Genomic DNA, 60,948 nt, shown 5'->3' with positions numbered 1-60,948 from the left:
CGTCTGCCAGAAATGCGGCTACCTTTGGTAATCACGCAGGAAGAAGGGGGAAGGGAGCTCGTGAATGCATGTGCTAGCCCCCCCCCCCCCCACGAGCTCCATGTAACGCGGAAGTGCAGTGGTCTGTCTGTCCTTTATCTTCCGCCATTGCTTACGCAAAATCCGGTTGTGCAGCAGCCATTTTGTCTATTCACCCCGGCCCTGACGGTCAAGAACTGCAGTTCCACCTTAGAAAACAATTTAAAATATTGAAATAATATCTCGTGTTTCGTGTTATGATGTGCTTCAACAAAGCGTAAAATGTATAGTTAAATGTGACAAGTTCGAAGAGGGCGACCCCGTCGCATTATATCAATTATTTAGTGGACAAAGCGTGTTTTGATTGAGATGTCGTGCGAGGAAAGCTACTTGGCCATCATACGGTATCTGACCGACGAGCGGGAGCCATACGCACCGGGGACGCAGGGCAACACCAAGAGAAAAATACGCAAAGCCGCCACCTGTTATGTAGTAAGACACGGGACCTTGTATTATCAGCGTCGTCAGAAAGGCCACAATGAATTCACAGAATTGGAGGTGGTGCTGCAGGATGGACGGAGGAAGGAACTGATCGACCAGTCGCACATTACTGGAGGAGGAGAACACCTACACCAACAACTCACCTGGGAGTCAATTTCACAAAAATACTGGTGGAGAGGTAAGATAAACAATGAAGGATATTATTATGATCATTAAAACAACGTTATCGACTGTCCGCTGAGGAACGTGGTAAACACAAGCTAACGTTAGTCATCTGACACGCCACCCGTCAGCCCAATGTATAGCTGCTCTCTAACTCCACCTACTGGTGGCTTTTATTCACACCATGGCAATGTTGTCATGGAATAGTTTTATGTTCATTTTTAGGCGGAAAATATTGCGCAGTCTCTTAACGACATGTTTTGTTTTGACGTGCTAGGTATCTTGAAAAATGTCAAAGATCACATCCGAGAGTGTGGCCAATGTCAGAGCAGGCGAATAACAGACGATGGCTCCGGACCTCGACCAACGCGGCAAGGGAGACGCAAGGTGGTTGTGCACGTGAATGACGAGGACGAGGATGAGGAGGAAGAAGAGGAAGAGGGTGATGAGGAGTTGGACTTGATCGGCTCTTCTTGTCAGCCCAGGTCCAAGGTGGCCAAGGTGGTGGCCAAGCACGAGCTGGTCTTTGTAAGTGTCATGACGTTGTGATTGGGTTGGGACATTCAGTCATTAATCATCCCTCACCTCTTTAACACATTGGGTGCCATGCAGTTTGCCAATCTTTACCACTCTCTGCCAGTGCTGTAAGCCTATGGAGTGGCTCACCTTCTTTGCAGGGCTATAACTTTTTAAATATTATAGCTATATCGACATTACTATGGCCCATTCAACATCGGGTATCTATCGTTCCGGATGTGGGAACGTTATATTTTTCCATTCATACATTGTCGTGTTAGTACCGTCGAGAATATAAGTATGTTTTCTTTAGACTGTATAGCAGTAATTCCTAGAACGCGCGCTATAGGCCCCAACGCGTATTATACATTATCGATTGGCGTTTCGTCCCTATACGTGCTATATTAAAAATTTCAAATGCATATGATCGCCATACATTATGCTCCATCATGCGTGAAGGAAAGGGGGGGGGTCGTTTATGATTCCTTGATTGTCACTAACTGCTTTCTTTAGTAAGACACCATACGTTGATCGGACAGATTGCAATGAAATAAATGGACAATCGAGATGGAAATAACGTTATATTCCTCTTACCTCTGGCCAGGCCTGTACGCTGCGACGAGATCGTCGCAAATTGCCCCCTAATTTGGCCGGTGCGAATGAAAAATTATATCTACTCGCAAGCTTGCGAATAGTGATTTCACCCCTTCATTCGCATTTCACTACACTAACATTAGCCTACAACCAGGGCTGTACAGGCGACATAATGTTGCGGTTGTAATTTCATTAGACAGACCAGCGCGGACATTTAATAACATGCAATTTAATTGACACGAGCAATGGGCTAACGTTAGCTGGTGGTCCCGAGTGAAGCAGGGACGGTGGAAAAGTGAGGAAAGGGGGTGGGTTATATTGACAAGTGACAACGCTTGACAACAGAAGTTTAAACATAACTTCATATTTATTAGTTATTCGTTTCTGTATATCATCGACCACTGTGACTTTCCATCTCCGTGTTAGACTCTTCCTGTTTACATTCGAGTGTGACGTCATCACCTACGGCAGCTTAGACGATCAAAACGCGAACCTAGAACAAAACCCGGGGGGGGGGGGGGGGGGGGGGGGGGGGGGGCTGGCTCTCTTGTGCGTTCTCGCCCCCTCTCTCTCTCTCGCTCTCTCTCTACATTCAATGATTTAAAGTAGCCAAACGTTACAGACAGTATAAATACTAACTGGATAGTTGATGATAAACATTTAATTTCATTATCTGAAATATTCTAAAATCATTAAGTCTGCTATAAGCCATTATCCCTTTGTGTGTAATTATTATTTTCTCACAGTAGTATATATATATATATATATATATATATATATATATGTGTGTGTGTGTTTGGCTAAAGTGGATAGAAAACACAGTACTGTGCAAAAAAAGGGCACCCAAGAGTTTTTATATAAATAGTCTTAGATGTAAATAATTTTTTTTATTAGTGTGTCAGTAGACTACTCTTAGTACATTTTCATTAAATTATTTTTTAAAGCATCTTCATGGTTTAATAATGCAAACATATGTTGCAGGGACTTATTATAATCATCATATTGGCGTGACTGTATGCATCAAAGGGTTAAATCAAGCATTTTTAAGTGCTTTAGGAAATGTCAAAATATTGCGATATATATTGTGTATCGTGATATGGCCAAAAAATATCGCAATATCATTTAGAGGCCATATCGCCCAGCCCTACTATAATGGTAAAATAGTTATTTAAAAATTTGCCCCTAAAAAAATATTATTTGCCCCTAAATTTCTCATTTAGGGGCAAGTGTGCCCCTAGTGAAAAAGCTTAGCGTACAGCCCTGCCTCTGGCCGATGCGTCTGGAGAAAAAAATTCCAATTATTTGACGTCGATCTGCTAGATCCATTTTCGGTTTGTATGACGCAATAAACGCCGAAAGCATATTGATTCTTGCGTCTCGAAAGCGATCCGATGCACTCGAGGTGTGTATATTGATCCACGTTACAAGATAGCTCTGCCGGAGCTTTTTCCCTGATGCACAGAGCGCCACTTCCGGTTTAGAGTGGAGTGTAACTTGCCCGAAATCCACCAGGCGGCAGTATTGAGGCGTTGCAATATCAGACAGGTTCCAGCTGGCTCCCGGAGGCTTCCTGGATAAATTATGAATGCCAATAGCGAATAAAAGAAATAACGATCATAACAACGAGTTTACTCATTGTTGGCACTCAACGCATGGCGGCCAATAACGAGTATACTCGTTCTTGGCAATTAATGTGTTAATAAAAATGTGTTCATGTTCTGTGTGCCAACCTGCAGGTGGACAGCAAGGGGGAGGTGAATCAGTTCATGTCCAAGCACAGCCAGACCATGTTGGACAAACTCAACCAGCAGCGTCTCGTTAATCAATTCTGTGACATCACCCTGTTGATCGAGGAAGAGGAGCACCGCGCGCACAAGGCGGTGCTGGCGGCCTGCAGCGAATACTTCCATGAGCTCTTTGTTGAGAAGGGCGCCGTGTCAACGCACGAGGCCGTGGTCGACCTCTCTGGTGAGAACAGCAGCTCTATAGGTCACTCTGTCTGGCCGTCCGTCAGGTGGTCGCTTGGTCCACAAACATTTCCTCACCCTCTAGCGGCCACAGTTTTCGCCCTAGGAGGCTGAGATTATGCAGGGAGGTCAAGTGTGTGTGTGTGTGTGTGTGTGTGTTTGTGCATGCCAATTGGCTAAAAGGAGTGGCCTATCATGAAAAGGCCTCGGCTACTGCTAATTCATGCTTGTTCTTCTGTTTGTCATTTCAAAGCTCTTCTGCTTCAGTGGGTGTTGCAAGCGTGCACATATTTTTTTCCTTTCATTGTCTGGCTTTTATTTATTTATTTAATTCAAATATATAATTTTTTAATTTAAAGGTGTCCTAAGTAGTTTTGTGAGAGTCTGAGAAGTGAATAATTTCTAAGTTATCTATATTTTCACAACTGAATAAACGAACTGTCCTCAGAAGAACCCTGGATCCCCGGAAACACTGTTTCACTGCCGTCGTTTACAAAGGCAGGGCCCACAATTTAGTTGGCAGACATATTCTAGGCTCACATTTGCATCAAAATGATTTCGTTTTCATGATAACATAAGAGTCATTTTATGAATTACATTAAATGTCTTTTTTGCAGACTTTGCAAACAAATCCCCCTCCTCCGAAACTGCATAGTGCACATTCAATTCCCTTTAAATCATGTGCTCTATGAACTTTTTTAATATAATAATAATAATAATAATAATAATAATAATAATAATAATAATAATAATAATAATAATAATAATAATAATAATAATAATAATAATAAACTTTATTTGTATAGCACCTTTCATACAGAGACTGTAGCTCAAAGTGCTTCACAACAGAAAAAAGACAGGCATAAAGTGCAGACATATAAAATCAGTTTTTCACATTAGGATCTAACATCCCAACAGGCCACCTTGTTTATGGTTTGATTCAGTTTTAAATGGACAATAATAATAAAAAAAAGTAAGATGTAATAGACAGAGTAAAATAGTGCAACAGTGCAGTGCAATATAATAGTAGAATAGACATAAAATGAGCACATAAAGTGCAGACATATAAAATCAGTTTTTTACAGTGCAATACAATGGTTCTGGATTACTGTTTAACAGTTCAAAGTCGTCTTTACCTTCTCTGTTTGGTATCCACAGTTTAAAACTTGACAGTCTAATATAGGCTACTTAAAGCACATTGAAATGTACTCCCTGTGTGTCGTGCTATATAAATAAATTATGCCGGATTCAAACCCCTGACATAGTAGTCCACTGAACCACCGGGCTGCATCACATCTGCTGCTGCGTAGTGAACTCTGACCTCTCTCTCTCGGCAGGTTTCACCAAGGCCAGCTTCATGCCTCTGTTGGACTTCGCCTACACCTCGTCCCTCACTTTCAACTTCTGCGTGATGGCGGACATCGCCAACCTGGCGCGCCACCTGCTGATGACTGAGGTGTTGCAGATCTGCGAGTCTGTGCACAAGCAGGTGGAGGCGCAGAAGCTCACGGTCTACCAGCGGGGAGACACCCACATGGTGGTGTCCGGCCCGTCCGACGATCAGCAGGGCTTCGCCGACGACTCCGACGCCTACATGGTGACCATACAGCGCGACGGCCAGGCCGTGGTCACCCACACCACCGTGACCCGAGAGGCCCTGGCGGGGGAGCACGTGGCTCTGGTCCCCCACGTCGTGGAGGGTGAGGCGGGACAGACGGTGGCCGTGGAGCGGGGTGAGACCATGACCCTCATCTCCCGCAGCAGAGAGGATGCGGAGGGGGAGGACACCATGACCGTGGTCACTCACAGCGGTCAGGCCGGAGCCAGCGAGTCACTCGCAGTGGTCTCTGCGTGCCTGGCCATGGAGCAGCCGCAGGACGGCGATAGCCCCGTGGAGGAGGCGGAGGCCTTCATCATCAACGTGGACCCGGACACGGTGATGCCCTCCGAGCTCGTGCAGCTGGCGGCGGTGGCGGCCGACGTGCTCCCCGTGCAGGAGGCGGAGGCCTTCATCATCAACGTGGACCCGGTGATGCCCTCCGAGCTCGTGCAGCTGGCGGCGGTGGCGGCCGACGTGATCCCCGTGCAGGAGGTGGCGGCGGTGTCGCCGCGGGAAACGAGGTCGGAGGCGGTGGTGGAGTCCGCCCCGCCGCAGCCGCATGATCTCCCCGTGCTGCCCCAGAAACGGAAGCGAGGGCGCCCGGCCAAGGTGAAGAAGGAGACTGTGGAGGAGGAAGTCACACCGGTGGTGGAGGAGGAGGAGGAAGAGGAGGAGGTGGTGGAGGTGGTGCCGCAGCCTCTCCTCACAGACGTGGAGGAGAGCCTGGAGGATGGGCAGGAGGACAGGGGAAATGACCGGTATAAGAGGCGCCTGCGGCAGCCCACGATGGGCAAGGGAGGATACGCACGTCTCCACCTAGGCCTTGAGGAAGAGGAGGAGGACAAGGAGGAGCTCACCACCCTTAAGGTGCCGTACTACGCATTCAGATAAAAGTGTCCCATGTAAGATGATTATGCATGGGGTGCATGTTGACCTAACATGTTAGTAGTAGTACTAAATGTATGGAGAGGAATATAATAATAATAATAATAATATCTTAAATTTATATAGTGCCTTTCAGGAGACCCAAGGCGCTTAACAGGAGGGGGCAGCTAAGGGAGGGGAACAGGGAACAACGTAACAACAAATTAATAATCAAAAGGAAAGAAAGAAAAAGGGAAATCATCAGGCAGAGTCATTTACAAATTTGGTGAAGAGGTGGGTTTTGAGTTGGGATTGAGTGCAGGGATGTAGCACTATGGGTGTTTAAAGGGAGTGAGTTCCAGAGGGTGGGTGCGGCCACAGAGAAGGCTCTGGGACCAACAGTCCGCATGTTGGTGGTGGGGATGGAGAGGAGACCGGAGTCAGAGGACCGCAGCCTCCGGGGCGCGATGGAGAAGGTCAGCTAGGTACCGGGGAGCAAGGGAGTGAAGGGCTTTGTAGGTGATGAGGAGGATCTTGAAATTGATGCAGGACTTGTGTGTGTGTCTATATGTGTTTGTGTGTAGGTGGGCCCGAGGCCTGGGAAGAGGGGACGGCCACCCAAGAGGCCAGTGGAGGGGCAGGTGGAGAGCCAGGTGGAGGCCGAAGTGGACGCAGAACCAAAGGCCGAGGCAGAATCTGAAGCTCTACAAGAGGACGCCGGGACCAAGGAGGCAGAGGTAGAGGCGGGGTCCAAGGCGGGACCGGCCCTGGCGGACAGCGCGGTCGACGGGGAACACACGTGCTCAGAGTGCGGCATGACCTTCCAGAGGCGCTATGCTCTCATCATGCACACGTTAAAACATGAAAAAGCTCGCGGATACAAGTGTAGTGTAAGTATCAACATTGCTTAACAAGTCATTTCTTTTAGTTCTGTGCATCTGTCTGTGTAGATCTATAGTAGTGGTAATAATATGTGTGCAGTATAAATGAGAGAAAAATAAATAACGCACATCCTCCGTTCCTTGGTGCTGACGCCAAACTGTAAAACCAGTAGTACATGAACAAAGCGGGGCTCGCAACTCACTTTTCACATTTTCACATCAGTAGAAAATGAGACCCATACCTATCTATCACAATGTTTTTGTTATTTTTGACGGTATAACATTATTTTACTGTATTTGGTTTTACCAGCACAAATTAACTAGAGATTTGCTGTCGGAAACGGCCCACATCCTCAATCCACCGTTTGATCATGTTCCTCATAGGTCCCGACACATCTCTGGATATCAGTTTCATGGCTGTATGACTAATGGATCAGCTGATAGACTAATTCACGCATAGCATCAGTGGTGGTCGATGTAGTGAATCCATAATATCCCTGATACTGTTCGGGCATATAATTACGTGGATCCATGACTGTATGACTGTAAACAGTCATTGAAATGTTTGTGACCGTGTTGTCGTATTCCGTGTAGGGATGCACCGATCCGACTTTTTCAGTCCCGATACCGATACCTCGGCCGATACCAAGTACCGATCCGATACCCATTGTTCAATTAATAAACTGTATGCCTCACTGTGTGGAAGAGACTGGGATCATTCTTTTGTGCAAGGCAACATCCGGCTTGACTTAAAACATTACTTTCCTAACTTAGTGAAACAAAATGTAACAAATTAACACATAGATATAAATGTACTGAATTGTTATTTATTTTATTTATTATATATATATATATATATATATATATATATATATATATATATATAAAAGAATTCCAATATCTTTTATTTTTTTCGATCCAGCTATTTTAGTCATATCGGGGCCGATATCAATATCGGATCGGTGCATCCCTAATTCCGTGTCCCCTCTTGCAGCTGTGTAGTAAGGAGTTCCAGTACGCCGCCTCGCTGCGCGCGCACCTGGCCAGACACAAGCAGCAGAGCAGCCAGCGGGCGCCCGGCCCCGTCGCTACGCCCCCGTCGGCCCACAGCGAGGGAGGCGTCCTGGGCACCCGCGTGGCCGCGCGCACCAAGAGGGAGTTCGTGTGCGACATCTGCGGGAAGACGATGCCCAAGCTCTACTCCCTGCGCATCCACATGCTGAACCACACCGGCGTCCGGCCGCACGCCTGCAAGGTCTGCGGCAAGACGTTCGCCCACAAGCACAGCCTCAAGTTGCACAAGGCGCTCCACGACGAGTCCAAGCACTTCCAGTGTACGTACTGTACCAAGACGTTCGTCAGCAAGAGGAGCATGGAGGAACACACCAGCCTCCACACAGGTACCGTACGAGCTGTGAATCTTCACTGGCCTCACGATTCGATTACTATTCAGCTGTCCACGATTAAATTCTACGATGCAGCTCAATAACATATTACATCCTCAATTTTATAATCTATATTACTGCACATGGCTACTTTTTCACCAATTAATACAAGCAGTCAGATATATTAACTTTTATTTAGAAAGTTCTTAAATCAGAATGTCAAAATAAATGTCTTTACTAGTGTTGCATGATACAGATATCCAATCCAATCCACTTTATTTATATAGCACATTTAAAACAACAAAGTTGACCAAAGTGCTGTACAAGTCCACAAACATAGGATAAAACATAAAAATGTAATAAAAACACATAATAAAACAGTACAATGTGTCACATAAAAAGGCCAATCTCTCAAACGGTTTAAAAAACAAAAGCCAGAGCAAATAAGTGTGTTTTGAGGTGTGATTTAAACACCTGCAGAGTGGGGGCCTGCCTAACATGTAGTGGCAGCTCATTCCAGAGCTTTGGGGCTGCCACTGCAAAAGCACGGTCCCCCCTAAGCTTCAGCCTGGAGTTTGGAACGGCCAAGAGGAGCTGGTCAGAGGACCTGAGGGACCTTAGAGGAACATAGGGTTCCAGCAGGTCTGAGAGGTAACCCGGTGCCAAGCCGTTCAAACATTTAAAAACAAACAGTAAAACCTTAAAATCAATCCTAAAACGCACAGGAAGCCAGTGGAGGGCAGCCAGCACAGGGGAAATGTGCTCCCTCTTTCGCGTTCCCGTCAGCAGACGGGCAGCGGTGTTTTGCACCAACTGCAAATGAGAGAGGGAGGCCTGACTGACGCCCACGTACAGGGCATTACAATAATCAAGGCGAGAGGTCATAAAAGCATGGATAACCGTTTCAAAAACGGAACGGGATAAAAAAGGTTTGACCTTGGACAGCCTCCTAAGCTGGAAAAAGCTCCTTCCCACCACAGTATTGATCTGCTTGTCCAGCTTTAGGTCACAATCGAATTTCACCCCTAGGTTGGTGACTGTTGGCTTCACAAAAAGCCCAAGAGGGCCCAAATCACCAGGAGGAGGCACATGACCATTGCTGGGACCTAGAAAGGTATCTCAATACCCAGCTGTTAAAAACGGTTCAATACTCTTTATTAGTATCAGTATCGGTTAGTATTACCGGTAGTATCAATACTTTTAGAAAAGCCTGATGCTGTATTTTCTATGAGTTGAGTGGATGCATGACCAGAGCACTAGCTTTAAAGGGGAACTATTTAGCTATTTCTTTCACTATTTGGGCAATTTTACACAATTCCTGTGAGTCTATCGAACACATCTGTAAGGTTTCTTTCAATAAAATTCATTGTTATGTATTTTTAATCAAGTACTTCTTTGGTGGACCACTTTCTGCCCTTCCAGATTCCAAGCTGTTTTTGGCTGGGCTCCGCCCATACTCGCAATGCGCTTTGAGTGACAGTCACCCACCTGCACTGGCAGATACCTTTGGGAGAGATAGAGAGGGACTAATTAATGTCACTGTGGGGGGGGCATAATCCCACGGGACAATGCATTGCTAACTTGTTTTAAAGGTGACATGCATTATAAATGTCATTTTTCAGTCTCTAGCATTGTATTATAGTAATAGGAGTTAGTATCTTGGGTCTCATTCTCCAAGGACTTACGACAAAAAGGGCTTTCTCTTAGGGCCATTTGAGACCTTTTCGGGCAGATTTTTGGATTCACCAACCGTCCCAATAAAACATATATAATTAATATTATATTATAATATATTGTCTATATTCATGTCTTGCCCGAAAAGGTCTCAAATGGCCCTAAGAGAAAGCCCTTTTTGTCGTAAGTCCGTTGGAGAATGAGACCGTGTTTTAGTGTCTAAATACCATATTGGCGGATTGCTCTGATTCAGCTCAGATAATTTCCTGCTCCAGTAAATTAGGCCATCCTGATTTGAAGGCCTGAATGACGTTACTCAGGCTCTGGGTAGAAGACAGTGATGTGATTGGCTCTGTGGTTGTAGCTAATGCCCGCCCACAATCTACCTAGACTAGACAGCGAGTGGAAACCACTTCCTCATACTGCGAGGCAGAATGAAACCCGACACCTCTGCATGCACTCTGGAGGGAGAGAGAGAGAGAGAGAAAGAGACAGAGGGAGCACTTGGGGGGGGGGGGGACCTGCCGTGCGGCACACGGGAGAGGGGAGGAAGGGAGCCCCCCCCCCACAAGCTGCCGCGCTGCACACCCGAGAGGGAGAGAAAAAAAGAAAGGAAGAGACTGCCTGTCTTTTTTTTCTCTCTCTCTCTCTCTCCCCCCCCCCCCCCCCCCTCTCTCTCTGTCTACCATTCGCAGACTGTGTGGACTGACTGTCACTCAAAGTGCTTATGGGCGGAGCCAGGCCATAACAGCCTGAAATCTTGAAGCTGAAAAATGATGGTTTTGAGTACTTTATTAGAAATATAAAACAATGAATTTGTTTGAAAAAAAACATACAGATGTCTTCAATAGACTAACAGGAATTGTCTAAAGTTGCCCAAATAGTGCTAGGAATAGCAACGCATGTCCCCTTTAATTAAGCATTACATCACGCGCAGGAGTGGTTTGTGACCAATAAACCATGCCTAGGGGTGGTCGTTAGGCCCGAGGCGCAGCCGAGGGTCGTTAGACCCCCCTAGGCATGGTTTATTGGTCACAAATCACGACTACAAGTGGTGTAAAGCTTTTATACAACTGCCAGATTATCCAACCTTATTTCTATACAATAAACACACATTAATCGAAGATTTATTGAAAAAACCATCCGCCAGAAAAAGTAGTTCCCACAACTACAAAAAAGACAAGTTGCCTCCATGTGGAAGCAGCTTGAAGTGCATCCAACCAAACTAACACATCCAACTGTGTATTATTGGAATGATTGAGAGAAGTTGCCTCATGTGGAAGCAGCTTGAAGTGCATCCAACCAACTAACACATCCAACTGTGTATTATTGGAATGATTGATTGAAAATTTTATTACCAGATGCAGAATGGGTACAATACAGTACGGCTCAATACACACAATTGTTAAGGGAATGCAGACCTACTTTCCATAGAACTTCATTCTTAGATGCTTCTATATAAAGTAGGTAAAACAAATTAAAAAGTCTTCTTTGCCCTATAGGAAAAAAACGTTTTCTTCGCCCTATTCTTTTATTTATTTTTTTAAACCTACTGTAGAGGGCCTAAACTTAACCAGTTGGAAACCAAGCGTACAGTAATAAAATTAGCAATCAATCAATCAATCAATCAACTCAATAGGCCATGCTCACTTAGAACAGCGCAGCACCCAGCTCTCTGACTATCCCCCGCGTTGCAGGCAGAGTGTGTGTGTGTGTGCGTGTGCGTGCGTGTGCGTGTGTATGTGTGTGGGGGGGGGGTGTGGCGGTGGGTGGAGACTAGAGCGAGCGCTGACAGTCGAAAGGAAAAAGAAATTGAAAAAAAAATCGCAAATTAATCCATCAATCAATCCGTGATTTTTCTTTTGTTACAGAATGATTCAAGACCCATCAATTACATCATCCAACATTGTTTAAACGACTAAGACATTCGCTGTGACAGAATCGCTTGATATTTAGTCGTTTAGTCGCATCAACATATCCATTTGTAAAGATTATTGGCCACCTTCTTGTGATCCGGCGGAGTGATGTGATGTGGGTCGGTTGTGGGCGGGTCCTGGGCCAGCAGCGTGGATTGTTGCCAATAAAGACGTGTAAAATGACTGTTTCAGCCAATCAGAATCGAGAAATTTGCATGCCGTTGTATAAAACAAATTAAAACGTTTTCTTTGCCCTATAGGAAAAAAACGTTTTCTTCGCCCTATTTTTTTATTTATTTCTTTTAGCCTAAACTTAACCAGTTGGAAACCAGGGGTACAGTAATAAAATTAGCAATCAACCAATCAATCAATTCAATAGACCATGCTCACTTAACTCTTTCAGTGCCACTCACGAGATTTCTCGTGTTTTTTTATAGGTGGTTGCTAGCCACTCACGAGATTTCTCTGATTTTTTTTTTTTTTTTTTTTTTTTTTTTTTTTTCTCGATCTGAAAAATTATTGCATCACCCGAGCCTACCCGAGTATTGCCGAGCTGCGCCGGTGATCACTGTGGAAAAAAGCGCCCCCTGTCGTCTCCCAGATGACATAAGTGATTTTGGAATGGACTCAATGAAAATGAATGGGGAAAAAAATCCGGTACTCCACATTTTCCAGTTCACTGATCCAGCCGGGGTTACTAGAGTTCATTCTGGAGCCTCAGATCCCCTCGGATCATGGAGATCCACTGTGTCGCGTTGGATCCATACACGTATCGATTTTTTCGAATGGTGATCAGGAATTGGAATATACCAGTTGGATACCATCTGATGTCAGGTAAGGACTCTATGTTATCAGTGGTAGGATAATCAGAGTAAGTTTGATGAAGTTATAAGCTGTTTTGTGAAATGTCTTCTTTCGGTTTCAATGTAAAACTCCGAGAGGAAATCAACGAGGCGATTATCCGCGCGCGGCCGTAATGTGCGTGCGTGCACCGTGCACGTATAATATTGATCATCTAGCGTTTATTTGAAAACGATTCATAAAAAGGCCGACGAATATCAACGTTGTGGAATATTCCACTAAAAGACGATTTTCATAGAATGCTCCGGAATGAGCTGTTTTTTATATCAAAACGGGGGCTTTTCTAACTGCTCTGAAACGGCAACGACGCGATAAAAAAACAATCTGCCTTCACAGCACTGTCTGGAAAATAGTCTTTGATAATGCGATGGGCAGATTAGACACATAGCCATAATTTAAAACATAGATTAGGCGATATTAACGTTAACATTGGCGCGGATGGTGGCATTCAAGCGGTAAAATGGAAAACCAGGCATGGCATTGAAAGAGTTAAAACAGCGCTGCTTCTCTCTCAGTCTGACTCCCCCGCTGTTGCAGACAGGAGTGTGTGTGTGTGTGTGTGCGTGTGTGTGTGTGTGTGTGTCACAGTGTGTGTGTGGGTGCATGTGTGTGTGTGTGTGTGTGTGTTTGTGGGTACGCCAGCGTCGGACAGTGTGAGAGTGAACGCTGCAGTCAGTGGGAAGGAAGTAGAAATTTAAATCAATCAATTAATCAATCAATCAATCCGCGATTTTTCTTTTGTTCTAGATTGACTCAAGACCCATCAATTACATCATCCAACATTGTTTAAAGGACTAACACATTCCCCTTGACAGAATCGCTTCATATTTAGTCGTCATGGTGCTATCAACATATCCATTTGTTGTCCGCGATCTTGTTTTCTCCCGGAGTGAGCCGGGGAGTGATATGTGATTCGGTTGTGGGCGGGTCCTGAGCCCAGGACCGTGGATTGTTGCCAATAAAGACGTGTAAATGGCCAATCAGAATCGAGAAATTTGCATGCCGTTGTATAAATGACAATATATACCCCCGTGAATATTATTGCACGGATCGGAATACGGGCGCACGTGGGAGCGTGCGCTATGATATTTTGCAACAGGTTGACGGTGATACAGCGAGTGCTGATACGAGAGAGAGAGCTCCCCCCCAGTCCCATTCTCACCCACCCGTTTATCTAGTTCTGTGTGTGATTCACTGTGTGTGTGTGAACAGCTGAAGGTCTCTGCTGTCTAAACCGCTTCCACATTATTTCCACTCGCTGCTCATATAAACGTATCACAGTTGATTGTGGGTGGGTGGTGGCAGATCAGAATTCTTACACGTCACAGATCCACTAAATTCAGAATGGCTTGGTTTAGTGGGGGAGGATCTTGTCTCAGCTGAACTGGAGGAATGGGACTGAATGAGAATTTCACATCTAGTCCGTGTTGGTACAACCCCACATTGCTAGAAAACAATGCAAACCACTGGAAAAGGCCATTTATAAGATAGTTTCCCTTTAATAATATAATAATAATATATTTGATTTGTAAGGCGCTTTATAGTTGTGGAGCAAATCCCAAAGCTCTACATTGTAAAATAACATAAAAGCTAGCAAGAGTTATTTATTTGAATAATCGATTATGTTCTGTCACTGCATCGATGCAGAATTGTCCACGTCCGCCTCGCGATGCATCTTAGAATCCAGAAATGTCCACACCCCTAAGGTCCGTACAAGGCAATCTGTCCTAAGATGAGAGTGGTTACGTTTACCACGTGATATTCTAGTGTCATTGTTTACAATAAAGTACCCTGTGATTTTTGATTTTTTTTTCTTTTTTTACAGGCGAATCAAAATACCTATGCAACACATGTGGGACTACTTTCCATCGGGCCTCTGCTCTGAGCAAGCACCTGAAGAAGCACCTGCGTAGACCTGACGTCCGGCCATTCGCTTGTTCTGAGTGAGTACGACTCCTCTTTGGCCACATACCCCTTGTGGGAGAGGCGATGGAGAGTCTGTGTGAGGTGTTCTGAGTGAGTATGACTCCTCTTTGGCCACATACCCCCTGTGGGAGAGGCGATGGAGAGTCTCGTCAGCTGGCAGTCGGCTGGTTGGTTGAGACGAGTGACTCCCAATGCCAAGCACTTTAATGAGGTGTATGCCGCACCTGTGGCACCTCATCAAATAGTGTGCTCTGTTGGCTCGGGATTGCGTTAAGTTTTTGGTTTTGTTTGTCAGAGAAACACCTCTGTTTTGAGTTCACGATGGGTTTAATAAACAACGGGTTTGGTCAGTTTAAACCTTTTCTGGCCTCTGCCTCTCTTGAATACAGTCACACCACCCGTTATAAGAATTCACATATGTTCCTCTTCCTCTGTGCGCCGGGACACTTTAGTCAGTATTTGTGAACACGCACCACTCTCTCCTAAAGCTAGATATCGGAGAGAGACCCCTCCAATCGGTGATGTCACTGGGATGTGACAGACAAATCTGGGGGTGCTTGAGACCATAAAATGTTTTTGTGAGCTGTTACACTCAAATGAGGGTTATATCCTAGCCAGCGTTTCCGTTAGCCGGTAATTACCGGTATTTGACCGGCAAAATCTGTTGAAGTCCGACATATTTAATCTCTCCGGTCAACCCTTCTGGGTCTTGGGATATTTCATATGTTTTGGCTAATTTTGATTTAAATTGTATAATTCCCATTTTAAAATGTTTTACCATGGTATGTTTGGTATCTTTTTTTTCAGCACAGCCTCACATATATGACCTGACAGTTAGTTTTCATATTGTATAATACTGTATATACTGTATACTGCATAATGTACAACACAAAACACAAAATCGGATTGAGAAAATGTGTTATTTTTAGTATGAACCAATGCAAACATATCAAATCAAGGATATAAAACAGTGGAAATGCACCCTCAGGTAGCATATTTACATAAACATAAGAGAACAGATCAGAATTCAATTTACAAAGCATTATTTTCTCCATACACAGGTAATAAACACAGATGAAATTGATTCTCAACTGGAAATGATCACCAGCATGCTTTTTTTTTAACAAAAAGTCAGTAAAGGAATTTCTTTTTACAAAAAAAGTAAAAAAAAAAATGTTTTACAGTAAAAAATTACTAAATAATTAAATTGTGGGATATTCAATATACATATTATACAGTACACATATGACTAGAGTGCAGTCATATAGAGTGCAGGATGCCTGAGGCGTATCCAAAAAAAAATTGCACCTGTCAAACTGTAACGCCTTGGCAGGTGTTACCTGTGTATACGTGGCATGGGGGTCTAGCTGCGGTCCTGGGGGTCTGCACGGCATGAACCGGAGGGGCTGAGGGGCTGGATCAGGATCACTGATCTCCTGCCTGATCTCCTGCCTGGGCTGGACGTCTTGGCCTGGCCTGGGTTGTCCTGCGTCAGACTGGAGCAGGCTGCTCATCATGTCTGCACATAAATGGCACACACATTGTACATATAAGACACTGCTCATACAACACACACACACACACACACTGTATATACACTCAATATTCCATTCTGTATATATTGCGTACAAAGTCTACCCTCCTTCCATGTCTCACAGAACTGGTTGAAGGCAGAGCTTCTGCTCCTTCCTCCTCCTCACTGTAGAAAACAATAAAAAGCACATTATTTTCAACATTCAACAAGGAATCTCTTGATGCACACTTACCATGTACACTTATCATGTACATTTATAATGTACACTTGTCATTTACATTCATCATGTACACTTGTAATGTACATTCATCATGTACATTCATCATGTACACTTATGTGCATTCATCATGTACTTGTGCATTCATCATGTGCACTTATCATGTGAAAGCCTTTCTTTGCCTTTCCCAACAAGTTTGACAAAAACAAAAGCAATCAAAGTCCAAAATAAGTGTCTTTACCTTTCATTGTCGTCATGATCAGTGGACCTTTCGTCACCATCACCAACAAACGATGGATCATCAACGTCGTACTACTACTGCTACTACTACTACTACTACTACTACTGCTACTACTACTACTACTGCTACTACTACTACTACTACTACTACTACTACTATTACTGCTACTACTACAACTACTACTACTGCTATACAAGTCGAACTACTAACTATAAACTACAACTACTGAAAAAACGGTGTTGTCCCACAGAAATTATCTTTTAGACAAACTTTTTGCGCACATGGAGACTTCTTCTACTGTTCCTTTCTGGCAGTAAACTTCCGCCTCCTTCGTCACTTCCTCCCAAACGTTTCCGTTTCATTCTAGCTCAAAAAATGACCAAGATATTGATAAAAATGTAACGCATGTAAAATTATATCTGGCACATTTTACGCGTGCGTAAACGTTTATTTAGCATCGAATTGAAATGATCCTGGTTCATTCATTTATTGGTTTATCAAGACAAAATAAAAAGTAGCGTGTAGTTTCAAGGACACGTCATAATGCCACGCCGAAAAAAACCCGGAAATGGACTAAGTTTTCGATACAGAGAGGCACAAACTGATGACGTCACTTCATCACGTCGCCGTGAGCCGCGACCGGGAACCGTTAATGTCCGGTGAAAATAATGCCCTCTAAGCACAATTTGATTGTATTAAAATAGGCTAAAATTAAATAGCCTATGCGATGAACGAAACAATCATTACATTTGTTTCATCGTTGCTTCACCAAGCAGGTATAATAATGTTGTCAGCGAGAGCTTAGTGCTGGGTTTTGCGAGTGCATGTGTAGCTGCAGAGCCGGAGCAGCAGCGGCACAGTGCAGTACTCCAATTCAGCCATTGGCAATTCAGCTGTTGGGTGGGGGGCGCTGTTGAGCGGTCCCCAGATAGAGCCAAAAAACAGCTGAATCTGCTGCTCTGCAGCGCCATACTCTTTGCAAATAAGTCGTTGCGAGGTGGAGAGAGTCATCACGCAAACCCACGATAATGTTGCCGTCTCTCTCTGCCAAATTTCTCTGTTCTTCGCTTGATATAATTAATACAAATGTCCAATATAATGGAATTCGTTAGCTCATAAAAATGTGATTATAACAGACTGCTGTTTATTTATGTCGGGCGACTGCCCACAGACACCTATTTGATTTAAAGTCGGCAGCAGCACGAGTCTCGGGACTTATTTTATTTGGAATATAATGATTGTATACGCAAAAGTAGCCTAGTTTTAAGTTAAAATATTATAAATCTACATGCCTTGAGGATGTCAATTATTTTTAAGCTCAATAAACTCTGACCGGAATTTCTCTCATTTGACCGGTAGATTTAAATCTACCGGACCCTGAGACCAGCAACAATTTTTTCTAACGGAAACCCTGATCCTAGCATTGTGAGAGTCTGAACCAGAATTAAAAGCTAACGGCTCACACAAACATTTTATGGCCTCCATAGAATCAGAGCCCCGTTCATTGTCTATGGAGCAGCCCCCGATTTTACAACACAGGTTTGGAGAGTTCAGAGAGGCTTCTCTCTCTGGGCCCCGTTCCTTGTACCTGGATAACTGAGTTAGCCGGATAACTTTAACTGGATAACTGAGTTAGCCGGACTTTCCGGTTCCCAGTACGTGGATTTTCCAAATTACCATGACAACAGATCCAAAGGTTTGAGCCTGGTCGAAAGCAGAGTTCAAGTTCAAGTTAGCCTGAACTATCGCCACGCCCCCGCAAAGAAGTGACAGCCCGTTTCCTGAAACTATTCCCACAGTCTACGATCTGCATTATACCATTCTGAATTACGTTTTTGTGCTCCATTCTTCCAGAGGGGGCTTTTGAAATGTAAAATAGACCCAAAATGCTGATACTAAATTCACTTTGTCCTAAACAATGCACGTTATATATACCGTGGCGCTCGCTCGTGCGATGTACACATTATGTGGTTATTTCAATTGTAACTGGGATTAAGATGTCTGATGAGATGCACTGTTTGACGGATTTGAGAAATTGAATGAGCCGTTGACGTCACATTAATGAATGAGGATAAAGAGATAAACTTCATTCAAAACAAAGGATATTCTAAACACGGGTCTCTCGTTCATTAATGTATAAACAATGAATTTATCCCATCTGGCACAGTGGCCCAGCGGTAGTGCTCAAGCCTGCCAACCCAGCGACCAGGGTTCAAAATCCGGTGTTTCCAATATGATTTTTTTGAATATAATATTAATGATTATACGCAAAGGTAGCATAGTTTTAAGTTAAAATATTATAAATCTACATGCATTGAGGATGTCATTCTTTATATAGCTCTCAACGTGCACCAAATTGAATTATTCCTATATTGCAAAAAGGAGGAGACGACTAGGGTCTCGAACCCCGGTCGTCTGTGTGAAAGTCAAAAGAACAACCCGTTAGACCACATTGGAGATAAGTTAAAGATCGACTATACATCAATCAATGGGTAAGAGAGCCGTATCGTAATTCTGTATAACAATTTAACTAATTATTTTCGCTAGCAAGATCTCATTTGATTATTCAATCCAGCAGGCAAGTTTAAAGAAATATAATCTGATTGATTGAGGTAATGAGGGACTTAGAATTAGCCTATAGATAACGCATTTAACTTGTCGGCGAGGCGATTGAGCCGTATTGCAATCTGTCAATAAAGTCTTAAATCAATTAATCAATCAATGCCGTTGAGAATCAGGATCTCTGCCATCGATACGTGCTGGCTTTTCACCTAAAACGGCCGCGCGCATTTAGCCTGAGTCGCAAGTCTGGCTTGAGTTAACGAGACTGAATCCACCTTCGTGAAACAGGAAAATCCCGGCTTCAAACATTGGGTTAACTGAAGCTGGATAATGACATCTTGATCGACTTAGTTGAACCACGTACAAGAAACAGGGCCCTGGTTTATAGCTTTAGGAGAGAGTGGTGTGTGTTGACATACTGACTCAACTATCCTGGGGCACAGGAAGAACATAATGTGAATTCTTAAAATGGGTGGGATTCTTCTTTTTTTTTGCATTTTTTAAACATCAAAGACGATACAGTTACTGACAAAATTATAAAAAAAAATAATATCAAAAAACAAATAAAAGGGGGACAAAAATAAATAAAAAGGAGTGACATGGGTTCATCGGTCCATACATTGTTTATTTACATTTCAATTTATTTTCTTGTTTCCTTTTCATTCTTCTGTGATGTCGTTTCCTTTCTTCCTATATTCCTCCCACTTTTCCCATTTTGACTCCAATTTCTCCTTTTGTAGCCTCAGCATATGTGTGATTCTCTCCATTTCCTGTATCCCCGCTATTATCTCTATCCATTTTTCCTTCGTCTGTGTTCAGTTTAGTCGATACTTTCTTGGCTGCTACTAATAGTATCTTAATCAGATATTTGTCTTCTCCCTGAATTTCTTTCTGTGTCAAGTTCCCTAGGTATAGTACTTGACCTGTCTGGGGTATTTCATATCCTACTATTTCATTTATTATCCCTCCCAATAGTTTCTTTTCTGTGATTTCCGTGATTTTCTGTGGTTCGCTACTACTTGCCCACATTTTCTCCAACATGGCTTCTGTGTTGGCATGTAATTGCCCTGTATTTCTGGTGTTATAAAGAATCTAATTATGTTTTTCCACCCAAACTCCCTCCAAGGGATTCTTCTTTTAACTCTTCGTCCCGACTAAACTATCGAATCCCCTACAAGATCCTCCTCCTCACCTACAAATCCCTGCACGGGTTGGCCCCTTCCTACCTGACCAACCTACTCCACCCCTACACTCCAGCACGAGGCCTCCGATCCTCCAACTCCGACCTCCTCACCATCCCCCGCACCAGGCGTTCCACACTGGGAGACCGAGCTTTCGCTGCAGCAGCCCCCAGACTGTGGAACTCCCTCTCCCCCCTCATCCGAGGCTCTGACACCATCAACCTCTTCAAAACCAAGCTAAAAACCCACCTGTTCACACTTGCCTTCACGCAACACGGCCCCGCTCCCAAGTAGCCCACCCCTGACTCTTTTTAAGCCACAGATTCCGTTGTTTTGTTTTGTTTTGTTGTTTGTTTGTTTGTTAATTTTAACCACTTCATCCAATTGGACAGAACTTGCCTCCTTTTTTTTATTTATTTTTATCTCTTATCTTATTTGTTTTTTCTTGTTGTTACTATACACAGATCTTTTATGTATTTTATTATATATATTTTTTCAATTTTATTACTTACTTTTATTTTTTTCCATCCTTTCCTTGTACAGTGTCCTTGAGTCTGAGAAAGGCGCTTCTCTCTTAAAATTCAATCTATTATTATTATTATTAAATACATCTTTAGTCGAATAATAGTCATAGGACGATGATCAGTTGATTTAATCGACAAATCTGTAAAACTGTTTCCCATGTTGAGTCATGCAAAAGGACCTCTTAAATATTGTGCTTACCAGAGATGTACTAGATTATCAGGAAATTACAAAAAAAAATACTAATCGACTGACCTAATTGACTTACCTCAAACATGCCCTCTTTTCTTGATCATCCAATCGCAACAGTTGCTTCCCTCGGACAAACAAAAGCTCCACCACCTGGTGAAGGGTTTAGTGTAACGTAGGGCGTTTCCAATGGGAGTGCGTCACCCATCTCGCTTGTGCTCCGTCTCTCACTCCCAGGTGTGAGAAGACCTTCTGCGAAGCCAAGGACCTCCAGCAGCATATGAACAAGCACATGGGCCTGAAGCCGTTCCAGTGCCAGGTGTGTGGGAAGGCCTACAGCTGGAAGAAGGACTGGTACTCTCACGTCAAGTCTCACAGTGTGGCGGAACCTTATAAGTAAGTGTTTACCAGGGGTTGGTGGTAGGACACACAGCCCAATCTCGTGTAAATGATGTAAATAAAGTAGTACCACAGGGAAAAGCTACATATTGTACATTATGTTATAGCCATAAGTAATATATTGATACATTTACGAAAATGTACAATGTGTGCGACTTACAAATAAGTACATATATTGCGTTTTCGGAAAACGTTTGAGTTCCCTGGCTGGGGAACGAACCCGGAGCACTCGCATTGGGAGGCAAGTGCCTTTACCTAAAGACTACTGAGACATACTTTTCCAATAGCCTCACCCAAACCCTAACCACGCTGTTACCTTATATACTAACCATAAATGTTGTACCCTAACTAGGCTTGGGCGGTATTACGGTATACCAGGGTATTTAGAAATCCCGACGGTATTGAAAATCAATACCGGCGTCAAAATCACAGATGCGCTTCAGTTTCTATTACAGTGAAACAGAGTTTTGAGTGTAGTGCACACACGCGCCAGCAGAGGGCGAGACCTGGGCCCCGTTCCCCGTACCTGGCTAACTGAGTTAGCCGGATAATTTTCAGCATAGCTTGACTTAAGCCAGACCTTTCCATTCCCCGACGCTCGATTGTCTGAATCACTATGACAACAGATCAAAAAGTTTGAACCTGGTCGTGGGTAGGGTTAAGTTCAGTTAGCTGGATGAACTATGGCCACACCCCCGCAAAGAAATCCCAGCTCCCTTCCTGAAATATTTCTCACAGTCTAGATCCCATTATGCCATTCTGAATTATGTTTTTGTGCTTCGTTTGAAATGTAAAATAATATGTCTGCAGTAACGCTGATAATAAATCATATTCAGCCTATGAATTTACTTTGTCCTATATAATGCACGTCATATTTATACGGATACGGCGCTCGCGAGTCGCGACACACAGTTATTTTAATAACGGACTAAACGGATCATTTCAAATGTGAATCCCGCTGGGATATTTTTAATGAATGAAACCTATCGGGTGTTTGGCTCTGATTAGTTTAATATTCTTCGCTGTGTATTTGCTTAACGGAGCACCCGGATGCGTTTCATTCAAGCTGAAGCGTCTATGCGCGGATTGTGGATATGAATTATGAGGAATCTGAATCTGTGGAGTATTTAATTGTATCACTGTGACAGTGTCACACGTTATTGTGATATTGTAACTGGGATTAAAATATATGAGGAGATGCGCTGTTTGATGGATTTGATGACGTGACGTGACTTGATAAATTGAATGAGCCTTTGACGTTTTTGATGAATGAATTCGAGAAAATGCATTTATCTTTTCAAGCACTGTTATCTGATGATGAACATGAGGTGTCACTGGTATAAACCAAATGGTAATCTATTCAATGCATGTATGGATTAGGTCCGAAACAGATTAAAACCTGATTAATAGTGTAGCTGCAAGCCTCCCTCCAAGCCTCTCTTTGGAAACCATGTATTTATATAGTACATAATACCTAAGCACATACAGATATCCTCATGATATAATTCGTATCAATTAGATATACTATTTGGGCTTGTTTTTAATCGTTATTCTGAAAGAGCTGAACTAATTATTTTCGCTAGCAAGATCTCATTTGATTATTCATTCCATAAGCCTATACTGCCAGCAGGTACGTTTAAAGAAATATAATCTGATTGATTGGGGTAATGAGGGATTTAAAATTTGCCTATAGATTATGCATTTAACTTGTCGGCGAGGCTATGAGCCGTACTGCATTGTACCCATTCTGCAATCTGTTAACACTTTAAGTGCCGAAAACGTGTTTAGGCGTCTTTCCTAGCCATGCTAAAGTTGCCGAGGACGCCCTAACTCGTCTTTAAAGGATAACTCCACTATTTTGGGAAATTAGCTTATTTAACATCTTCCCTGGAGTTAGACAAGAAGATGCATACCTTTTTTGTCTCTGTGCGTGCATTTTAGCTTTGGGAATAGATGCTCCGTTAGCATAGCTTAGCTTCATCACTGGAAGTGAGGCAGGACAGTAGCCTTACAGTGCCTTACAGTGTATTGCAAGGTCTGACATTGACCAAACTTGATATGCATGACCTTGGTGGGCTCTAGGTCAACTCCTGAGAAGGGGGTCAATGTCAGACCTTGCAATCAAAAGTTAGGGGCGCACTGAAATTATGGCAAGGGTTATTAGCCCCCTAACTTTTGATTGCAAAGTCTGACATTGACCCCCTTTTCAGGAGTTGACCTAGAGCCCACCAAGGTCATGCATATCAAGTTTGGTCAATGTCAGACCTTGCAATACACTGTAAGGCACTGTAAGGCTACTGTCCTGCCTCACTTCCAGTGATGAAGCTAAGCTATGCTAACGGAGCATCTATTCCCAAAGCTAAAATGCACGCACAGAGACAAAAAAGGTATGCATCTTCTTGTCTAACTCCAGGGAAGATGTTAAATAAGCTAATTTCCCAAAATAGTGGAGTTATCCTTTAATATCAATATTTCAAAAATCTGTGATCGAAATCATATTTTTCCTCCGCAGCCCTGAGACACAGTGCTGGCCTCCTCTCAACCCTCTAGCGGTTCAAGAGCGCCATCTGGTGGCCGATCGGCAGAAGCGCCAAACAGGAAGTCATGTGGATGAAGTGCTGATCACCCATATTACTTCCGGCCACTCTCTATAGCTCCCGCGACTCCATCTTGAAACACTCGATAATAGATTGCTCGCCCTAACTCAATAAACAACGTTATTTGGACGTATATACTATTATACAACCTGGAAATGGACCGGGTATTTCGACATCCCTTAATGGAAAACTGTCTACCCCACGCTGATCGCCCAACGGCCCGCGGAGACTGGGGTGAGTTTTAGCGTGTAGTATTACCGTGTTCGACACTAACTGCTATGATGAACATTTGACCCACATGTCAACAGGCAATTTCGAGCCCTTAAGGAATCAAATAGTCTGCCATGGCTAGGCTACATGCTAACGTCGATAGTAGCACTAGATGCTGCGGGCTTCTGGCTACCATTCTGAGAGCTAACGACGTGATTTGTTTACTTGGTAACACGGGTTGCCCCCCCCGCTGATGAAAATGAAAGTCATACCGTCATATACCGTATACCGGGGTATTATGTCAGTAAGGTATGACGGTGTGAAAAAAATTATACCGCCTAACCCTAACCATAACCATAAACGTTGTACCCTAACCTTAACCATAAATGTTGTACCCTAACCTTAAACCCTAAGTTTATATCTTAACCATAACCGTTAAACATTAAAACGAACTATCATCATAGTATTGCTGTGTTTGTATCTGGGTGGGTAGGTTAGTCTAGTGGTGAGAGCACTCGACCGCAACTACAATCATTGTTGGTTCGATTCTCGGTCGCAGTGTTTGGTTTGGACTTTTGCTGATACAAAATCTTTATTTATAAAAGAAATGTGAATCCTCTTTTTCTCCGCCTGATTTTCTATGCTTTTTCCTCCCATCCCAATTTAGTCGTTATGCCAATTCCCCCCCTCCCCTACCTGGTCGTTGTGCGCATGTTCCCCCTACTGGTCGGTACAAGGGAACCCTGAAGTCTACCACATGCTTCCTCCGACACATGCAGAGACAGCCAGCGGCTCTCTTTTCACCTGGCAGCGAGGACTCTCATTGGTGAAGTGTAATGCGTGGGAGGTCACGCTGCCTTCACCACTTCCTGCCTTTCGCTGAGCAGGCGCCCAGACCTGACGCCTGAATACTTTTACCAACGGATTTCCAGTTCGCGTTCTGCGCTCTGATTGGCCACTGACGTTTCTCGTCGCGCCAAACGTGTGACGCTGTTTCTTTCACCGGTTAAGCTTAGGCACTCTTTCGAAGTTGGTTAAGGTTAGAGTTTGTCTTAGAGCAGGGTGATAGAACACCAGCCCTGATTCCAAACTCTAACCTTAACCAACTTCGAAAGAGTCGCCTAAGCTTAACCAGTGATAAACTAGGCGTTAGGTAGTTTGCTGCTGTTCAAGGCGGAAATGGGCGCGTCACACGATTGGGCGCACATGTCACATGACCAGAAATGTCAGTGGCCAATCAGATCGCACCAGAAACGTCAGTGGCCAATCGGATCACAGAACGCGGAACTGGAAATCCGTTGGTAAAAGAATAGACGCAGACCTGACCTGTAGGTGTCTCTGTCCACAACGCCAGATTACCACCCACGACTTCCCTCCCGCTAACTCAGCCAAACGAGTTAGTATGACGATCGGCCCAAGCCGCAGGCAATGCTGACTCCGGGAGTCTAGACCGCAGCCTCTTGCATAGGTGACGATCGCAATCTCCGCTACGCCACCCGACCGCCCTCTGCTGATACAAAATCGGGTGCACGATATTGATTTTTTGACCCCGATATCGATACCGATAACTTTCTGCTCCTCAAGGTCGATACCAATATATATATATTTATTGTATTATAATTTGTATTATGTATATTCCTGTAGTGTTGACCTAACCAGATTTATCATGACATGAGCGTTACTACTATGAACAAAACAAAGCCAAGAGACCAGTTTTGACTCTTCAAATAAAGTGACTATTTATTTTTCCAAATAAATATAATTTGAGTCAATCACAAAATTCGCAATCCGTCAATGTCATTAACAATGTGTTTCCCTGAACAATGAGTGAACTAAAAACCAACAGGTATTGTGATTTATCAGTAGGGATGGGTACCGTTCACATTTGAACCGATACAGTACCGGTACCTGTGAATCGATACCGGTACCCTTTTTTCTGTACTTTAGTCTCTAAAAATGTAATCTACTTACCTCAGTTGTGGGGGGAAAAAATCCAAACTTCAAATACCTAACCACATTTTCGACCGTTTTCGGCTTGCCATTGCCCCGACTGCTTTGTTGTTGAATCAAGTCAAATCCTAAGTAAGCATATATTGTGCGTGTGAACGTTGACATGAAAAGAAAAAAAGTTTAAAATAAAAATTATCGGAGCTATCAATAATTTTATCAGGATGACGTCATAATTGCTGATATCGGCCCGATAATTATCGTGCATCCCTATATTATATACAAGATGTAAATATGTTACTTATGGCTATAACATAACTTACATTTTGTAAATCTTTTAGTACTTTATTTTAAATTGTCTGCGTTGTAGGAAGACATGGAAGTGGATACCAGTGCGACGTTGAACACCGTGATCGTCATTGTGAATATTACATTTTAAGCTAATTTCCTCATGCCAAATTGATCCCATATATCCGTGTTCAAATTGTTATTTGTTAGTTAATTATTTGATATGTTTCCTTGCTGGTTAAATGTTTTTGTTTTATTCACAAAGGTTGTGAAAAACTGCAGAAACAGTCTCTATATAGTACAACACTGTACTTATTGTCTATTGTAGCTGAAGACAATTTCTAAACAGCAATGTTGCAAAGACACTTGCGTAACTTTGGTCCTTTTTAAAAAGCACTCGTCATCACACAGCACAACATGTACTTGCATAATAGATATAATTAACAATAGACCTGCTTTCTTGCAACTTCTGAACTTGTAATCTGAGTAAACATTGAACGTTGGTTCAAGTGCTACTGTACTCAGACCAAATTGAGTGCCCTGGGTGATGGAAGTTGGATCCATTTCTGGGGTGTAGCTGGCCACACGGACCTAGTTTATATTTTAGCCTAAGATATCTGATTGAATTGGTTTAGCACTCTAAAGGTATTCTACTAAATGAGCTCACAGAGATCTTAGACTTAATTGTTTTTTGAGTTGAAAATTCTCGAGTATTTTCTAGTGAGTGACTATCCTGTTTCCATCTGTGGGGCAGTTTCGTTGTATAGTAGGTATAGTTCATGATCATATGCCCTCAAAATGTGTGGTACAATAATGTTTTTATTGCAGCACACTGTGTAGGCGTTGCATTGTGTAGCTATTGGCTTCAAATCAATCATGAATCACGTGAATAGCCACACACCCTGTAAATTCCCAAAGAAAATGTAGATCTAAACACTGCTGCCTAAAGCTACCACACCTTATTTCAATGTTAAAGGAACACACCAACATTATGGGCAATGTGCTTACAGTCTTCTCCAGAGTTGGACAAGAAGATGGTAGAAGATACAGATTTCCTCTCTCTGCTTTCAGTAGAAAAGCTATCCGGCCGCAAGCTAGCCTAGCCTAACTGAACCATATCCACTTTATACAACAACAACAACCACCACAACAACAAAAGAGAATCAAATCAAATTTATTTGTAAGGCCCGACACCACACGTTAATGTCCCCATGGGCCGGACACGTCTTCTTTAAACAAGTCAAGAAGAAACATCACAATAAGTCGAGAACAAAACAAAAACACCATAAATTCAAAAATTTTTTAAATAAATGCAACACTCCCAGACATACCCCACGCGAAGGTAAGGAAAAACTCACTAAAACCTAGCAATAGGAAAAAATGCACCACAGGCAATGTGGAGGAGAGAAACCTTAGAAGGGCCGTTCAAGGGGGGATCTCCCTTCTTACATGTCGGTGATAGTAGTGTTGCAATAAAACAGGCGAACAGTTGGTAGAACATCTCCAAGCTTTGGGGTGCTGTTGTCAGGGGAGGCGAGTATTTTTTTATGTTTGGCGAGTGATTCATGAAGACCACAAAACATTCTGCAATCACAGTCACTGGCAAACGGTGCGTGTCTTCTGAGTGCTCGCTTTAGTTGACAGTGCCACGAGAGCACTGCACAAGACCCGCGGACATATAATGTTTATACAGTTCCCGCAGTACTGGCCAACCCACGAACATATATAATAAAAGTTCCTGCAGTACTCGCCAACCCACGAACATATAGAATGTTTAATAAAAGTTCCTGCGGTACTGGCCATCAGTTAAGGGAGCACTCGCAAACGGATAACGTTAAACACAGCAGAAGATGGAAAACAGACAGACTGACCAACGAGTCAGTATAAGTTACTAAGGACACATTTAAATCACAGAGGTGTAATGTTAGTCTATTGGAACTGTATACAGTAAGTAGTTAGCGTTTTAGCTATATAGCTGCTAGCTAACGTTAGCCGTGTGTGTGTGTGTGCCCCATGTTAGCTAGGTGTATCTGTTATATTGACTATAATGTTTCTAAAAATGCACCGGACTACGACGTACGGTTAGACGTTTTATTGCATGCTCAACCAGTGCACAACAGCACACCAACCCAACTGACGTTACCACAACACTTGATGGTACTTCACAGCCCTGTCGTAAGACCACCGTGCCGTCTTAAAGGCACAGTGAACACCGTTGTGATGCCTACCCAGATGCATACACAACATTGGCGCGGCTTGACAACCGAGGTTCAAAGTTAACTTCACAACATACTTTGGGTTTTTTTCTTTCACTGCCCAACCCAGTCCAACCCAGCATCTTTCACTGCCCAGTTCAGCCCAACCCAGTCCAGAATAGTTCTCTCTTTCATGTTAATATGTTTCATGCTAATATTGTGAAGAGTAGAGACAGTTATTAATGTTTTATGCTAATAAATATTTTAAAGAGTAGAGACACGGTGTGATTATTGAAAATCAATTTAGACGAAGACATACAAAGAAGTAATTATCACAATTAGCGATTTATTTTTGGCTGGTAAAAAATCTGTTTGGCTGGTAAAAAAAATCAGCTACTCGCCAGTTGGCTGGTAAGCCAAAAAGTTTGTTTCCTCCCCTGGCTGTTGGTAATCAGGCTGTACTTGTTGTACTGTGTGTTGCCCAGGTGTAACGTGTGTGGGAAGGAGTTCTTTGAGAAGGCCCTGTTCAGGAGGCACGTGAAGAAGGCCACCCACGGGAAGAAGGGCCGCGTGAAGCAGAACCTGGAGAGGGAGTGTGAACACTGTGGGAGGAAGTTCACCCAGCTCAGAGAATACAGACGGCACATGAACAACCACCAGGGTGAGTGGGGTCGTTCACTTCATGTTTGTAATAACCAGGGTGAGTGGGGTGGTTAACTTCCTGTTTGTAATAAACAACCACCAGGGTGAGTGGGGTCGTTCACTTCCTGTTTGTAATAAACAACCACCAGGCTGAGTGGGGTCATTCACTTCCTGTTTGTAATAAACAACCACCAGGCTGAGTGGGGTCGTTCACTTCCTGTTTGTAATAAACAACCACCAGGCTGAGTGGGGTTGTTCACTTCCTGTTTGTAATAAACAACCACCAGGCTGAGTGGGGTTGTTCACTTCCTGTTTGTAATAAACAACCACCAGGCTGAGTGGGGTTGTTCACTTCCTGTTTGTAATAAACAACCACCAGGCTGAGTGGGGTTGTTCACTTCCTGTTTGTAACCACCAGGGGCGTGATTACACAAACAAGCCGCATTTCTCGGAGACGCTCTCTGATTGGCCGACGCCTGTTTCTACTGATTGGTTGAGCGAAGCCCCTCTCTGATTGGTTTAGCTCGTCATGACACGCTAATCCCCCCTACATAATAACCACGCAGGTTAATCAGCAAAGGTTAATAATAATAACCACGCAGGTTAATTAGCAACGCTCGCACAATACCTAGGTTAATAATAAGTAGGCAATTGGCACAAGTGTAAATTATACATTCGTCACTCAGTTTTAACATCGACGCACTTAGCTCAACTCGTTCGCCAGCTTACTGTGGAGCCTATGGTCACAAGTTCGAATCACTTCAATTCTTTTATTTTTTATTTTTTTACGTTTAATTAATTTATCATCTATATATTAACGTAACTAACTATTCATATCAATCGAAATAACGTTCATCTCCGTGAGCCTTCAGAGCTGCTCTTATTTGTAAATGGAAGAAAAAGGAGTTTTTCATTGTTCAAGAGTGGATATATGTTGCAGAACATGCCTGTTAATTACCTTTTAAATATCTGTTATGTGGTTGTGACGAATGCATAATGCCGCGGCGGCAAAACCTATTAATATTACCTGTGTTGATGGAATCGCGTCAATATAGAGTAGTGACGAATGCATAATGCCGCCGCGGCAAAACCTATTAATATTACCTATGTGTTGCATTTCTCGGAGACAACCACATAACAAATATTTAAAAGGTAATTAACACTTTGGTTGCCATGGGTTAAATTCATGATATACCATAGGTTGCCGGCTCTATTTGTCTATGGAGAAGTACCCCTTCTTTGCATGGCTATAACTTTTTAAATTCTATTGCTACATTGCCATTATTAGGGCCCATTCAAAGTCCTATATGTATTGTTCATTGTGTAGCAACGTTAAACTTTTTCATTCACATATTCATAGTAAAGTATGGTCTAATGTATAAGTATGTTTTCATCTCTTTCTGCAGCTTTCTCCAGAACGTGATCTATAGCCCCAAATGCATTATATTGATGATGCAATACAGTTTTATGGCAATCAGCGCGATATAAAAAATTCCAACTAGACGTACTTCTAGAAGTTACTACACATCATCTGATGTTGACCGGATGGGCTAGGGGGCGTTTATAATTCCGTGGGCAGCGTTCTACCAATCATCTAATGTGGGTCAAATGTTGATCATAGCAGTTAGTATCGAAGACGGTAATTTTACACGCTAAAACTCACCCCAGTCTCCGCGCGCCGTTGGCCGATCATCGTAGAGTAGAAATTGTATCATTATGGGATGTAGATTTACCCGGTCCATTTCCAGCTTGTATAATGGTATATATGTCCAAATCATGTTGTTTATCGAGTTATTGGCAATCGATCGCTATGTATTGTGTCGAGATCGAGTCCCGGTAGCCAAACAGAGTGCCCGGAAGTAATACGGCCGACCAGCACAACCTCCATAGCACTTCCTGTTAAGCGATTGCGCCGATCGGCCACCAGATGGCGCTCCTGAACCGCCAGAGAGCTCAGTGGGTCCTCCTGGTGGATCTCAGGCCAGCGGAGGGGAAATATGAATCCGATCGCAGATTTTTGAAATATTGATATAAGGACGCTGTAAAGCGTCCTCCGGCAACTTGAGCATGGCCGGGAATGACGCTTTTAAGCGTTTTCCGGCAGTCAAAGTGTTAACAGGCATGTTCTGCAACATATATCCACTCTTGAACAATGAAAAAAAAAAAATCTTCTATTTACAAATAAGAGCAGCTCTGAAGGCTCACCGAGATGAACGTTATTTCGATTGATATGAATAGCTAGTTACGTTAATATAGAGAGATGATAAATTAATTAAACGTTAAAAAATAAAATAATTGAAGTGATTCGAACTTGTGACCATAGGCTCCACAGCAAGCTGGCGAACGAGTTGAGCTAAGTGCGAGTGACGAATGTATAATTTACACTTGTGCCAATTGCCTACTTATTATTAACCTAGGTATTGTGCGAGCGTTGCTAATTAACCTGCGTGGTTATTATTATTAACCTTTGCTGATTAACCTGCATGGTTATTATGTAGGGGGGATTAGCATGTCGTGACGAGCTAAACCAATCAGAGAGGGGCTTCGCTCAACCTATCAGTAGAAACAGGCGTCGGCCAATCAGAGAGCATCTCCGAGAAATGCGGCTTGTTTGTGTAATCACGCCCACCAGGGTGAGTGGGGTGGTTCACTTCCTGTTTGTAATAAACAACCAGGGTGAGTGGCGTCTATACTTTCCGTAGCCGCATTTCTGGCAAGACGCTCTCTGATTGGCCGACGCCTGTTTCTACACTGGTTAAGCTTAGGCACTCTTTCGAAGTTGGTTAAGGTTAGAGTTTGTCTTAGAGCATGACGGCAAGTTCTTTCGACGGTTAAGCGTAGGCACTCTTTCGAAGTTGGTTAAGGTTAGAGTTTGTCTTAGAGCATGGCGATAGAACGCCAGGTAGTTTGCAGACTGTTCGACGCGGAAATGGGCAAAGACACAGCTCGTCACGCGATTGGGCAACAGTGGCCAATCAGAGAGCGTCTGCCAGAAATGCGGCTACGGGCGGGTGAGTGGGGTTGTTCACTTCCTGTTTGTAATAAACAACCACCAGGGTGAGTGGGGTTGTTCACTTCCTGTTTGTAATAAACAACCACCAAGGTGAGTGGGGTTGTTCACTTCCTGTTTGTAATAAAGCAAGGATTCTATGAGTCAATGTCGTTGTGGAAAAGTTTCGAAAAAAATGTCTCCCCCATTCAGGGCTGTACGCTAAGCTTTTTCACTAGGGGCACACTTGCCCCTAAATGAGAAATTTAGGGGCAAAAAATATTTTTTAGGGGCAAATTTTTTATATAATTTTTTTTTAATAAAATATATATATTATATAATCATACTTGTAGTTGTATTATCTGCGAGACATCGCCACCACGCAACAAGTCTAAATGCTCGCTATATGCAACCAGCTCCACTGTCTGTGTGTACTGAGTAGCCTCCAGCTACGGCCAGGATTCTCCGGAGCTGCAGCTGGGCCCTATACTGTAGGGATGTGCATCTCCTCACTGAGGCCGATGCGATGTGCATCTCGATACGGTGCCAACGATACGATACATTATCGATACATTTGAAGCACCGGGCGATGCGATATGATTCACCCCCTGTTGAGATACGATACGATTCGATACGATTTGATTCAACATAATGCGATTCGGGGCGATACGATGCGATTCAACACGATGCAAAATAATAATAATAATAATAATAAATAATACAATTTTATGGTATGACAGAGGATTTGGTTGTATTCCTTATATGCAGCTTATATTATTATTAAAAATAAAAGAATCTACTGTAAGACAATTTATATAAAAACTCTTGGGTGCCTAAGAAGACTTTTGCATAAACTGTCTTTTCTATCCACTTTAGCTAAAAACACACGAGAGAGAGAGAGAGAGAGAGAGAGAGAGATATGCCGTAATATTTTATGTTCTATTTTATGATGAACATTTTTGTATATACTATATTTTACAATGATATTTTGTATGTACTTATATCTGTTTGTAATCCATGTTTATGTTTAATATTGCTTTGGCAACATGTAGAAGTACGTCATGCCAATAAAGCCATTTGAGAGAGAGAGAGAGAGAGAGAGAGAGAGAGAGTCCCCGTCTGAGCTGTCGTCGACAGTTGATGATGTCACACACTAGACTAGGTCACTAGGATGCGTCGTCTATACTTTCCGACGACCGTAGCTCCATTATGTCAACAACACGGAGGCAGCCAGCCTGGATGGATTGCATGAAGCGATATAATTAAGAAATGAATAACCAATAAATGTGAAGTTATCTTTGAACCCCTGTTGTCAAGCGTCTTCAATATACCCCCCCCTCCTCACTAATGGTACTGGTGTTGCAGAGTCACTTTAGTTAGAAGACACTAGTTTAGCGTTAGCTGAACGGCTAACTGGCGTTAGCCAGAGGCTACTAGCATTAGCATGTTGAGCAATTCTATTCATGTCTCCTCGACTTCCACTGTTTGTTGATAACTGTGACGCGGCTCTCGCCTTATATGTAGTAGCGAAGCAATAGTATCTGCTGTGTGTGTGTGCAGTCACAGTGCACTGCTGACAAGTGGATGAGAGGAAATTATATCAATGCATCGGTTTTTGATGATGCAAAGACGCTACAACAAGATGCATCGCGAGTTCAGCCTGACATTTTGCCGACGCGGGGACATATTCCACCGGTACACTTGCCCTATCAGAGTGAGTGCTCAGTCGATTGTTCCCGCTGATCATACCTGCTGAGTGCTCACTGCTCAGCTCGCGTGAGTGACGTCATCACACGCCTTGGATAATTTAGGAGTGAAATGCGAATCCAAGGCTTGAAAGCACTACTCGCAAGCCCGCCCCCAGATAATATTTACCAATCGCAACGGCCAATTAAAGGGGCAATTCGCGATGATATCATCGCAGTGTACAGCCCTGCCATTACTACTGGGAGAACGAAATCACGTCGTAGGAAGTAGCCTCGTCTCCCATTCCTGAATAATGTGGGGTCATGGCCAGCATATCCTGTGAGAGGTTGTGGTGTGTAACACATGCTTAGTTAAAATCTGTCTGCGTTACCGTTCGATTTGGTACCCAAACACTCCACCAGCGCAATTTAAGCACGTGTCATATCTCACAATGGGTCTCATTCTCGAACGAAGTTACGACAAAATATTTCGTCTTAGCCAGATTTCGGCCTATTTAAGACATATTAGGGCTGGGAGTGGGAGTCCTCAAATTTTCCTGAGATCTTATTTGAGAGCAGATCTAAGAGTGCTGAGGAGCACACTTAAATATGCTCTCAGCCCACGATCAAATCTCATGATTGATTGACTAATTTAAAATGTTATTATAACTTGACAGACTGTGTTCTCATAGTGATTCCTTCATGTTAACGCTACAGGCCTCCTTGGAATTAATTACTTGATCATAATTAAAATAAATATGACAATATTTGTATGATAAGAAATTACGCATTTGATGTTGGAAAAATAAATAATATGGATTCATCTGATCACAGGGCAGCTGGATTAACCATATCTGAACCAGCTATTTTGGACAAATGTATAATTACTTTAATTACTCAGATATTCAAACACAATTATGCAATTATTGTGAAATGATTGAAAATAATAATAATTGAATGCCTTCTGTGGAATTTGCATTTCTTATTTGTTACACATCTGTTTTAATGATTAATTATATACATTTGAAAGAATGCAGGTCAACATGCAATGTATCCCATTGATTGGTATACAATGGGACAGACCTTTGATTGATTGATTGATTGAAAACTTTATTAACAGATTGCAGAATGGGTACAGTACAGTACAGCTCAATTACATAAGGGGATGCAGACCAGAGAAAGAATTTCATCTTGTTTACATCAGGGTCCCCCATTTTCAATTCATCATAACATATATGACACACACGACACAGATAGACAGTACTGCTACATCTATACATTTATGACATACCAGATTTGCAAATACAGTACTGTTTGTGATACAAAAAGAGTCCAGAAAAGAGAGTATATTTGACGTAGAAACTGTTGGAGGAGGTTGGGTAGGAGGGGTGGTAGACTTACACTGTACAAGCAAAACTGTACATTGGAATATTGACACAACCATACTTGGTCATTTACTGTACATTGGAGGGGGTTGATATAGCTATAAACCTGCATTCCTTCGAATATATCATTAATCAATTAAACTTATATTGAAATACACTATATAGCCTATACACCAACACTGAAATGACAGTGGATAAATAAATAAGAACTAAAGCTAATCGGTGGAAATAGACTGCATTAATATTCCATAACAAGTCTTGTGTGCGCCTACGAATGAACAGTAGCCTATAGGCTTAATTATGGAATAATAAGCCATACTGCGTTCATTCATTACGCCCGCCGGCCCGTAGGCTATATATATTATGTCATTCATTCATTCATATACAGTACTGCGTGCGCGTGTGTGTGTGTGTGCGCGCGCGCTGCGGCAGGTGTGTACCGCGAGCTGTATATGATGCCAATACATTAATCTAATCTAGTTTTGATGGGCGCAAGCGTGATTATGAAACCTAGCCGCATTTCTCGGAGACGCTCTCTGATTGGCACTGACTGACGCTAGGTTTCGTAATCACGCGCCTCTCAAAGCACTTCCGCCATTCCATTTCACACAGCTGCGTCACCAGTTGCTTTATAAGGACTGTCGGGGGCGTGGTTTGTATGCAAATGACCTGAACGGGAACGCGCTTTGGAGTTTACGACAGAATGCCATTCTCCAAGCAGATATCAGATCATATAATTTCTGCGACCGTTTCAGCCACTTAAGACATATCTCCAGCACGTTCAGGACTCGGGGTGTACTTGTCATAGATTATGTCTCAGTGGTTCCAAGATAAGTCTTCCAGAATATATCTTTGAAAAATTTTCGGGAATGAGACCCAATGATCATATTCACACGTCGGTCATTTTGCACTTATGTGTACTGTATATCCCGCAGGGTGGAAAGGAATCCCAACCTGAGCATGACATAAGAGCAAAATGGCCACTGTGTGAATGGGGTGACTTAGCCTCCAGTATATTAGTGGTTATAAGCAAGGAGACTAAATGGAAGGAGAGGTCACGGACTCACGGCCATCAGGAATTGGGGTATTAACATGTGCTCAGTGCCACCAGCACGGTCTATGCATGCGTCATACCTCAACCCCCCATTGGTTGACTCCGCCTCCAACATATTAGCCTTGGTTGTAAAGCTATAAGAGATGTGCAAGGCAGCAAATGCACAGATTGAACTGGTCTTCTACAAAATGCCCTGCCTGTGAACCTCCACTAGGGGCAGATTGGTTAACCGCGCACATTTACGCACAACAACAAAAGATCATGTACTTGTGTAACGACAATACATTTAATTGAATCTGAAGAATGAGGTTTGTGGAAGTGCTAAATGCTTTCTTCTCCTCCATGCTTTCCCCTCCCAGGAGTGAAGCCGTTCGAGTGCCTGACGTGCGGCGTGGCCTGGGCGGACGCCCGCTCCCTCAAGCGCCACGTCCGCACGCACACGGGCGAGCGACCCTACATCTGCCCCATGTGCCACGACGCCCACATAGACGCGCGCACCCTGCGCAAGCACATTTCCCGCTACCACGGCGACCAGCTGCCGGGGAAGATCATGCTGGAGAAGGACACCCTCCAGTTCCACAACCAGGGCACCCAGGTGGAGCACGCCGTCAGCATCCTGGCCTCCGACCTGCCCCCCGAGCTCCGGCCCGCCCAGCCGCTGCTCTCAGAGGAGATCGAGACGGTGCTCATCACGGAGGAGACGGTGGAGGCGGTGCAGGCAGCCGACGTGGTGGCCACGCTGTCGGACCAGAGCATCATGCAGGTGGTGAACTATGTCCTCGCCCAGCAGGCCGTGCTGCCCACCGGGGAGGACAAGCTGGACGACGACGACGCGCCGGAGGTCATCCAGACCATGGAGGTGGAGGTGGCCCACACGGCCGAGGTGGAGTGACTCTCTCTCTCCTGCAGAACGACCGCAGCGCTGATGCATTTTTCTGTTCTGCCCACCGGGGAGGACAAGCTGGACGACGACGACGCGCCGGAGGTCATCCAGACCGTGGAGGTGGAGGTGGCCCACACGGCCGAGGTGGAGTGACTCTCTCCTGCAGAACGACCGCAGCGCTGATGCATTTTTCTGTATAGAATGGAACAGAATGTATAAAAAAAACAGAGCTATTTTTACTGAAAATGAAATTAAATGAAGAGTGTTAGATATGTGCTCATCCCATACGTGTGTGTGTGTGAACAAAATGTAAATAGCTTAATAAGGCAATATTCTTAATTGCTGCATTCATGGGTCTACCACAGTTGAAGCTCAGGAGATATTTAGGTTGACATAATTACACATTGTTAAAAGTCATAATTTGCCATTTGGCCATTATGTATTTTTCTTTTGACCCATTTCAGCCAACTGTTCCTCTTTTTGTCGGGTCACAGAGTGAAGCTGGACGGTAGCAAACATCCCATCTGTTAGCCCTCCTGGCCGTGGATCCTACTTCTCTCTTGTTTCAGCTTGAAGGATAACCAAATAAAGAACCGGTTGCTTACAGTATATTTGACCCTTTGTATGGGTTACACTTTGTGCGTGGCGTGTCGGTTAGAAAAGATTCAGCAATTTACAAGGGGTTGATGTGAAGAGCAGGTCAAATCCATCATGAAAGCCACAGAGTATTAAGACCCTTGTCATTGTACTATTTGGTAGGAAGCCAAGTCCTGTTAGAAGTGAATGCACTGGAATTATGTTGCTTTGTATTATGGCTTCTTTGGAAGTTGCCCTGCTTCTAGCTATAAGGGTATAATCAAAATAAAAGAAGTAATTACCAGCACTCACAGAAAATGTCCTTCCACTGGTTTTATTGCGTGGGCAGCAAACCTACACATGGAGGCGTTTCAGTGCACAGCCTTCATCAGCGCTGTGTGAGGCCGTCTGCTGAAACGCCTCCATCTGTTTGCTCCTCATGCTATAAATGAGGCTCATTTTCAGATGAGCGCTGGTCATTCCTCCCATTGTGTTAAATTAATCAAAACTGTGCACCTGGTTAAGAGACTGCTCCCACCTTTAATCTATATCATCAAAATGAAAACATGTTTTACACAGCCAGTTACTCTAATTGTAGAGGGTACATTTGCTGGAATGGTTTTCAATCAATGACTGCCGTCGTTTTCAATCGATCCCTTAATCACAACACGGATTCCAGTATTGTATAGAGTACTGTCTAATCCCATTATAGAATTATTTCCTGATGGAAGCATGTTTTCCAGGTCCAGTTATTTGTCCAGTGCAGTGGTTCTCAACTTGGGGTCACAAGATGATTTCGGATATATGAATACATGATCATGTTTTTAATCTTTGTTATAGATGCATTCCTCTTGTGAAATAATGCATTTTTGAAGTTTAAAGCCCTTCTCCAATCATTAGAAGTTTGCCATTTTGTGTGTGTATGCTTGACTAGGGTCGGAACCAAAAAGGTTGAGTCTCTGGATTAGTTGGTATAGCAAAGCATAACAATGTTGGCTATGGTCTCAAGCACCACGGGAGACATGGATGAGGAAAAAAGCCCATACACTGAACTGTATTTTCTAGTTTCAGAGTAGTGTGCTGGAATCCAGACCAGTGTCAACTGTCAAGCCAGCAGGTGAATAAAGACTTTAAAATAGCTTTTGCATCAATATCCATGCATGTTCTCCCTGTGCTCGCAAGGGTCCCCCCCCCCCCGATAAGAGAAACCCAATGGAAAAACATCCACAACAACAGATCGCTAACGCTGTCGCGTCTGTGACGAAGACGGGCAGGAGCACTTGGATGGTCCCCGGGTGTGGCTCACGCTACAGCCCTCGTCTGCTCCCGGCTGCCCTTGGGGGGGGGGTGGGGAGGAAGACGGGGTTTGGGTTAAGCACAGAGGAGTATCGCATCGGCGATCCTAAAGACAATGCATGTGTGTGTGTGTTAAACTAACCACTGTGTGTGCCACTAAAACATTGAGTGTCGTTGCATGCCGAATAAAGACCTCTGCGACAGGTCCTGCATTATATATATTATTATTATTACCATATATACCTATATTGGTACACAGGTCTATGCTATAGTATACGGGCATACAGGTTGGCCTGCCAAATCCAATTATTGAAGAACCTACCAATTACTGAAATGAACTGAGTATATGGTAAGTTTAGAGTGTTGTGTTCATTCATATAAGACAGTATAGAGGTTGAGTATTTTCTGGCGATATATCACATTCACAATCACACAAATACAGGGGCTGTCCAAAAAAACATCAAAACCCTCTCAGTCCCTCATCCACCTCAGCCTCCCTTCTCTCCACCCACAGGTCCAACCTTTGCAGCATTGGGGACAGAGCCTTCCTCAGGGCATCTTCCAGGATCTGGTACTCCCTCCCCCAAGACAGACTCAGTCCCTCATAGTTTTCCAATCCTGCCTCAAGACCATCTCTCCTTGATTGATTGATTGAAAATTGTATTAACAGATTGCAGAATGGGTACAATACAGTACAGCTCAATACACAATTGTTAAGGGTATGCAGACCAGAGAAATTTGTTCAACATTTACTGTTACTGTAACTGAGGGGTTACAAAACCCTGACTGTATTAAAGATTGTGATAGATTAAACCACTGCTAGTTATGTACTTTAATTACTCGCCAGACAGTACATCAAATATAGATGATGGTGAACACCCACAAGAACACGGCATTGACAAAGAAATAGTATTTGAGGGTAATTTATTATTATTAGGCAACGTTAGGTTACAGAATGAGAATTAGGGTCGCGCTTGTATGGCGAAGAATATACGTAAAGTCAGTCAATAGCATGAGTCACTAAGAATAGCAGGAATCCTACGATGGGTCTAAGTTGACACCACCTGTCGTATAGTAGCAAATATATAGGGCAACACTGGTACCGACTGGAGACAATGGGTTCCCTCCGGGGGTGTAAGGCCTGGAGGGTAGAGGAATGTTCGGTACTCCGTCTGATTCAATGAGGAATAAAGAGACTCCAGGTACAGGAGTCGGTCCTTGTAAACTCCCTTGATCAGCAGCAAAGTAATAATTGTAATCCAGATGCTCGACAGCATTGATGACAGCTAGCCAGCCTCCGTCCACGAGGCCGGCCCGAGTTGTAATCCTCACGAGGTTGAATCCCAAACAATAGTGGAAATCAACGATGCTCTTCTCCGGGTACCACGTTCCAAATCAATATAATCCAACCAGTAATGGTTCTGCAATCGCCGACGCCGATTCTCCTGTGTACATGTCCAACGGTTCTCCGCCTAGGACTCCTCGGGTGTGGGCGACGTATTTAGGCCACACACCCTGGTTAAGTACACTAGCTAAAGACACGACGAACCGCTGGGTAATGCTACACACGAACGAACTGTGGCCGCACGATATACAATAAATGAACGACTATTCACTTCACATTAGAGTAAGTCGAACTCAACGTTACTTCATTAAACTCTGACACTTTTACCATTCTATTCGCACGCGGTTCTCAATGCTCTGTTAGACGCAAGATTGCTCACTTCACTGCACGTTGACTCGTGGTGAAGGTGGGTAAGGTACTGAACATAACTGAATTGAACTACTGCTGTGCGCACCTTGCGCTCTATTTATACTTAAGTGAATATCTAGTCCCAAACTGCAGTCTTTGTCTGGTATGACTTACCTGGGTTCCATCCTAGAGGCAAATCTTTCCTGTGACAAAATGGCATCCAATGTAATAAAAAAAGTCAACCAACGAACTCTATTCTTGTACCGGATCTCCTCACTGGTAAACAAGAATACCCTGAAGACTCTGGCAGGAGCACTCATTCAAGGGTACTACGACTATGCTTGCACCTCATGGTACCAAAGCACCTCAAAGGCGCTAAAAACAAAATTACAAACATCTCAAAACAAACTGGTCAGACTACTGCTTGACCTTACTCCTAGAGTGCAAGCCCAGATAAGTACTCGCTATTTGCATATCAATAGCGCCGGTCGTATTTAACACACCTGACGACCGGCGCTATTGATATGCAAATAGCGAGTGCAATCCCAGTTGATTTCAGGAACGCACCACTCACTGCACACACACACACACTGCTGGTGTCGTCACTGCTGCTGGTTTAGCTCTAGATAAGGGCAAGAATGCGACCCCCATCTACTCCTCTTTGCATAATAATAGGACAGGTAGTCAGAAGGGGGGGGGACATAACTGCATTCTGAAAAAATGCGGGGGACACATTCCAAAGACCCCTGTGGGAGTTACGCCCCTGCAACCTAGGATGGCTTAGAGTAGACGACAGAGTACAGCAACTTGCAATGGGCCTGGTCTACAAGATACACTACACGACCAAGGTACCCATGTACATGTCAAAATACTTCCCAAAGGTCAGTGAATACCACGATCACAACACCAGAGGGAGCTCCACAAATCATGTTAAACCCAGATTTGGCTCAAACAAGGGACTAAACACGTTTCGCAATTATGCCACATTAATGTGGAACGCCTTACCCAAAGCTGTAAAGGAATGTGAATCACTACCCACTTTCAAAAACACTCTCAAAGAACACCTACGGGAGACTGCAATTCTAAACTAGCCCCTGTAAATGTCCTAACCCAACCCCCTCCAATGTACAGTAAATAACCAAGTATGGTTTTGCTTGTACAGTTGTACAGTGTCCCCCACCCACCCACCCCTCCTACCCAACCGCCCCCCCACCCCACCCACCTCCAATGTACAGTCCCCCCCCCAACCCCACCCCACCTACCCAACCTCCTCCAATGTACAGTTTCTACGTCAAATGTATATACTCTCTTTTCTGGACTCTTTTTGTATCACAAACAGTACTGTATTTGCAAATCTGGTATCTCATAAATGTAGATGTAGCAGTACTGTCTATCTGTATGTCATATATGTTATGATGAATTGAAAATGGGGGACCCTGATGTAAACAAGACGAAAGTCTTTCTCTGGTCTGCATCCCCTTAACAATTGTATGTATTGAGCTGTACTGTACTGTACCCATTCTGCAATCTGTTAATAAAGTTATCAATCAATCAAAACCACGGGGTCCTCAGTGAGTCAGAGCAGAGTGCTCGCTATACTCATATAACTATGGTTATAGAGATAACCGTGCGTTCTGTATCGTATCGCTCTCGCTCGGCATCGCTCTCTGCACTATCTCGCATATGTGCACGCGCACTGAATAAAGACCACAATGTACCTTTAATCCCAATATTCGTCTGACCACACCCCTATCAGCTTACCCATATAAGCAGGGGTGGGGCCACCCACTCGCCTCCTTCTCGCTTTCACCACAAGGAAGAAGTGCCTCGGTAGATCCCCACACTTGACACCATGATGGAAAGGATTAGGAGCAGCTTTGGGAAACAAGGATACGTTGACATCATATCTTTATTTTCTCTCTCACTATTTTCGAGAAAATACGGCGATATTGTCTTCGTACTGGAGTGTCTGGAAGATGTTGATCATTCTAAAAATCTTCGTATTGGGAGCACGCCGCTGCATGCTTCTCAACTGCAGTTCCTTGCTGTGTTTGTTGGGGTGAAACCTGTCAGGCCACAGCTGAACTGTCGGACATGCCGCTGTTGTGAGAAGCGGTGCGTTCCAGGGCCCCGTTCCCCGTACCTGGATAACTGAGTTAGCCGGATAACTTTCGGTGAAGTCTGACTTAAGCCGGACTTTCCGGCTCCCCGTACCTGGATTATCCAAATCACCATGACAACAGATCCAAAAGTTTGAGCCTGGTCGAAAGCAGGGTTTAAGTTCAAGTTAGCCGGATCAACCATCGCCACGCCCCCGCAAAGAAGTGACAGCCCGTTTCCTGAAATTATTCCCACAGTCTACGATCTGCATTATACCATTCTGAATTACGTTTTTGTGCTCCATTCTTCCAGAGGGGGCTTTTGAAATGTAAAATAGACCCAAAATGCTGATACTAAATTCACTTTGTCCTAAATAATGCACGTTATATATACCGTGGCGCTCGCTCGGTGCGATGTACACATTATGTGGTTATTTTAATTGTAACTGGGATTAAGATGTCTGATGAGATGCGCTGTTTGACGGATTTGAGAAATTGAATGAGCCGTTGACGTCACATTAATGAATGAGGATAAAGAAATAAAACTTCATTCAAAATAAAGAATATTCTAAACACGGGTCTCTCGTTCATTAATGTATAAACAATGAATTTATCCCATCTGGCACAGTGGCGCAGCGGTAGTGCTCAATCCTGCCAACCCAGCGACCGGTGTTCGAAACCCTGTTTTTCCAATATAAATTTTTGGAATATAATATTAATGATTATATGCCAAAGTAGCCTGGTTTTAAGTTAAAATATTATAAATCTACATGCATTGAGGATGTCATTCTTTATATAGCTCTCAACGTGCACCAAATTGAATTATTCCTATATTGCAAAAAGAAGGAAAAGACTAGGGTTTCGAACCCCGGTCGTCTGCGTGAAAGTCAAAAGAACAACCCGTTAGACCACAGTGGAGATAAGTAAAAGATCGACCACACATCAATCAATGGGTAAGAGAGCCGTATCGTAATTCTGTATAACAGTTTAACTAATTATTTTCGCTAGCAAGATCTCATTTGATTATTCAATCCAGCAGGCAAGTTTAAAGAAATATAATCTGATTGATTGAGGTAATGAGGGACTTAAAATTAGCCTATAGATAACGCATTTAACTTGTCGGCGAGGCGATTGAGCCGTACTGCAATATGTTACTAAAGTTTTAAATCAATTAATCAATCAATGCCGCTAGAGAATCAGGATCTCTGCTCTCGACACTTGCTGCCTTCTCGGCTGAGGCGGGCACGCGCACTTATCCTGGGTCTCAAGTCTGGCTTGAGTTAACGAGACTGAATCCACCTTCGAGGAACAGGAAAATCCCGGCTTCAAACATCGGGTTAACTGAATCTGGATAATGACATCTTGATCGACTTAGTTGAACCAGGTACGGGGAACGGGGCCCAGGTTGGGTGAGTAGTGTTTTTGCTGGCAGGCTCCACTTGTCTGTTAGTGCTATGGGGGCTACTTGACAATGTTTATGGAAACCGGCCCCAGGCTAGGGTCCTTTGTTCAGCCACCTAGGCGACAGAAGGCCTTGGTCTGAAGACCATTATAGTTTTAACTAGTGGGCCGCGACCATTAACACTGGTGATCCCTGTGTGTTCTGGACGAGTGGATTCTCTCTGTCACCGTGTTAAGGCCCCATCTTTCATATCCAAATGAGAGTATTCCTTCACGAGGGGATATGTGCATGGATGTGCGATAGCGGCAGATCCGTGTTCAAGTCAGCTACACAGGCCAGTTGGTATTGTGCTGATTCCGTCGGGTGTTGGTAAAATCACCGTTGTGAAGCGGTGTTGACATCTTGTTTTCTCTTTTCTCTTAAAAAGTGAGGAGAGGTTCAGAACGGCGGCCTGTCTGGGTGAGTGTTATGTCATTGTTTACATGTTCAGGTGATAGCTGCTTAGCTTACGGTTAGCCAGTCAGCTGTTAACTGCTGCGTTAGCCTGCTGGGATCGCTGCATGGCCTGTTTAGTGGGCCTACTGTTAGCCAGTCAGCTGTTAGCTGCGGTGCTAGCATGTCGTGATCGCTAGGTAACGTTAGCTTGCTGCTATAGGCCATGGCCTGGCGCGGGGCCGCCGTGAGCTCGCTTCTGGTCGCGTGCGCCGTTAGCTCGGCGTCTCGCGAGCAGGAGCAGTAGCGCCCGAACGGTTGGAGCGGCCGTTAGCTTGATGCTATTCTGTTGAACGTGCTTTGATTTTAACATGTTTTACACTCTTGACTACGACGTCATCCTTGACAGGGGATGTTTTCGTCGACCCTGCCCTGAGCCAGGACGGCAAGATTGCATCAACAAAGAGGACTGTAGTGCGGGTTGGAGCGGCGACGCTGCCCAGTTCGAACAACACAGGAGCGGCTGTGTTCCTACGGTGTCTGTGACTGCACTTCGCTGATCTGCGTTCCGGGTAGGAACAGGTTTGACCAGACCTTATAACACGTCTTCTGGTTTTACTTTTCTAAATGTATTGTGAATAACGATGTTTTTCCCAAAACGTGTGTTGCTGCAATGCATTTAGGATACGTTGCGGGTTATGTGTGAGCTGTTTTTGTCACTGGCAGTTAGATTCTCCGTGCAAATCGGGATGTAATGATCTGGTTGTTGTGTGAGAAACATCATGGTGTTTATATGTACCGTGTACTCACAACTAAGGTAACTAACCTATGAAGCTATGCTTGGTGACAAGTGAGTAAAAGAATGTTCTTTTCTCAGCCTGTGATGACAATGAACAGTGTGTTCACATATTAACAGGTTTTCCTGTTTTAACTGGCCGTATTGAGGGTAAAATAAGAGGATTGTGTTTCCCCCGGGTTCCCTGGGGACTTTTTCATCCTCCTATCAGACATGTTTGTGCACTAATTGTGTCTTTTGTGTGGTAGGGATGCGATGTAACCCTTAGCTTGATTGCTGAGGTTGTGCTAAAACTGCTGGAGAAACTTTATTTTCCTAAAAGAAAATGGTTTGGTCGCTGTCGTGTGTGCTTAGCAAGGCCTGTGGCCGATACTAATCGAGAATGATGTATTCTCTCATTGTGAAAAACGGCGTTCCTCTGTTGAGTGTTTTTTGCCATTTTTTGTAGGTGATGATGGGTTGGACTGGCCCAGAAGCACATGTGTATGTTGGACCGGGGCTCTTAGAGCCCTCTCTATTCTGTGTTTTTCCTTAGTAAAAATCAGATAGCAGGTTAGCTCATGCGCTGTGTGGAGCTGTCAAACGCTTCATAGAGCTGACTATGACTGTGTCATATTCTCTTTTTGTCATTACATCGTATCATGGGTGTGGGGTCGTAAAGGGGTGAACTGGTAACCTTTCCTCTCCCCCTTGTTTCTGTCGGTCAGGGGTACACCCCCTGTCCTTCAAGGTTCCCGTCACGTGGCGGTTCGGCACGTTACGGGGGGGGGGGGGGGGGGGGGGGGGGGGAGGGAGTTTCCTGGTCCCACGGCCTGGTATATTGGGCGTGTGCACCGCAGGAATTCCCCCGCCATAGAGTACGTCACCGTGCGTGTCTCTGTTGGTAGGACTTCCGTGTGCTGTTCAGGTCCATGTGATGGATCTGTTTCAGGGGGGTGGTCAGGGCTCCTCCTCACCAAGCGCCTATTCGGGCCTTCTGTGAGTTCGGACTCCTTCTTCCATGTGAGGGAGCCTCCATCAGAGTACAGAGCCTTCCTTCTCAGATTGTCAAAGTGAGTGGACCCTCTAGAAGGGTCCTATTCTATTGTATATGTATTCGATTCAATTCGATTATTGAGTGTGTATGGGTTCAGTGCCTCTTCCCCGGAGAGCCCTAAAACCAATTTTTTACATGGCTCAAGGTGCAATATATTCTTTTCAATCTGTACAGCTCGCGTGGGAAGTCTCTCTGGGGATCCCCGTCTCCTTCCTATGGGAGGGTGGTGGGATGTAAAAATGTGAAAATTTTTTACCCCGGCTGTGTAGACTGGGATACATACTGTTGATGCTTCCTTCTTTTCTATTCCAGAAGTGTTGGAGTTAGGGAGTGTCACACCCCTCTTGTCGTTCCGCTGGGCGCCTTGGGGATTCAATGACAGGTCTAAATAGCCTGTTCATTGATGGGGGTGTGTCCCGACGCACGTATAGTGCTAGCTCGCTGTAAACAGGCGATTGACTGGCACGCCTTGGTTGCTTGTGGTTGAAACAGCGTTTTTATAAAGCAACTGAGATGGGGGTTTTTCCTCTTCCGACGACCAAATCCCACGACCTGGGTTGGTTTTTCGACGGATTCTCGTTCATGTCTGGGGGATGATGATGGAATGGATCTGAACATATGTAGAGGGGTCTCACGCCCTTGGGGTGGGCCACCAGGCGCGGTTCGCCCGAACGTCTGGGTGGCGCCTTCTTTTCATGTTAAGATCGACACGCATATCTGCCCTTCTCCTGGAGTAGGCATGTCGGCGTGGTTAGGGCACGGGACTGGTTCTGGTCACGCTGGTCCAGATCAGTTGAACCCGTTGTCCGCCGGGGATGCAGATCTGCTGTTCTGGTACCCTGAGGGACTTGGGCTTTTTTCAGGGGGAAAAATGCCAGGTCGGTCTGGGTGTCACAGGGTTAAGCGCTATGGAGACCCTGGTTGGGTACGTTTTTACTCAGCACTGTCGTAATGGCTTACAGCCATGCCATTCTGTACACGCTCGATCTCGTCGGATCTCGGCCGCTACACAGGTTGGTCCTGGTTAGTACTTGGTTGGGAGACCGCCTGGGAATACCAAGTACGGTGTGCTTAGGGGCTGGTTCTCCATTATTTTTCGCTCCTCTCTCACGCATGGCGAAGAGGGGCCTGTGGGGGTGGTTTTTGACTTCCTCTGGTGACCCTGTGCTTCCCGTACCGCCAGGCCCGGTCCGAAGTAATGTTTCGTCGACCCGTAGGCCTGAATTAACCCTTTTTTGAAAACTGAAACACTTGTACTGCGGTATAGCCGGTGTATACCCGCAGGTGTGTTTTGGAGTTTTTTCTTGAGGGGTTATAGGAACAACCACCGCATTGGGTAACGCCAAGGTGGTTGATTCCCTGGTGTGTTGGAGCAGTGTCAACTCTCGGGTTCGCCGGTTGAGGGTGCCCCTGCACGTTCATGACGTCTGCCAGTCGTGTCAGCCTTCTCGGCCTCAACCCCTCTGGGTGGGTTTTTTTTTAAATGGAGGCTTGGTCATGCAACAACGCCAGCATACGCCCCTTCCGCCGGGGCGGCTGTGTTCAGCTGTCCCCTCTGGCGCCTGTCTCGTCCGCAGTCTCCAGGCTAGGGTTAACAGCCTGTTGCCTGGTTTTTCCCCGGTGCGCTGCCTGCTTCCGTTGGTTAACCTTTTTTGTGTGCTTACGGCCATGCTGACTGCCTGTTCTGCAGGGTCAGTGTGCCAGGCGGTGTACTATTGGGGGGACAGGGCCCGCTCGGCTTACGGCCATACCAACCTGAACACACCCGATCTCGTCCGATCTCGGAAGCTAAGCAGGTTCGCGCCTGGTTAGTACTTGGATGGGAGACCGCCTGGGAATACCAGGTGCAGTAAGCTTTAATGAGGGGCCTTTGTCCGAATACGCTGGCGATGTGGGGGGCGGGGCACTACGTGCCCACCTGGTGGGGTCTTGATGCTGGCATCATGGACTTCTCCGGGCCCCCATTCTAGGGAGTCCAGTCCTTTTGGTGGGTCTGGGTCTTCCTTCGTGCTCCGCTGCTACGGCCTTGCCACGGGGTTGGGTTTGCCCTTGACCCCGTGATTCTGGGGGCAGTAACGAGGTTGTTCCTCCGTTCGTTCCCGGGTGGCATGCGGGTTGTGCGTGTGTGTAGTCGTGGGGTCAAGCCACGGTCTGCTCACCCTGTGCGTTGAGTTGCTTGAGTGCCTCTTCGCACGGTCGGGTCCGTCGCCCTCCCGTGAAGCCCCTAATAGGGGGGGTGCCCGCCATTAGGGTGGGTCGGGGGGGCTCGGCCCTCCCTGTTCTGATGGTTTGTGGGGGGCTGTCAGCGGGGTGTATTTGTCGGCCGTTGGCTCTCGCTCGGCCTCCCTTGTGCAGAGAGCGATGCCGAGCGAGAGCGATACGATACAGAACGTTAGGTTATGACTATAACCAAGTTCTGTTAGTATAGCGACGCTCGGCATCCGACGCCGCTGCAGCCTTTGACCTCGCCTTGTGGCGAAAGCTTGGGAAGGAGGCGAGTGGGTGGCCCCACCCCTGCTTATATGGGTAAGCTGATAGGGGTGTGGTCAGACGAATATTGGGATTAAAGGTACATTGTGGTCTTTATTCAGTGCGCGTGCACATATGCGAGATAGTGCAGAGAGCGATGCCGAGCGTCGCTATACTAACAGAACTTGGTTATAGTCATAACCTAACGTTATATTATCGTATAGCTTATGCTCTGCTCTATTGGAACACAGGAGCTGAGCAGAGCGGAAGCTCGACAAATGCACCCACTGAGGCCCCCCACAACCATCAGAACCGGGGAGGACCCGAGCCCCCGGACCCCCTAGTGGAGGACGGGAGGGAATCAGATCAGACTGTGCGAAGAGGGGCTTAGCAACTCAAACGCACAGGGTGAGCAGACCGTGGGACTTACCTTCCCACAGAAGAACCCACGACTACACAAACGCGCAACCCACATGCCACTAGGGAACGAACGGGAAGAAATAAAAAACCCGTCACAACCCCTAATATCACGGGGTCAAGGGCAAAACCCAACCCCGTGGCAAGGCCGTAGCAGTGGAGCGCGAAGGAGGACCCAGCCCCAAGAAGGGACTGGACCCCCCGGAAAAGGGGGCCTGGTGAGGCCAACGACGCCGCAGCATCGAGACCCCACCAGGCGGTCACTAGTGACACCACCCCCCACATCGCCATCGTATTCGGACAGGGCCCATCCAAGAGCAGGCCCTTCCCCCCTACAGCACGCCGCCCTGAAGCACTCAAGAGGCTACACCCACAGCGGGACCAGGCAGCGCACCGGGGAGACAACCCCCAAAAGAGGTCGATCCCTCAATCCAGGCAACAGGTCACTCGACCTGAGCCTGGAGCACTGCGGACTAGACAGGCGCCAAAGGGGTCTGCTGAAAACAGCACCCCGGCGGAAGGGGCGTACGGTATGCTGTGCACCATGTTGCAGCCTCCACAAAAAACCCAGACCCTCTAGAGGGGCCGAGGCAGAGAAGACAGACACGATTGTCAGACATCATGAAAGGTGCGGGGGCACACTCACAGGCAGACGGGGTCAAGCCCGGCCTAACCCGAGAGTCGACTCCGCTACCAACACACCTGGAAACCAACCACCACCTTGGTTCTAACAGGAAGTGGTTGTTCCTATAACCCCCCCAAGAAAAAACTCCAAAACACAACTGCGGGTATACACTGGCTATACAGCAGTACAAGTGTTTCAGTTTCCAAGAAGGGGTTAACCCAGGCCAACAGGTCGACGAGAACGAGTTCGGACCTGGGCCCGGCGGACCGGGACGTACACAGGGATGCCAGAGGGTTACAAGAACCACCTCGACAGCCCCCTCCCAGCCCCGCCAAGCAGGAGAAGAGAGGGGCGAAAAAAGAATGGAGAAGGACCAGGCTCCTTTAGCACAGCGCAAGGTACAACACAATATGGACCAAGCAACAGTGAAGGATAACACGCAGTGACATAATCACGAACATCTCCATAACATCAAACCCCGCAACGCCCGGGCCGACCTGGCATTTTCCCCCCGAAAAAGCACAAGTCCCTCAGGGTACCAGAACAGCAGATCTGCGCCCCGGCGGACAACGGGTTAACTGACCTGGTCCGGCGCGACCAGAACCAGTCCTGTGTCCTAATCACGCCACCATCCCCAGTCCCAGGAGGGGGGTAGGTACGCGTGTCGATCTAAAATATCACAGAGGGCGCCACCAAGCCGTGCCCGGTGGCCCACCCCAAAGGCGTGAGACCCCTACGCCAATGCTTTGATCTATTCCGTTATCTCCCCCCAGAGATGAACGAGAATTCATTGAGACTAACCTAGTACACTGGCACTCGGAAGAGACAAAACTCCATCCTAGTTGCCCCATAAAAACGCTGTTTCAATGATGAGCAACCAAGGCGCGTAAGCCCATGCATGGTTCCACACAGAAGCATCCAGGGCCAGCACTATGTACACGTCGAGACCCAAAACACATCAATGGTAATTCTAACAAGAACCCAGATAACGTTCCCTCCAAGCCGCATGGGAGCTGTTTGAACAGGTACAGACAGCCCTGTTCATGTGTGAAAAAACTTGCCACCTGTTTATTGTCATCACAAGCTGAGAGAGGGACTAATCCCTTGATCACATGCCACTATGCACAGCATTGTAGGGTAACTCAGCCAGTTGTGGGCTCAGCCACGTTGTCTAACGTTACATGAACACACACAACTTCTCATCATAACAAAAACCCAGTTAATTTTTACTCACGTAAAAAACAACGGTGTTTCTAGGTAGAGAGAAAAGCACAAGCTTTGGCCAGCCCAGCGGCACCCAAGCTATACAAGCGACCAAGACAATTCACACATAGCACATGTCGTATCCCCAAATGTAGTGAAGCAACATACGTTTTGGAAAAAACATTAACATTATTAACAAAACATTCTGGAGGGGAACAGGTAGCTCAACCCGGCTAGGAAGCAAGCTAAGCAGCTACCACTGAAACTGTACAACGTGAGAAAACAATATAGGCCAACACTTCAGACAGCCGCTGTCTGTCCCTCTCCTCATCCGAAGAGAGAAGAGAAAAAGAAGGCAACACAGTCTTCAGAACGGTGTTTATCAGACACAGCGGTGTGGGCAACAAGTCCCTCAAGGGCTGCAGCCGACTTGAGCATGGGGATATTCTCATAATGAAACACCAAGCTCACCTCCCTCGCGCCGGGTATTTTTCATCTTGAAAAGCGGGGCCCACACGGTGACAGAGGGGATCCGTTTGTCCAGAGACCCGGGGAATTGAACCGCAGATTCGGAGCACGGTCCCAGTAAACAAAGCTCTCGATGAGAAGCTCATGTTAACGTGGGCATCAAACCAGAACCCTCTCCACGCCGCTAGAGCAGCGAAAAAAGAATACCAGCCTGGGGCAGGATCTTCGTAAACTGTGTAGTTGTTCCCCCCACAACCAACACACCTGGCGCCCGCGCTGCAAACACATCACCCGCCCCAGAAAGGCCGTCAGCCCCCACACAGCCGACCGCCTCTCAAGCAACGTGTCCAACTGCAGAGCCGGAGGTAATGCAGGCGGGGATTTGCTCAGCGATGCGAGCCCCTACTACGAAGCTCCAATGGAGGTCAGAATGATCATCATCTTCTAGACACTCCGGTGGCGAATACATTATCGCTGTATTTCCTCGAAAAATAGTGAGAGAGAAAACAAAGATATAATGTCAACGCAGCTCCTTCTCTTCAACGTAGCTCCTTTCCAACTGTTTTACACTAAACTCAAGTGGTGTATACAGACACTCGCCATGATGAAAATAAGGAAGGAGCTGTTAGTATGGCCACACCCCTGCTTATGTAGAGGAGCGGATGGGTGTGTATAGGTATATGTGGAGAAATGTATTCAGTATATAGACTGGATATGGAATATGTTCCAATAGAGCAGAGCGTAAGCTATACGATAATATAACCAGTGTTGTGGCTATGTTTGTAAAGAATATGTTTAGGTATTTGGCCACATCCAGTTTGTCTGTGATGAGCGTGTTTTCTGTCTTTATGCTTTGTGAACACATTTTTTTATAATTTTTTTGACATGACATAAAACTAGACACACAAGCATTAACAGTAAATATCCACAATAAATCACAGGATTATACATTCCAGTATTTGAATCAATATAAATGTAGTTTACGAGATATATACATAATACTTGCAATAAATTTATGCTTATGTTTGTAAATCTGGTTTTTAGTTTTTTGCTGCAGCCTAGTTGGTTGTTGAGTAATTTCCAAAGTTTGCAGGGTTTGTTTTTGTTTTCCTCAGTTTTGTCATTGATGAATTTTTTTTTGTGGTTTTGATCATGGTGTTTACGTTATTTCTTAGTCTGTTTCTTTGAATTTTTTGTTCAACCACGTGGGCTTGGAGTTCACTGTTTGAGCTTTTGGTAAGCTTTGTCTGACTTTTATGAAGTTCAGAGCATTTTTTGTCTCTGGTTTTCATGGTGGTCAGTATTTCAGTGTGCATCCATGGCTCAGCGTGATTTTTAACCCTGGTGGTTCTTAGTGCCATGTTGTTAAGTATTGTTGTGAATTTGGTTTTGAATCCAAGCCATGTTTCTTCAACCTGTGTACCACTGAGCTCATCTGACCAGTCCAAGCTCCCCAGTTCTTAAAGGCCTCTCTAGAGTAGGTTTTGAGGTCCCTAGATGTGACTGTTTTGTGACTGCCGGCCTTTTGTTTTAGCTTTTTGCGGGTACAGAAAATCATATAATGATCACTTAACCCGCATGCTATCACCCCTTTGTTGGAGATCATGGACTTGTCAGAGGTCAGAATGAGGTCAATGGTGGTTTGTGTTGAATCACATACCCTTGTGGGTTGGGTGATTAGCTGGCTGAAACCGTGCAGATCACAAAACCTACTGAAGGCCTTGAAGACGGGTGCTGCTTTACGTAGCATATCCATGTTCCAGTCCCCAATAAGAATCTTTTCTACACCCTCCACCCCAGCTAAACACCCATCAAGTGTGTCATAGAAGCCACTCTGTTCTGGCGGTCTATAGATTGTGCCTACTAGTACTGATCTCGCCCTTTCGAATAAGATTTCAATCCAAACATTTTGTCATGGTTAAGGTCAGTACGTTGATGAATTTGGTATCTTCTTCATTGCCTTCTCTTAGCCCCCCATTCATCCTTGTGTGTTTGTTATGTTTGTCTGTTGTTTGTGTCACTACTTCCGCCCCTTAGTTTAAAGTGACTGTGTTCTAGAAATACACTATATAAATTCAGTTCTTCAGTTCAATTATGTGATGAAGATGATTACTTGAAATAGTTGTTGGTGTCTGTGTGAATGTGAGGCATAAGTTGTAAAGCGCTTAAAAAATATATGAATGCAGTCCATTTACAGAGCTTCCAGAACCAGTGATGATGGGACCTTGATGGGACTCTCCTTTAACTTGACCCTGAATATACTTTTTAATAATACATTTGATCACACTTTTCTCATACCTGCAATAACTTGATATGAAAAAGTAGTAACATGCAACACAATAGGTATGAATATTTATTTTTGATTTATATCAAAATAGCCTAGGTACACTGCAACATATTTACAATACATTGTACAAAAACATGGAACCGCAGATTATTTCTGCTTTTAACAATGTATGCTACTTGAAAAAAAAAAATTTAACATTGACTAGGCTAATGTAGGGTACATATTTATTCCTTTCAATTAATACAAACAACATAGCTACCAGGTAATATTCACATCAGTATGCTTTTTGTTCGTGTTGAAAATCAAGTATTTTATTTTGGGAGACTTTCAGAAAATAACTATACAAATGTATATACAATTATATCAAAGGTTTTGGCCAGCTATCCAATTAAACAAAACAGTTACCAAAACATTGTGGTTCATGAAGAAGAAGAGAGAAAAAATACTAGTGATTGCGCCCTTTGAACGCAATGAACTGACCTATCTCAAACCCTGCCCTCTTTTCTCCATCCCCCATTCACAACTGTTAGGGAGGGAAGCAACAGTTGTGATTGGGGGATGGAGAAAAGAGGGCAGGGTTTGAGATGGGTCAATTTAAGACAAACACACCATGTTTTGCACAGTGGTAAAAGAAGCAGGCAGAGAAGATCAGTCAGGTTATCATTATTTACCACCGTTAAAACACTGGGCCAGGAGCATTACATGTGACCAACAAAACGACCATCTGTCACATAAACCTAAAATACTTCAGAATCTCGACACAAACGGGTGGCGATGCGTCGGCCTCGCACCAACAGTCACACTAAGCATACAAAGTAACAGAAGCTACAGCAGTAAAAAAAAAAAAAAAAAAAAAAAAAAAAAACACCAATCCCTTAAAAAAAGGTAGAATGGTATTTCCAAAAACCTTTGGTCACTACGATGGCGGTAGTGACCAAGAAATGACCACAGCGATGCGTAACCTTTACCATGGCAGTAACCATGGTAAAGCTGATAATTATTAACTACCATTGTACTTTTTTTCACAAAGGAATCGGCGTAACACTTTTCTCAGATAGTAAAAACTCTTGAAATGTATACAATCAATTCTGGCTTGTGCCAGCTATCAAACACAACTTTACTCCACTAAACCATAACTGTGGGTAGTAGAGTCTATAGTAGAGAACTAGAATACACCGTTTGCTATGGCCCTTAGCAAAATAAAATTAAAGAAGCCCCTAAAACAGGTTTCATTTCCAGTCATGCTTTAAACATTGGAATGGATCATGAACAAAAAAAATAAAAAACTGAAGCAATCTTAAAATTCTCTGCATTTCTTAAGTGCTCTCAAGAAATTTGAAATGTAACAACATGCTCCTTTTTGCTTAACACCATTTAAACTCTTTTTAACTCTCCACTAGCTTGTTTTTAACGAGGGCTGTCATGAAAAACAAAACAGTAACGAAAATAAGTGCATTCTTATTTGAATCGTGTATTCTGCTCTCAACGATATTTGAGCTAAATACCAGAACACAAAAATAAATTCTAAATAAATGAAATGTTCCAACAGTCGATATGAAGTAGTGGATTTTTGGAGATGGGTACATTTATGACATCAAGAGTAAAAAGGCCCCTGATATGTGAGACAACTTTTGGGGCAAATCTTTTCACAGGCAACAATGTCAAATGAGTAATACCTCAGCACTGCCACTTTAGAACCCCAATCCAGTTTTTTTTAACATATCTATACGTTCTTGGTGAGTTTGATCATAACTCAAAATACTCTTAATTTTTGCAAACAGACATTTTACGGCTAAGAAATTCAGTATAATTTCTGTTTTAGTGGTCAGTCCTTGCATCAAGAGATTGGTCATTCAATTTGAGAATAACCCTCCCTCCAATACTTTGGGGTTTTCGAATTGAAGATTGGGCCTTTTCTTAATCACACAGACATGTTGCTCTAGGAAACATTTGAATATATATGGACCTAGTGTGTGGCTCACTTTGTTGTTGGGAATGCTGCCCAACTACAGTAGTCTCCAGTTCCTTTTAGTGTAGAAACATGAATGGTGCCACCAGTGATTTGCAATTGAAACAGCTGTCCTGTTGTAATTAGCATTACGTATAGTCGCTAAGGACCGGGGTGAGTTCCGTCCTCGACGCATTTGCAATTGAAAAGTCACTACAGTAGTGACATTGCGGTGTTGCGTTAGGAACTGGAGACTACTGTACTGTTTGCCCCAAAAGTTGCCTCATCATATCGCCACTCTCAAGACATGGAGGACGCCAAACTATCTTACTCGCCCTCCTCCTTGATGCGCTGCTGTTTGTTGCGACGGGAATCCAGGTCGAAGGAGAAGTCTGACCAGTCGTCGCGCGGCGGGAAGGAGATGGTCTGGCGCAGCGTGAAGCGCACAGCGTCGATGACGCGCTCGCCCCGGGCCTCGGAGGACCCCACACTCACCGTGGAGGCCCCGCTGGCCGTACGCAGGATGTGGGGAGGCGGGGAAAAATCCATGGTCTGTCGGTGCTCCATGATGCCCTTCCAGATGATGTGCTGGAACTCAACAGGGATCTTCAGCCTGCACAGGTCCTGTGGACATTACAGGACCACGTTAATATCCACTCTGCAACCTCCCCCCAACCTTACTGTCCTATACTATCATGCACACTTCCTAAGATACTAATATCTATACTATGTACTATGTCTATACTACTATGCACTCAACACTGCAGCACTCAAGTTTCAACACTTTGATGAACATTGTTACTCAGCTGCTCAGAGTTATACCCTTCCTAATGACTTCATCATACAGAACTTGTAAGTCGCTTTGGATAAAAGCATCAGCTAGATGACTAAATGTAAAATGTTAATGGAAGAAATGCATACGAGATTAAAATGTGTTGTCATTATACAGCACAACAAAAACAAGTTGTCATCTAACCAGAGTGCAAATGTAGCAGTAAAGTGCAATAGAAATATACAATGTACATGTGATTAAACTGGAATGTATATATAAATGAGTGCTACTGAGTAATAATGATAATCAGATGTATGTACAGTGTTATAGTATTGTGTACAGTGACATGGGTATACAAACACTATGGTAGTAGTAAGTAGTAAATCTAGGTCTGCTCGATATTGGCTTTTTTACCGATACCGATATTCCGATATTGTCCAACTCTTAATTTCCGATACCGATATCAACCGATATCAACCGATACCGATATATGCAGGGTTTCCCCGTCCAAAAAACTGAATAATTTCAGGTAACTAATAATTTCACTGGATATATATATATAAAAAATATTGTTATTGTTTTTTATTTTTTTAAACCGATACCGATATTTTCCGATATCACATTTTACTGCCGATATCGGCCGATAATATCGGTCGGCCGATAATATCGGACATCCCTAAGTAAATCCACATATGACTCTTACAAGGAAATGATTCTGCCATGTATGGCTGGGCAACCATTCTAACATATAATAGTATTACAAAAAAAACATAGATTAATGTGTAAGGTAATGATATCTGAAGGCAGAATTATTAAACATTTTCTTAATTTTATCAAACTTTCTGAAGGCAGGAACTATATGTTTCCTATAATCCTATAATATAATTTCCTTATCGGCCACATTGACCATATTCACACGGTGGCCATTTTGCTCTTATGTCATGTCATAGGTCATGTCATAGGTTGGGATTCCTTTCCAGGGTGGAAAGGAATCCCAAACTGAGCATGACCTACAGTAAGAGCAACATGGCCGCCATTTGAGTATGGTCACTAGGCCTGTGTTGAATAGAGGTCTCACCTCCAGGTTGTAGTTCTCAATCTGGTAGATGTTGGTTAGGCCCTGTGCTGTGAAGTAGTCCAAGCAGGCTGCACAGCCCATCCGTAGAAGGAAGCTGCAAAACAAGACAAATAGAAGATAGTTGAAAAAAGAGTTGCAAATAACCGAGCTATCATTTGACGGATGTCGTACAAACATGGTACATTTTCTTTTACGAAATATACCGATGTGAGGGAAATTAAAATGCAAACAACCTATATCAAGCCCCGCCCTCTTTTCGTGATCCTCCAATCACAACTGCCGCTTCCCTCGGACAGAAGCAACAGTCGTGATTGGAGGATCAAGAAAAGAGGGCGGGGCTCGAGATCGATCAACCGTATCATTGATTTGAACGGTGAACTGTATGAAAAACTAAATAATGTATCCCATTCTGCGTCTATCTGGAGAGTGCCTCCCCTTGTCGCATCCCCCCTCCCCTCTCCCCCCACCACTCCCCCCCTCCCCCATGCGTATGGTCAGGTACCTGGAGATGCTGCTGTCCATGGGGTATGGCGGAGGGGGAGTGCAATGGGAGGAAGGCACCATGGGCAGCTGGGACTGCAGTGCGTGTGTGGGGCTCAGTGAACTCATGTCGGCGTTCATAGGGATGTGCGCGCCCATCATAGGAGTCACTGGAGAGACACAAGCAGCTACCGTGACCATCGTATCACTTCTCTGAGACCTGAGTGTCGCGTCACACGCCAGCGGGACGCGTGGGGGGGAGGGAGGGGGGGGGACAACGCGGCGGATTACTCTCTCAACGTGGCAGACAACGCATCATAAACAGGTCCCGCAGGCCCAGAAATGAGCAGAGTCTCACACGGATCATATTCTCTACGAGGAGGAAGCGTCCTGTCAGGGGGGCTTAAAGAGGGGGGCTAGCTTCCGCCTGTCCCGACAGGCTCTGATACGTATCATACAAGAGGCCCCCGGGGTGGGACATGGGAGGGGGGGGGGGGGGGGGGGGGCTTGTGGCGAGGGGAGTCGCGTTGGGGGGGAGGACAATGGGGGGGCCACACTTACTGTCAGTCAGGCCTCCGGCCATGCTGGATGGAGTGAGCGTGTTGCGCTGCTGGGGGTTGATCAGTTGACTGACCGAGGGGAGCTTGTTTACTTTGCCGTGAGTCGGCGAGTTGGAGCCGAAGGTGGGTTGAGATGGCATGGAGCTTCTGGGGCAGAACAGAGGAGGATAGAGGCCATTACACTCATCGTCCCTCAGATCCCATCTTTAACGAGAAAGACCTGACCGTTAGACACAGCATCATCAACAGCATTACAGTATTGATATTACATGTTACATATTCACATTCATATTGTATGTCATGCTCAGGTTTGGGTACCTTTCCACCCTGTTCCGGGTGGGAACCGGGTGGAAAGGAACCCAACCTGAGCATGGATTGACCATTATTCACACAGCGGACATTTTTGCTCATTATGTCGCGCTCAGGTTGGGTTCCTTCACTGTGGGAACAGGGTGGAAAGGAACCCAACCTAAGCACTACATAAGAGCAAAATATCCACTGTGTGAATACGATCAATTCACTTTGCATGGAAAAAAAGAAATGTCTTAACCCTTTCAGGTGCAGTACGCCTACTACCTCACATGAGAGATATCGTTTTGAGAGCTTAAAATTTGTAAACAATCGTGTAACAACAGCTACGTTCACACTGCAAGCCTTATTTTTTTTAAATATAGAGTGACGTAAAAGTCACATGAAAGTCGTATTACTGTTCAGAGTGAGGTCACACTGCAAAAGATCAGACCTGCATCTGATTTAGGACCACATATGAAAGTGGCCCAAATCAGATCAGATCAGATTCCATGTGATTTATACCGTTCACACTCAGATCTGAGTCACATATGAGCAAAGAAATCCTGAAAGGGTTAAAGCAATTCACAGCTTGTAAATGTAAACACAACAGACCAAACATTGCAACTTAATTGTCAATCAACAATTAGAGGGCTAAAGTGGGCACTGAGATGGCATAGCATGAATGAAGCCCAATAGTTTACTACATCAATAGACTGAACTTTAAACAATACAAATTACTGATGACTTTGACTTTGTTTTCTCTTTATAAGCCCCTCTGTCGTGTCAGAGTTATAGCTTGGGTTATTTGTAGATGTTAATTGTAGATGTTCTCCACCATAAAGAAACAATGGAATAGCATAATAAGATAAAAGGAAAATGACACACATATCCTCCACCAAAAGAAAGCAATGAAATAGCAAGAGAAGAAAAAAAGGAAAGGGTCAGAGTTCAAACAGAAGACATTTATTAGGTTCTGACAGACAGAAAGTGCAACAGCCACCAGAAACAGTACAACAATCTGTATCAAACAGAATGGTCACAGAGGCACTTGTTAACAAACCCTGCTCTGTAAATAACATGACACATCATCATTGTGTTACTTCATCTGTTAAGGACATGTTTTATCAAGAAGAGAAAAAGAAAATGCACAAGTAAATCAAAAACAAACACACAGACTGTCCCGCAGTGACTTTATAAAACATGACCAGCATTTTATCATTTATCTCCATCAATAAAGTTTCTCCCCACAAAAAGAAATCCCACGAGAGCTAATATTTGAGTCCAGCTCCAATGATCCAATGACAAAGAATAGGCAAAACACGTAGAATAGCTCAGTAAGTCAAATTCACATAGAAAAACAAACAAACACTACTAGAGCTTGGTTCCCCATCAACTTCAGCCAGAGTCTAGGTGAAAAGGGCAAGTTGAGACGCTG

The 60,948-nt window shown here is 44.5% G+C and overlaps 2 protein-coding genes across 9 annotated transcripts in view; one reads left to right on the top strand and one right to left on the bottom strand.

Annotated features, from left to right (window-relative positions):
* Positions 1 to 207: 207 nt before the first annotated feature.
* Positions 208 to 38,194, top strand: zbtb11 (zinc finger and BTB domain containing 11). The gene is made up of 10 exons (XM_084309240.1): positions 208 to 697; positions 959 to 1,209; positions 3,528 to 3,759; positions 5,096 to 6,225; positions 6,807 to 7,112; positions 8,098 to 8,503; positions 14,765 to 14,882; positions 21,549 to 21,707; positions 29,433 to 29,608; positions 37,062 to 38,194. Exons 1-10 carry the CDS (start codon positions 388 to 390, stop codon positions 37,592 to 37,594), a joined length of 3,621 nt encoding a protein of 1,206 aa, XP_084165366.1. The 5' UTR covers positions 208 to 387; the 3' UTR covers positions 37,595 to 38,194.
* Positions 38,195 to 54,437: 16,243 nt separating this feature from the next.
* Positions 54,438 to 60,948, bottom strand: part of tp63 (tumor protein p63) — a 75,596-nt gene continuing 69,085 nt past the window's right edge. For 3 of the 8 annotated variants that reach the window (XM_084309247.1, XM_084309241.1, XM_084309242.1), the window contains 4 exons: positions 59,224 to 59,426; positions 58,685 to 58,832; positions 58,183 to 58,276; positions 54,438 to 56,956 (listed from right to left, as the gene is read on the bottom strand). In XM_084309247.1, coding sequence (XP_084165373.1) covers positions 56,660 to 56,956; positions 58,183 to 58,276; positions 58,685 to 58,832; positions 59,224 to 59,426 — 742 coding nt within the window. In that variant the 3' untranslated portion in view covers positions 54,438 to 56,659. The remainder of the gene's footprint in view (positions 56,957 to 58,182; positions 58,277 to 58,684; positions 58,833 to 59,223; positions 59,427 to 60,948) is intronic. The other 5 variants (XM_084309248.1, XM_084309243.1, XM_084309244.1 and 2 more) reach the window with 3 other exon arrangements.

This window comes from Notolepis coatsorum, assembly GCF_963971535.1.
Source record: "Notolepis coatsorum genome assembly, chromosome: 2".
NCBI classification, from domain to species: domain Eukaryota; kingdom Metazoa; phylum Chordata; class Actinopteri; order Aulopiformes; family Paralepididae; genus Notolepis; species Notolepis coatsorum.
The sequence above is the reverse complement of the archived record's forward strand: the minus strand, read 5'-3'. Positions and strand labels throughout refer to the sequence as shown.

What these genes read in the sequence shown, in the direction of transcription:
- zbtb11 (XM_084309240.1), top strand. Translation starts at nt 388, where the DNA reads ATGTCGTGCGAGGAAAGCTACTTGGCCATCATACGGTATCTGACCGAC. An exon ending in CCAAGCACGAGCTGGTCTTT is followed by an intron (nt 1,210 to 3,527) that starts GTAAGTGTCATG and finishes GCCAACCTGCAG; the next exon opens with GTGGACAGCAAGGGGGAGGT. An exon ending in AGTGTGGCGGAACCTTATAA is followed by an intron (nt 21,708 to 29,432) that starts GTAAGTGTTTAC and finishes TGTGTTGCCCAG; the next exon opens with GTGTAACGTGTGTGGGAAGG.